Source organism: Bemisia tabaci, chromosome 10, assembly GCF_918797505.1.
Source record: "Bemisia tabaci chromosome 10, PGI_BMITA_v3".
Lineage (NCBI taxonomy): Eukaryota > Metazoa > Arthropoda > Insecta > Hemiptera > Aleyrodidae > Bemisia > Bemisia tabaci.
In genome coordinates, this window is record NC_092802.1 from 18,733,188 (window position 1) to 18,795,689 (window position 62,502).

At 39.5% G+C, this 62,502-nt stretch overlaps 2 protein-coding genes and 1 long non-coding RNA gene across 4 annotated transcripts; 2 read left to right on the top strand and 1 right to left on the bottom strand.

The window, feature by feature from the left end:
* The first annotated feature begins 22,649 nt into the window (after positions 1–22,649).
* LOC109033392 (tubulin alpha-1 chain) lies at positions 22,650–29,175 on the top strand. 2 transcript variants are annotated; one of them, XM_019045987.2, is made up of 5 exons: positions 22,650–22,815; positions 25,598–25,820; positions 26,561–26,862; positions 27,687–28,214; positions 28,719–29,175. In XM_019045987.2, the coding sequence occupies exons 1-5, from the start codon at positions 22,813–22,815 to the stop codon at positions 29,013–29,015; spliced, it is 1,353 nt and encodes a 450-aa protein (XP_018901532.1). In that variant the 5' UTR covers positions 22,650–22,812; the 3' UTR covers positions 29,016–29,175. The 2 variants fall into 2 exon arrangements, with proteins under 2 accessions (XP_018901532.1, XP_072161609.1); XM_072305508.1 differs by lacking the exon at positions 22,650–22,815 and adding an exon at positions 24,379–24,447.
* A 3,589-nt stretch (positions 29,176–32,764) lies between these two features.
* On the bottom strand, positions 32,765–43,596 carry LOC109033411 (26S proteasome non-ATPase regulatory subunit 9). Its single transcript, XM_019046010.2, has 5 exons — positions 43,224–43,596; positions 40,748–40,847; positions 39,309–39,490; positions 35,681–35,935; positions 32,765–33,165 (listed from the first exon to the last, which is right to left on the bottom strand). The coding sequence occupies exons 1-4, from the start codon at positions 43,335–43,337 to the stop codon at positions 35,708–35,710; spliced, it is 624 nt and encodes a 207-aa protein (XP_018901555.2). The 5' UTR covers positions 43,338–43,596; the 3' UTR covers positions 32,765–33,165; positions 35,681–35,707.
* A 306-nt stretch (positions 43,597–43,902) lies between these two features.
* Positions 43,903–59,873, top strand: LOC140225635 (uncharacterized). Its single transcript, XR_011900649.1, has 3 exons — positions 43,903–44,472; positions 57,025–57,095; positions 58,991–59,873. It is a non-coding gene; the product is annotated as an uncharacterized lncRNA (long non-coding RNA).
* Positions 59,874–62,502: the final 2,629 nt, after the last annotated feature.

Below are 62,502 nucleotides of genomic sequence, written 5' to 3' on the forward strand. Positions count from 1 at the left end.
CCATTTTCCACACCGCCATTTTGGATCGAATATGTATCGAAAAGGTGACCCCGCACACCGGGCTCGGAACTCGTCGAGCAGAACATGGCGCCAGCTCTCCCACTTACATTACGACTCTAGGTACGTTATGGGTTAAACAAATGAGAGGAATCGGGGGTCTGGGGGGGCCCCCCCCCCCCAGATATTTACATGACCCCTCTCAAAGATTGAAAGGGAAGGAATTGCAAAAATCTTACCAAGTAAGACTTTACATCTTTTAAATCATGATTCGATCCATTTTCCGAAGAGATTAGCTCAAAATTGCGCATAAGATGACTCGATTTTTCGAAAATTACCTGGGGCATTGAAAAAAAATTCTCGGCGTTTTTACCAAGGTCCGTTGGTACCTTTATCATCTCACTTGTTTACCAATTATTGGTAATTTTACCAAGACAGGCTGGTAAAGCTTACCTAAAAACCGGTATTTTTACTGTTTTTTTTTTTTTTTTTCAGGTAAGAATACCACTTTTATTGGTAATCAATTCCCGGTAACTTCGCCATTTTACCTCGGTACTTCTACCACAGTCGATAAAAAATATAGGCGTTTTTACCGGGGTCCAGTAAAATTACCGAGAAAGTCGATAATTTTACAGAGATTTCTCTGTAAAATTACCAATTCCATAAATGGTAATTTTACCAAGAAAAAACTGGGATCAAATAGAACCCTGGTTTCTTGGTAATTTTACCCTTTTCTTAGTAAATACACCGAGATTTTTTTTCAGTGGAGAAGCCCTCTGGATCCCCATTTGGAGAAATTACAAGAGGGTGTTTGAAACATTATTTTGTCAGTGTGTTATCACGAGATTTAACAATTAAAGTACGATGCTCTTTCAACTGATACCCAACTGACCTACCAGTGGTACCAATTCTTCACTCTGTCACTGACATGGAAGAAATATGTCTGTTCTGTTCTGAGTTCGCGCCAGCGACGCGACGCTCAAAAGCCGGGTACTTACCGTCTCGGAGCGAGGTTTATTATTTCGCACCGTTAGCGCGGCCGCAGCATTCACGAAGAAATTACTCCACATTCGCCACTTTCTCCGTGAAAAGGCTAGTTCTGCTTGACTGAAATAGCGCAGTCATTCGTATTATTCACCAGTATGCCGACAAAAGGGCACAACTCACATTGCATATGCGCTTTAAAACCCATCGTGATTCATGCGAAGCAGGGTCATATTATAAGGTGGCTAAAGGCTTTTGCGGGTTGGGTAATGGTTTCATCTCAGGCAATGCCCATGCCAAGCGCAACCAACCTTTTGAACGGAGAAGAACTACCATCGTGCTGAGCAAGAACGCCGTATGAACCCTCTGACGTTGCAAAATTTCCTTTGATAAAATACGAATTTACAGGGAGATTTGTGAATGTTTTTCCTCCAATTTTTCAGATAATTTCATTCGCAGCCAGATCTAAATCATCTGCAAATTTCAAGAGAAAATGTTCATAAATACCCTTAAAAATGATCATTTCATCGGAGGAAATTTGGCAACTCTCGAACGTTCATACGGCGTTTTTCCGTAGCACGGCTGACAGGAGACAGTTTTGATTCCTTTCTCGTATACTGCAGCTCTATGAAGAGTAGAGGAATTTCGATTCCAGTCGCTACACGCTTGTGAGGTTTTGCAACAAACACGATTGTGCCACTGGTTGTCTCAAAATAACCCTCGATGAAGCTCAAGAAAAGCCCTCCATTGCGGAAACGTTAAGAGTGTAGCGTATTCGCGATTTTCAGCGACATTGAAACAAACCTCGTTTTTTCCACAACAACACCTCAGAAAACACAATGAAGATGTTACCTAAATATCGGATATACTGCTAATTTTGCTTCTAAAAGAGGTATTTTTTCGAATGAATCGGCAACTTTGTGCATAAAAAAATGCGATTAAGTCTTTCGTTATGTCGCGACGGAGAGGAATTCCTGGGATCCAACACATGATCACCCGGTCACTCAAATCTCTCCATAGATGGAACTGTGCTACGTGCCTTTTTTGGACGGAAAGACTCGTGCATATATGCAAAGGCGTTTTGATTGTGGCGTATTGTTCACAGGATGACTGCGAACTAACTGAATTCAGTGCAGCTACCAAGCAATAAATAAAAAGTACTTTTCAAAGACTTTCGCTCTTTGTCGAATGTTTTCACTTTAATTCCTTTTACTTTTTAATAGCACATTACCCTCCCTGGTAAAAATTGGCAGTAGAATGTGTGTTCCAAAATACTATAGACCTAAAGCCGGCTGTAAGAATTCCAATAGCTTCTGTAGCCGGCTGTACAATTTCTTATAGCCTTCTATAGCCGATGGCGATTAAGCAACAGCCAGACGATAAAGTTTATGCTAAACGTTACTAAATACGGATACTTAGACTTAGTTAGTTTTTGGACTACCGCTCTCTTTTTGTGCCGATGTATCTTGATTTATTTTGCGAGGAAAGCTCCGTACTTTCGAAGGATGCCTGCCATTCCTAATATGTTGGAGAGCCTTCAATTTCTTATGATCCTGTGCAATACCTCTGGTGTGAAATAGTTGCTTCAGACGCCGTGCCACACTGCGGCGCGGCGGGCGGGCAGAGAGCGCGAAACGCGCATTGGCGCCTACAAACCTAACAGGGATACTTCACGCATTTCGCAATGCGTGAAGTATCCCTGTTAGGTTTGTAGGCGCCAGTGCGTCGCCACTCCGCTTTGTGTTAGGCTCTAATATTTAATCTCGCGGAGTCAATGTTTTTCAACTCATGATTTTGAAATTTTTCCACACTCTGTATGGACTATTCTCATTTTAATTGATGAAAAAAAAATATGTTTTAAAGGATGATATAATGTGTTTTGTAAATATAATGGTAGTTCCGTATCAAACTTTATGATTTCCAAAGCACACGAATTTCTACACAATTTCTTATAGCCTTTTATAGCCAAAGGCGATAAAGTGTAAAGCCCGGCGATAGGAACTATAGCCCGACTGTATACTTTTTTAAAGCTTCGTATAGCCCGGCTATACGATTGGCTCCGCTTTCTACAGCCGTGCTATATGATTTTCAACAGCCTTCTTTAGTCGGCTATAAGAACTCCTATGGTATTTTGAAAGGCAGCTCCTATCGCCAAGTTTTACCAGGGTAGACTAATAAACAGGGCACAAAGTTAAGGACAGAAAAACGCTTTTTGTCAAAACCTCATGTTGAATACACGTATCACCTTAAAAATTTCCAAATGCATCTCAGGTGCAGCCAATAAATTACCCATCGTCCTGGGGGGAGGGAAGTCGAAAAGAGTATCAAGCCATTTTGTCCTCATGTGTTAAATAATAGGGATATAGGGTCACACGATGTTACCGACAACGTGCGCCTTCATTTTACGGTGGGATGCAACACGCGTTCCCTCGTGTTATAATAGTGGTATCGCTCAAGGCGCGTCAGCCCCTTATCCCACATTCTTTACATCCCCTTGCTTGTAAATGTAAATGGGGTCTCATCCTGACAATTTCAGGTCAAATGACTGTTTTGAGGTCACCGGATCAAGCCGCAATGCACTGTCGTGCTGAAGAAGGGAACAGCACATGCATAGAGGAGGTATAATTTATTCGAAACAGAGAGAGAAAAAAAACAGAACTGCATGTGCTCGATATGATTTCATATGGGCTGATCGAAAATATACCCTGTTTCACTCGCGAGCAGTTTTCGGTCATAAACTTTCGGTGAGCGGAACCAAACGTCGGTCTTTGTGACCAAAAACTTCGGTTACCTACACCAAAAAAGTTCGGTCTGCTCCAACTGTTACCATTCTCGTCTCAGAAGAGGCTAAAGTTAAATTTCATATCTGAGTTCAAAACTGGTTTCAATTGGATCGAAATTGATTTCAAAACCGAGTAGATACACCTGACGGTTTGATTTGAGTAAAGTTTACGGTGAGACAAGCAAATAAACTCCCATTATCTGCACTTGTGAATCATCTTCATGCGATGTCAGCCATTTTTTTTATCCTAGGAGCCTCTAGAAAGCTGAAATGGCGCAACCAATCAGAAGTGAGTCCTCCGGTGGTCATACTCTCTCTGTAAAGATACTCAATTTACAGGCACCACCAGTGTTCGAAACTCACGGGCGCCAACACGCCAATTGCGCCTAAAAAATCGGCCTTGGCGCCTAAAAAATGAAGGGTCTGCGCCAACGTGGCCCCCATAAATTGCCCCCTAAAAATCTGAATTTTCACATTAGGTGATTATTCGAAATTTTCAGCACCACAAGTGAAAGCTTTCTCTATTCTTTACGATTTCATCTTTGTGCTTTTGTCTTCCCCAAGTTACAACTACTAACTGGTTCTGTTACGAAAACATCTTGCGTCTAACTTTCCACTAAATGCGCCGTAGTGTATAGGCAAAAAGTCAATTTGGCCCCTAAAAATAGAGTACCTTTATAGACAGAGTATGGCCATGCCTGTGCCGGTTTTTCATTTGTCGCATGAAAATAGGCTGACACGATGTTCCTACGGCCGTAAATAAACAAACAAGATGGCTGTTATCAGCAAGCAAGTTTGAGGTTATGCACATCTTACATCCTCCTGTGATAAATGCGGAAGGCGATTTAACAGTGTTTTCATGTGTTTTTTATGTGTTATTCGTAGATATGCTAATTTAAATTGTTACTGTCGTGTAATTGAAATTTTTGGCAAATTTAAGCTTCCTATCAACGTCACGGTGAGTCGCCATCTTGTTCGTTTATTTACGGCCGTAAGAGCATCATGAAGCCAAAAAACTCGGTGACCAATCAGAAAGCGGAACAGCTTTTCTGTAGTAAAAAGATACGAATGGCCATACTCTGTCTATAAAGGTACTATACCTAAAAAATCTTCAATGGCACCTAAAAATTGGGTTTAATGCGCCACATGACTCCTAAAACTCAAAGGTGAGTTTCGAACGCTGGGCACCATTCTTCCAATCGCGGGGCTACTTTTTTCGAAGCCCACCGCGGCAACACTGTTTTTGGGGGCCCCGCTATCATTATCGTCGCTCCGTAGCGTGACGAATGGATCCAAGGCTCGCCGGTTCTCCTTAAACGACAATGAAGAATAATGATCACGCAAGTGGAGCTGGAGGATAAGAAAAGAGTCCTGGGGTGGGGGTGTAATGGGGGGGAGGGGGGCTAAGAAAGAGGGAACCAGCGTCGAAAACAAATTAGCTAATTGTCGGACTAGCGTAATATTCGCAACAGCGGGAGGGGGAGGGGGCGGGCTTCTTAAAATTCGCGGCCGGCCTCCGAGGCTCCGATTGTCTGATTTGAACGTATTTCCGTCAAACGGAACTATGTGCATTCAGACATGAGCCCTGATACCCATAAGAATACATGCATAACGGGGCTCAATTCATAATGCACATAGTTCCGTTTGATAGAAACACATCCATTTGAGAGAACGATCTGATGATTTTTGCCCTGCCGTGCTAAGGAAGATCGCCGTATGAGCCTTCAGAAATTGCCATATTTCCTTTAACAAAAAGCGAATTAACTGGGAAAATGAAAAATGCTGTTTTTCGAATTTTTCGGACAAATTTGTTCGCAATTGAATCTAAAATCTCTGCAAGTCAAAGGAAAATTTTCAGAACGCCCCTCAGAAATACGTATTTTAACCGAGGAAATTTGGCAACTCTTGAATTTTCATACTGCGTTCTTCCTTAGGACAGCATCCACTGTTCTGTCGTGCTAAAGAAGAACGCCGTATGAACATTCGAGAGTTACAAAATTTCCTCCGATGAAATGTTTATTAATTGGAAAGTTATGAATATTTTTCCTTTATATTTTCAGAATCTTGAGGTAAAATTGCGAACTAAATTATCTGAAAAAATGGGAGGAAAATATTCATAAATTTACCAGGAAATTCGCGAATTCTTTCCGTTGGAAATTTGGCAACGTCTGAAGGTTTATACAGCGCTCTTCCTTAGGACGGCACTGTTATGCTCGGGTATTTTTTAAAGAAAAATTGGCAGCTTCTCGGTTGCTCTGTCGTCGAGTCAGTGACTGATAATAAAAGTAAACGAGTGATGAGGGTTTGCATCCTCTCGGATGCATCTGCAATTCTTTTTTTCACTATGAGTTAAAGTATTTTTGCATTCATTAGTAAGGAAACTTAGAGCGTTTGAGGTGATTCTCTGCTCTGCTAAGAAAGAATTGCATTCATTAGTAAGGAAACTTGCGTTTGAGGTGATTCTCTGCTCTGCTAAGAAAGAACACAGCATGTAGGGTAGGTAAATTAATGTAAGACTTTTACTGTTAGTCATTTCTGGAGCATATAGGATCAAACGCCCATGGAGACACTTTTTGACGTAACGAAGATATGAAAAGTATACAGAGGATATTACGCTTTAAATAACAAGGTGGAGAAATGGTGCTAGCTCCATTTCGCGGGGAAAATGAAGCCAAGATATTCCGAAAAATTTTCAAATTAGAGTAAAAAATCACCCTTCAAGCCGCAACAAAATTGATGATTATAATTAGCAATTATTAAATTTGGGAGTCTAGGAAAGGATCTTACCCTCATCCCCAAAAAGAAATATTCGGGTCCCATTACACTCGTTCTGAGCGATATTTCAAGCGCCAGCTGAAAATTAATCATTAGTTATGCCAAAAGCAAATTGTAGCTAGTATTGTGGAAGTTATAAAATAATTGACTTTGTGCCTTTTTGACCCTATTCACACAAAATAATAACAAAATTCAGCTAGTACATAATCCCAAGATTGTTCATGCCCGGTTTAAGGTCGTATTTAGTCGATTACATTTATCAATTATTTTAAATGGTCATGAAGCTCAGTCTTCGCCCAACTTGAAAAAACCACGTTTGACTTCTTCTAGCTTTTTCCCAAGGTAGATTTACACAGGTATGGACAGAACTTAACAACTGGCCTCTGATTGGCTCTCCAGCGGCCCCTTAACGTCAGCCATTTTGAATGTTTTGATTATTTTGATTTATTATGTTCGGTTTATCGTTTGTCAAAAATTTGTGGGATTTTTTGCACAATTTTGATAATGCGATATTAATTTTAACGTTTAAACGCATGAACGTTTGAATGTTAATTTGATTGTAATTTAATTAAAAAACGGGCCCCTTAACCTACGTCACGTAGTCATGTGACACGTACTGAGGCTCATGGGAAATTTTCAACTTTTCCATACCTGTGTAAATCTACCTTGGCTTTCTCCGGTGTTTTTTTTTATTATTATTATTATTTTTTTTAATTTATTTTTTTTATTTTTTGATGCCTCCAATAGCAAATACACTGGCCGGGTCCTGGACGGAATAATAGCCAGCATTTAAAATCAATTTCCTCTGCAACCAACATCACGACGTCATGTGTGTCGTCAATACGTCACCCTCCCAACACAATGACGTAACTATACCCTTCACGATGAACCCTATCGTCCATATGGCCGTATTCTGTCAGGCGGAACTATGTACTTCATGACGTGAGCCCTTTTACGCATAATATCCTTACGGGTCGCAGGGCTCATGTCTTAATGCACATAGTTCCGTTCGACAGAAATACGTCCGTATAACTCGATGTTATCCCGGGCTCATCTCGAAGTGTACTTATGATCTTTTGTCAGCTGAGCGACGAATAAAACCAGCCTCAAAACAACCAGCCCACACCAACGGCCCACGTACCCATCTAGGTTCGACGTCGCGCGTCACACGTCCGTGGTGACGAAGCGTCGACCAACTTGGTTTTCTCCTCCGACCGTGAGTACCCATGCTACCGTGCTAAGGAAAAACGCCGTATGAACCTTCGGACGTTGCCAAATTTCCTTCGCTAAAACACGGATTTTCAGGAAACCTTGTGATAATTTTTCTTCCTAATTTTCAGAGACACTCATTCGCAATTTGATGTGAAGTGTATGAAAATTTCAAGGTAGATATTCGACATTCTTCACAAAATTTAGCGTCTTATTAGAGGCAATCTGGCAATGTCCAAAGGTTCATACGACGTTTTTCTTAAGCACGGCAGCAGGGGGGAGGGGGATTAGGAGGCATTCATGGAACAATTGACCGCAAGATCGAGGTTGGTTCGACAGAGCTCACAATCAGAAGGAAGTCTTAACTCCGGGCCGGGGGGCGACCCTCGTGTTATTGTCATTGGCGGGTCTAGCAAATTGGCAACATTGTTTTTCTCCATTTAAACCTATGAAAATGTATCGATTCTTGGAGTAGCCAGGTGCTCCGACAAGAATCAATTTTTTAACATAGGTGCTAATGCAGGGAATCCGGTGTTGCCAAATTGCCGAATCCGCCTCTGGTTATTGTCACAGACCAATATTCGAGTCGATCGTTGAATCGTTATCGAATGACCTTGATCGATATATAGCATTGCCAAGTTCCAATTTATCCATCAAGTTCATTCGATAACGATTCAACAATCGACCCGCTGCGGGCCGATTATTGAAACTGATAGACAAAGCGATAGACAAAGAAGACTTAGGGAGTATAGAGCGATCCTATTGGTTGACATGATTGGTTCTTATAGACTAAGGAAGAAAATTATAGACTAACTGTCAGGTTTCTCGTGGGTTGCCGTTAGTTAGTCCATTACCTTCCTCCTACGTCCATTGCCACCACCCGCTTCCACCAATAGGATCCCTTCAAATCCCTTTTATCGTCTTTGTCTATAGCTTTGTCTATCAGTTGTGTGGTTTCGTCGCTTCCCGGACGAAAAAAACGTAACTCCCTCCCGATGTTATAAAATTGAACCGACGAACTAATTTTTTACAAGAACATATAACCGTGCAATTTCCGACTACTATATTGTTGATCTCAGCGTGTAAGCAGAGGAAAAATTGATTAAATTTTCAATTAAAAACACCTATTAGTGTGCTGGTGAAAAACCTATTTGCAAGTGCGGGAATTAGGCAACGTTGGAATGCAGTTACGTTTTTTTGTCCAGAAAAAGACAGATTATATACCACCGTGCTGAAGAAAAATAACGTGTAAATGTTTGAACGTGGCCAAATTTCTTCTGGGAAAATACACATTTCCTTGAAAATTTTTGATTTTTCTCTTTATGGTTTTCGAATATTTTTTTGCGCAGTACCATCCATCGTCCCTAAGATTTCAAGAAAAATAGAGGTATTTTGTTTTTTTATTATTATTATTTTTTTTTTTGAAAATTAAAGTATACTGTCTGCATAATTTTGGCAACTTTCGATTGTTCAGACACCGTCTTTCCTTGGTGCGGCAGTGTAAAAGAGCCGTATGCACTGTGTGGCCAGGATGTGACTGGGTTGCGATATATCGATTTATCTGCCGTGTAAACCTATGGAAGAGGATCGATAAACTTAGGGTGTGCCCAACGAACACCTTGATAATCGATTCTTTACCATAGCTTCAAGTGGGGAAATATCGATAATCGATCATTCACGCCTCGCCCCTGAAAATAAAAGAGAACAGTGCAAGTTGTCAATGCACACGGTCATTTACGGTAAGCTTCGAGGAAATTCCATAGCTGAATCGAGTAACATGTTATCGCAATTTTGATAGCGAGGTAATTCAGTGATAGTAGCGGTTTATGTCCATTTTTATGTTCCTTCTTCCGAGAATTCCCGAGCGAGGATAGATCGTATTCGATACATCGAATATGTGAGATTATATCGATATCAAAAGTCTCGAGAGTCAATTTAGAAATTTGAGGGAACGGGTATTTTGTGATGGATTTTTTATCATTTCCAACCCCCTGGTAAAAATTGGCGATAGGAGCTGCGTTTCAAAATACCATAGAAGTTTCCATAGCCGACTGAAGAAGGCGATAGAAAATCATGTAGCTGGCTGTAGAAAGTGGAAAAAATCGTACGGCCGGGGTACACGAAGCGATAAAAAATTATACAGCTGGGCTGTAGTACCTATCGCCGGGCTCTATACTTTATCGCATGGCTGTTGCTTTTTCGGCTATAAAAGGCTATAAGAAATTGTGTAGAAATTCGTGTACTTTGTAAATCCTTAAGTTTGTACGGAATCACCTTAATATTTACAAAACACACATTACATTTTCCTTTACTACATATTTTTAATCCATACAGAGTGTGCAAACATTTCAAAGTCATGAGTTGAAAAACCTTGACCTCACGAGATTAAATATTAGAGCCTAACACAAAGCGGAGCGGCGGCGCACTGGCGCCTACAAACCTAACAAGGATACTTCACGCATTGCGCAATGCGTGAAGTATCCTGTTAGGTTTGTAGGCGCCAATGCGCGTTTCGCGCTGGCTGCCCGCCCGACGCACTGCGCAGCAGCGTACCACGGCGCTTGAAGCAACTATTTCACACCAGAGGTATTCTGCCGTGCTAAGGAAGAACGCCGTATGAACATTCGGGAGTTGCAATATTTCCCTCGATATAACTCGTATTTTTGACAACATTTATGCATATTTTTCCTCGAAATTTTTAGATATTTTAGACTAAATTGCGTACAACATTATCTGAAAATTTTGAAAAATAATATTCGCAATCTTCCCAGTAAATCCGCTTTTTATCGAGGAAACTTGGCAACGTCTAAAGGCTCATACGGCGTTCTTCCTTAGCACGGCAGTATTGCACAGTATCATACGAAATTGAAGGCGCTCCAACATATTAGGAATGGCAGGCATCCTTCAAAAGCACGGAGCTTTCCTCGCAAAATAAATCAAGATACTACGGCCCAAAAAGAGAGCCGTAATCTAAAAACTCACTAAGTCCTAGTATCCGTAATTAGTAACGTTTAACATACACTTTATCGCCAGGCTGTTGCTTAGTCGCCATCGGCTATAAAAGGCCAGAAGAAATTGTGTTGCCGGCTATAGAAGCTATTGGAAATCTTACAGCCGGCTGTAGGTCTATGGTATTTTGGAACATAGATTCTACTGCCAATTTTTACCAGGGCCGCGCATGGAAAGTGATATTGTCGGGAATTTTCTCATTTTCAGCTTTTCCAATTTAACTCCTAAAATTTTCGTTTGAGGTTATGTTCTATGGTTTTGAATGAAACAACGCATCGAATCAGTATCGAATTCGGTCAATTATTTGTCGGTTTTTGAGATGGAGCTTGCGCTCGGGTTATCAATGAAAAATTTTGATTTTACAATCAAGATGGAGGAGATGGCGGGAAGATGAAGAGTTTAATCCCCAGCTATATAATGACCTCTAAATTTTACTGCTTCCTCCTTTACTTTTGAGATTGCGGAGAGGGGGAGGGAGTGACTGGAAATGCTTTAAAAAGCTCTTAAAATTGAAACTATAATGGACGCACAACTGCGGTCAAATGGTAAATCTGCGATTCTTTTGCGCCGACCGAGAAAACCATGCCTAAAAATACCTTACTTGGGTACTTACGAGATTCATCAACCCGGTTTTTGTTCGGGAAAGGGCCATAATCCAAAGCTATCTTACGACATCAGCCTCTAAGATGCTACGAATTTTTTGTGAAGCAGTGACGTGACGCATGCTTTGCGATATATTGATCGATCTGTCATTTAAACCGATGCAAAAGGATCGATAAAGAGGGTGTTTGCAACGAACACCTTAATAATCGATTCTTTACCATTGCTTCAAATGGGGAAATATCGACAATCGATCATTCACGCCCCGCCACTATCGTGAAGGCACTCTGAGTAAAGAAGTTTGGTCATATGCGCCCAAAGTACGGTGCTACTACCGTGCTAAGGAAAAACGCCGTATGAACCCTCTGACGTTGTCGAATTTCCTTTGATAAAATACGAATTTACAGAGAAATTTGTGAGTATTTTTCCTCAAATTTTTCAGATAATTTCATTCGCAGCCAAGTCTAAATCATCTGCAAATTTCAAGAGAAAATTTTCATAAATATCCTCAGAAACGATCATTTTATTGGAGGGAATTTGGCAACTCTCGAATGTTCATACGGCGTTTTTCCGTAGCATGGCAGTAAGAACTCGTTTCCACACGGAGAGAAAAACTTCGTGCATGGGGCCCGAAGTTGAGGTCATATGGATCTCTGAAGTTTTCGGGTCACGCATCCGAAACTTGAGGTCGAGCTGCCGAAGTTCGGGTCAGACATCGAAGCACTTCGGTACGTACCGGAGTACTTCAGATGTGTGACCCGAACTTCAGCAGCTGGACCTCAAGTTTTTAGGTGCGTGATCCAAAAACTTCAGAGATCCGTATGACCTCAACTTCGGGTCCCACGGGCGAAATTTTTTTTTCGTGCGGAGGCCGTATCCTCGGTTCGTCCGTCCGAGCTTTTGCTAAAGCCGAGCTTCTGCTGCCTCCTCGCGAAATTTTTCATCGGCGAAGGTGGCAAACCAAAAGCGTACGATTCTCGTGACACCCTCCGTGCATAATGAAGATGTTGCATGTCGACGGTGAAACTACCAAACCACGTATCTCGGTTTGCGACGTCGCAGACTTCCTGTCATACTTTATTTTTTAAATGAAAAACTACTTAACGTCCAGTCTTGAAAATGTCTGTGATTTTTCCTCTTCGTGCGGAGAAAATTCTGTGAAAATTTCAAGGAATGATATTGATTTGGTCTACTTCAAAAAAATAAAATGCGAGCGTAGATTTTTAAACACCGCAAACGAGATACGTGGTTTGGTAGTTTCACCGTCGATGTGTGAGGGATTTGCGATTTGACCATTGATTCTTATGTTAAAGTTTGCCAGAAACACGATGATGCCACTGGTTTTCTCTGAAACCAACTCCCAAGCTCAAAAAAGTTCTCAAGTTGAGGCCAAAATAGAGGGGATATCCCACGCTATCCTGAGAGTCCACCTCTACATCAAGACAAACTCTCCACACGGAGGTAGGGGGCAAATACATTGACAGGGCTGCCACTTTATTTGGGAACTCCAAAACTGAAAAAACGGCAACCCTGCTAATGTATTTGCTCTCTATCTTTTGCATACAGAGTTTGTCTTGATGTAGAGGTGGACTCTCAGGGTAGGGTGGGATATCCCCTCCATTTTGGCCTCACTTCGAGAGCTTTTTTTGAGCTTGAGAGATGATTTCAGAGGAAACCAGCGGCACCATCGTGTTTCTCGCGAACTTTTACATAAGGATCAATAGTCAAATCGCAAATTCCTCACACATGCAACATCTCCATGGGACTCAAGTGACACCCTCCGTGATAATTTCCCGAGAGCTTTTTGAACACCGTGTGCGACTCTGGTGAATGAAATGAAGCGGAGCAAGTTTCCATAGCCGATCGCTGTTCGCTGCTCACCTCGAGACCCACTCGAAAGCCGCAGCGCCGCACCTTTTATGGTGGTGCACTGCCTTAACGCCGGGCGTCGCGGCGCCGTGACGTCACACTTGCTAGACACTCCGAACGCAGGACAAACACCGTCGACCCGTCCGCGCTGCTCCTCATCCAACTGGGTCGTGGTCCACTCGTTCGTCTTGTCCAACTGGAAATAATAACGTCTAATACATTATCAAACGATGCATATCGACGGTGAAACTACCAAACCACGTATCTCGGTTTGCGACGTCGCAGACTTCCTGTCATACTTTATTTTTTAAATGAAAAACTACTTAACGTCTAGTCTTGAAAATTTCTGTGAATTTTCCTCTTTGTGCGGAGAAAATTCTGTGAAAATTTGAAGGGATGATATTGGTTTGGTCGACTTCAAAAAAATAAAATGCGAGCGTAGATTTTTAAACACCGCAAACGAGATACCGTCACCTTCCAGGCAAAGTATCACAAGCGCCATGCGACGTTTAAAAATTTCCGCCGCCATTATATTTTTTTATAGAGAAATTTTTCAACGAAGCTGTCCGAAAATTACACCGAATTTTCTTTGTGCTGCCGATAAAATCTAGTAAAATTTTCAAACAGATTCAACCAACAATTTCTCAGTAAAAAAATAAAATGGCGGCGGAAATTTTTAAACGTCGCATGGCGCTTGTGATACTTTGCCTGGAAGGTGACGATACGTGGTTTGGTAGTTTCACCGTCGATATGTGAAATTAGGGGGCCCAGGGCCCACCGATCGCTACAACGCACAGCGGATCGAGTCAATAGTAGAGGTCGGACAAAATTTGGAAACTTTTAAAAGCCTATAACATGCGTTTAAGAGAAAAGTTGAGATTTTAAAAGGCGGTTGAATTGGTATTTCTTCGTGAATTTTTTTTCCAGGGGCACCCATTTAAATTTAAAATCAGACGAAACAGACATCAAAATTTGCAATTTTTAGTCAAGAAATTTATGTCCGACCTCTCTGATTGACTCGATCCACTGTGCGGCGGTGCCCCGTGAGGTCATCCGAATAGAGCGGGCTTATCTACGGACCAACTCATAATGATGGTCGCAAAATTCAGGAAGATTGGCCCAGTGGGTCATTTTAACGGACTGCGACAATGAGAGAATTCACAACTTTTCCACGCAATATGAGAAAAGCCTTGATCGAACTTTCAAAATCTGAGTAAAGGAGGTTGATCTCGGGACTATCACCTGTCGAGAACTACAAAACTCATGAGAAATGGCCCAATAGAACGGTAGATCGAATCGAACCGTCAAAAAATGAATGCCCCTGGGATAAGCTATCCTTTGGCAAGACTTTGTCCCCATCTAATTTCAAATGTTTATTTTTTGCGTGCAAATTTTGTGGGCTACTCTGCGTCATGGCTGTCCCTGGATTACGTAACGCTCTTTTTCGGCATTTTTTAGTGTATTTTCCGAAGGAAATACACTATTGCATTCTCCCATGATGTCGGACCCAGCCCCGAGACCTTGTGAAGAGCACCGATCACGGGTCGTAGATCACGAAAATATATGCCATTCAAATTATATATATGTATGTATGTATGTATGTATATAATGCTGATTGTCGTTAAATAAAATTAACTAACTAACTGTATATATGTATGTATGTATTTCCGCCCTTTTAGGATGTTTCGATTTTTGAGTGGTTATATCTTTCTTACGTTGAAAGATATTTTGACCAATTTTTTTGCATTTTGTAGACTCATTAGGACTACTCTTCTGCGAAAAAAAATTGAAATTTGAGGCAATAGATTTTGAGGGGTGAGGCTCGAAAGTGGGGGGAGGTCAAATCTTGTCCACTCGATAACTCGAGCGAAAATGAATATTTTGAGCTGAAATTTTTACGGGTGGTAGTTCTCCCCTAGGATTGGTTTGGTATTGAATTTGAGCTAAATCGGCCGAGCCGTTTAAAAATGGCGAGCTTTGAAAGTTTTAGGCGAGGGGTGCGCGGCATGAGGGGAGCCGGCCGGAGCAGGGCCGCACAGTGGGTCGGGGGAGAAAGTTTTTGGACAAGCTGATCGTCGCACAGTGGGTCAGGGGAGAGAAGTTTTTGGACAAACTTTTCGTCGCACAGTGGGTCAGGGGAAGGAAGATTCTAGACAAATTGTTCGTCGCACAGTGGGTCAGGTTAAATGATCTGTTCTTGAACAAAATCTCACCATTTAACCGTCACAACCTTTCGCAGCGCGTTCGCTGGCAACGTCCGCAACTACTATCTTGTGCTCAAGAAATTAATTCATTCCCTTACAGATTGATTCCCCCCCCCCCCCCCTTCGGAAAATACACTCTTCCCGTGGTGGACGCGCGGGTCGCTTAAGAAGACAGAACAACTGGAATGGACACTCAAACTAAAAAGCGCGCGCGAAGCGCGCGTCCTGGGGGGGCTTGGGGGGGCGAAGCCCCCCCAAAAAACCGGCGCGGAGCGAAGCGGAGCGCCGGTTTTTTACCTCCTGTCCCCTCCTGCCCCTAGTAACGCTTTTGTGTGACGTAGGTCCGGTCCCCATCCATATCCTATCCTAAAATACTTGAACCAATCAGAAATGGATTCGTATTGTCTTTCCTCTCGGTATAAAAGGACTCCTCCTTAGTCAAGAAAACGATGTATCGTGTTTCTTTTTCCGATCCGAGGCAGAAGAGCCGCTGAAGATGGCAACTAGAGTCCCTTTATACTGAGAGTCAAGACAATTTGAATCCATTTCTGATTGGTTCCCGTATTTTAGGCCTCCACAGTGTCACAAACGGGAATAAAGATTACAGTTTCACCAATTGCAAAGATTATAATCTGGAATGGACCAGGGAATTACGGGTTCGGCAAGGAACAAACGGAATGAGAGGAGGAACGGAGAAAGGCATTTGAGAATGGGCCGATCAAAGATTACGAAAATCGTTCAATTTCTGTAATCTTTATTCCCGTTTGTGACATCCATGAGCCGAATTGTCTTGACTCTCAGTATAAAGGGACTCTAATGGCAACCAGAGACAAGTGGCAACATTGATCTCGGCGACCATGCTGAGGAGATAAAAAACCGCTAGTGCATCCGGCCAACGACGACGCTATGCGGCGTGTGCGCCCTGCGCCATGCGGCAAGCGCTGCCGGGCGGAGGGGGAACGGAAAGCAGATATCTTTGTCGATAAGAGTCGGAAACGGGCAGCTTCAAACGACTGGATGGTGCCATGGTCGGGCCAGAGCGGGAGCTATCCCGGCGTCCCGGTCAGGTCCCGGCTGGGAGATGGGAGAACGGGATACGAGAACCCGTTGCATAATCCGGCTTCGTTCGATTGTTTCATCTAGTGGACGTAATGCCACGTCCATGGAATACCAGTGCTGGGACGTTGACGTCCACGGCATCGCCCGCGTGGGCGCAGCAGGGACGCCGGAGAAACGGGTGCGTGACTTTGCATCCCCCTGCGATGCATCCACCCTTATCTAACCTCCCTAACCTAACCTAAGCTAACCTAATCTGACAATCTAATCTAACCTAACCTAACCTAAACGGCTGGGTGGATGCATCGCAGGCAGAGTTGCTAAAAGAAATTTCATCGAATGAAATTTCGTGAAATTTCACAAGAAATTTCATGAAATCTCTTTTTCCCCATGAAATTTCTTAGATATCATGAAATTTCTTTTTTCCCCATGAAATTTCTAGAAATTTCCTCATGAACTTTCTTAAAATTTCCTCATGAAATTTCTTAAAATTTCCTCATGAAATTTCTTCTTATAATCTTTCACGAAATTTCTTAACTCTGATCGCAGGTGGATGCAACGTCCTGAGCCCTGGAGCCTGGAGCAACGGCCGGGCCGCTGGGCCTAATCGTAGTTTTCCAGACGAAAAAATGAAACTACGCTTCGACGGTGTCAAATCTCCGCTCACAAATCGTGCTTTCACTAAGAAACTATTGGGCCAGTCTTGAGTACCTTTTTGGGAGAGTATGGACAACTCGAAAATTTGGATGTTATAGTTTTGATCGGGTCACGGAGCTCTTGGGTCCCAAAAATGCTGTCAACCGTTAATTATCCTGGGATACTGATTTTCATAATTCTTACCACCCCTCGTTTCACAACTGATCAAAAATTATAAAAGCACGTACAAAACTTTGATCCCGCAGAAATGTTCTCAGTTTCGAAGTTTGAATCCTTAAAGACGCTTATTTACATTATGCGCTGTCGGCTGTACTGATTAATATTTCAAATGCATTCGCTCTTTTGGGCCCGACGAGCTACATAAATCGAGTTGTCCCTACTCTCCCTATTAACGTACAAATCGTCGTTTCCCAGACGAAAAAATGTAACTACACTTCAACGTTGTCAAATCTCCACTCACGACTCATGCCTTCACCAAGAAATTGTTGGGTCAGTCCAACTGTGGACATGAACGAACCATTAGACTGGGCAAGAAATTACAAAAAATTGGGATAGAAATTGCACCGTCATGTAGACCGCATTCAGCAGAAAGGAACCAAGCCACATGAGCTATTGCCACATTTAACCGGGCAATTTAATGTTTTACAAGAGAGCTTTATTGCGGATTTTTTTAAAATTTCAAGGAATTTGCCTCGTGCTATGCAGAAAATTAACTGAATTCTGCACAAAAATCCGCACAACCCTTTTGCAGGGCCGGATTTACCTACTTGCCGCCCCCTTCTTATTCGTTTTGAAACATCAATAAAAACCATCAAGTGAACGTGCCGGAGGGGGAAGGGTGCAAAAAACGCGTTCACTCGTGTTGGACACATTTTTTGCGTAAACCCTGTCAACACTACTAGCAAAAGTTCACGGAACTTAGCACGAAAGTTCACTTCCGTAAACCTAGCTCTGTGTGGACAAGGCCTTTCGTTTGAAAGAATTGAACTAAAACATTATGGAAGAACAAACATAAATGAGGTTTAATAATTTTAACTTCCGCCGCCGCGCCGCGCTGACCGCACTGTGTTAGGCGCAATGCGTGAAGTATTCTTGCAGTCTTGTAGGAGCTAAACATTTCGCGCCGACCGCTGCTGACCGCACTGTGTTTGACGCAATGCGCGAAGTATTCGTGCAGTCTTGTAGGCGCTATGCGTTTCGCGCCGACCGTTGTTGACCGCATTAGGTGAGACGCAGTGCGTGAAGTGTTCATGCAGTCTTGTAGGCGCTAATATGTGCTACATGCCGACCGCCGCGCGGCCGCGCCGCACTGAGGGCTTTTCCTTTTCATCTCAAGTCCTCGTCATCATTGATCTCTGCGCCACGCCGCTCCGGGCCAAATTGCGTGTTTGGTTTCTCGCTTAACTCGACCAATTAACAGTCAGGTACCTGGCCGACCGGTCAGTTTACCGTGTCTCTTGTATCACCGAAAGACGACAAAATGAGGAATTATTATACTCTCAGGAAATGAGATATTTCGTCACCTTTTCTCGTTTGTAATTTAATTTTCTGAATCCGAATTTTTTTACATCACTCTTAAAAAAATTGTGCAATTTGCCGCCATGGGCCGCGGCCCGTGCGGCCACCCCCTAAATCCGGCCCTGCCCTTTTGACGTACAAAATTAAATTGCCTAATTAAATTTGGCAACAGCCGATGTGGTTTGGTTCCTTTCTGCTTAACGCGGTCTATATAATATTGTAAAAGAAGTATCGTAACGCATGAGGCCTAAGGTGCAGAGCGGTCAGGGGATACACCCCCAGTTAATGAATTTTTTGGGTCTGTTTTGCTACTTCAGAATGGAATTACGTTCCTTTCGTCAGAGAAAGGACGATGTATGATCATTGGAAGAGGAGAGAGGGGGCCAGAAAGTCAGGTCCAGTGCATGATGGATAGCTAGCTATTCAGAGGCCAGAGGATGTTAAACCCCCCCCCCCCCTCCCACCATAAAATTTGAAATTGTATCATGTGGCCTTCCTCTTGCTGGAAGTCGAGACAACAAAAATTACCCGGGAGCTTTTGCGGACGGGGGAATTTGCGACGGCAACACCGCACTGGGTTCTTCGACCTTACAAGTTACAAGCACCTGTAAACGGTAAAGTTGAACGCGGGAAAACAACAAAGCACCCTCTTTCTGAGGAGAGAGCGGAAGAGAAAACAAATTCCAAACGAGCTAATCTTAATCCTAGAATGATGCATGTGCATGATGATGAGCAGTTATCAAACTCGGGTACGTGTAGCAATCAATTTTAACTTTAGTGCGCTGATATGTGGTCGTTCAAGACATACGTATACGTTTCCCGCGCTTTTTGGACTGATAATCTGCTTTCTAATTAATTAATTGGTGAGTTTGAGGCATCGCCTTGCGGGGCTGTAGGTATGGGTGGGGAAGGTGACCCCCTCCCCCTCCCACCGCTCCAGTGGCGTGGTGTGATTTGCGATCTATCGCTTTTCCCATTTGAAGCTGTGGTAAATGATCGATTATAAAAGTGTTCGCTGCGAACACCCTGTTTATCGATACTTTTCCATAGATTTAAATGGCCGAACACTCGATATATCGCAAAGCACGCCACGCTACTGAAGGAAGTAGGAGCCGCAGCTCACATTGCAGGACGGCAACGTTGTTATATGTATAAACAATCAGAGCATTATGCGGAAAATTGACAATGTCGCAATAAAAATCGTAATTTCCTACTGCATCGGCATAATCGGCGACGCTGAAATTAGGTATCGACGTAATAGAAACAAGAAAAGCCCCTTTAGTTAGTGTCGAATGCGACAAACACGATACAATGCAACTATTCGGGCTCTAAGGATGTCCGTGTTGCATACGCACTCAATTGAAGGCGTTTTGACTGTCCAGGCACTCGCCACTTCATCCCACGCCGCGCCAACAACGGCAGGCTTTACTGCGAGGATCCAAAATGGCAGAGCGCTTTCAATATTCTTCATAGATGGTACAAAGATATCTCCGAGACACGAATACTTGGTTAGAGTCATATAATATAAGAGTATCTTTCGTGCTTCAGTTTTAATATCGCGCTGTGCCACTCAGCATGATTTGTAGAACAACTACTCGTGTCCAAGAGATGTCTTCCAAGTATGAATAATGAAGGTAGGTACTTTGTCTTTTTACATTCTCACAGTAAAGCCTATCGCACAATGACACGAGCCTTTCAGAGGGGTTGGATGTTTTTGACTGAAACCGCAAATTTTCACGTAAATTTCTTCACATCATAAATTGTTTGGGGTGCTCCTCGAAGGATAATTACGAGAAAATCAATGTTACCACTTCTAAAACTTCTCTTTAACGAACAGCTACAATTAGTTTTTAATACTTACATTTTGTTCGACTACTCTCTTTAACAGATTGACAAGCTCCACAGTGGAGTGGCGTGAATTGCGATGTATCGATTGTTATGCCATTTAAACCCATGGTAAATAATCGATTACTAAGGTGTTCGCTTTGAACTAGAGTACCTTTATAGCGAGAGTATGGACAGATCGCTTGATGGAGAGCTTAGGGCCCAAAAGTGCAGCCACCCTTCTGAGCAACTTCTAACACACGAAATTTCACTGCCAGCCTACAGCTTTCAATTCTAACCAAGATGGCCAAGAATGTACATAAATGAGCGTTCTTTAGCAAAAATAAGTAAAATTGTGCACAAAGTAAGCCAATCACATGCTTTATAAACGACGGTTCGTAACAATTGTATTTGTAGATCGCTCTGGACATTTGAAATTCATAGGTTGGCTGCATTTCTGGGCCCTAACTTTATTCGCGGAGGCATCGGTGAAGGCCTGATGAATTTTCGGAGTTTCACATCTGTCTATACTCTCGCTATACAGGTACTCTACTTTGAACACCCTGTTCATCGATCCTTTTTCATAGGTTTACATGACAGATCCATCGGTGTATCGCAAAGCACGCCACGCCACTGAAAAACAGTGGGAGTCGTTGCGAAAAATCAATGAAAGAAACTGGTGAATCTACACGCTCAGCTTGCAAAAAAAACTTCAGAAAACGCAATAGTGTAATACACTGAGAGAGGAGAAAAATTAGGTGGTGAGATTCCGAGTGTAGTTTTGCCATGGTGCCCTGTAATTTTGTTGCTCAATTGAGCGTCGCTGGTGAGGCGGTTATTAGAGTGTTGAAAGTCAAAACGCCTTCATTTCAGTGCGTATGCAACGCGGACATCCACGGGGCTCGAATAGTTGCATCTGGGCGTTATAATGAAATTCGTTTACATCCGTCACATGTGACACTAACTGAAGCTTTGATTGCTTCTCTCAAACCTTATTAACTTCATTCCAGCGTTACTTATTGTGCCGATGAAATAAACCATTACTAGATATAATTTTTATCGCAGCATTTCCAATTTTCCAAGAAATGCATTACAACGTTGCCGGCTTTCGAAATCGCAACATTTAGGTGTCTCTGTGGTAGAGTCACCTACTTTGATGAGTCGTCCTTTGTTTGGATCTTATTTTCCCCTTTAAGAAAACTTTAATTTTGACGTTTAAACGCTCTACGGACTTCGGAAAAAAAATCGATGAACATTTGTATTTTGACAAAATGAAATGCAACAAGAAAATAAGAAATCTGTAACATCACAAGCCCAAATGATTTCCTGGGTGCAATGGTGGAAGGTAAGGGGAAATCGGATGAGCGATATTAATGTAAGCCGTAAAGTATTACGTAGGTATGTAGATTTGTTTTTCTTCGAAAAACTGAAAAGAAACAGCGTACATCTTGAAACTTCGCTATTTCGATAGGTGTTTTGCCACTCTTACCATAAAAATTGTCCCATGCCACCTCCTAATAATGGAAAAATGAAAAAAATAAAAAAAAATTAAAATTAGCTCCGCTCATGAGAGCACCGTCCTTAGTTACAAAACTGGACATATTTTCCCATACTTATCCAACTGCCAAACTGAAACTAGACTTTTAATGTTTAAATTTGTGTTTAAGGGAGGGAGTAGACAAGCCCTTGGATACCCATGACAAAAATAATGATCTAAATTTAGCTCGTTCACAACATTTTGTGTTTGTGAGAGCGCAACGACGGTAGTCCATCTCGATAGTTTCCGCGTTTATTCTGGCTTACTTGAGTCCAAATGAGCGAGTCTCGAAAATATCATTACCTACCCAGGAATTGCACCATGCGGCATCATCGCGCGGCTCCAGAATTTTTCGGTGCGGCAAGAAAGGAGCTTGGCGCGAACGGAGACAGAGCCATTTAGGTGCCAAATCTCACCAAAAGCACCTAATTATTTTTAAAATTTCGATTGCTTTAGATGAAAAATCCGTCACAGACGAGAAGAAAATCAATAGTAGCGGCAGCAATGCAGGGATAAGGAGCCGGATGATTCATCCCACTTCCTGAGCCTCCGCGAGGATCCAAGTTTGAACGGGCCAATGGGAGCGGCGAACGCGGCGGTGTGATGTCATAACCACGCCTAAAATCCGTTGCGGTTGTGGGAAGAGGAAGGTCATATAAAAAGCACCAACCGCCACTGGCGCGCATTCTTTGTGTGCTAAGCCGCCCCGTTGTTCGCAGCTTCGCATACTCGTGAATTCTCCTCCTGCTTTTAATTTATTTCCTGTGGATTTTTAACTCAATCTTTTGAAAATGGTAAGTTTTTGTAGTTAGACCTCAATTATCCTGTGTGTTTCGACGTTTTCCCCCGGTTTCTTCGCGTATTTTCACGGATTTTCAGTTCAGTGTGTCGCGGTGTAACGGTTCTTCGATAGTGGCCTACTTGTGAATGTGTGAAGTTCAATCAACTTTCTCTTCCAGTTCAGCAGCCTTTCCTTTCAGTATCGTTGCTTTCTTGCTCAGCTTTCTCCATTTTTTTCTTTTCTTGCAGTTTCCAATGTCTGAGAGGTGAACTTACGCTTTATTTCTTGTAGATCGGCCCCGGTGGCCTGCAGTGAGAACGCCATTCCGGCGCCCAATGCCTCGCTTTCATTGTCTGGAACACTCTCCATTTAATTATTGCGAATTATTGTTGCCTGCTACTTTCCCAATTAATGATTTTAAGGCAGTATTCATGTACAAGCGTCCGTCTCTGAATCAGACATCAGGAAGGTCATCTGAGGTGTGAAGTGCATGGCTACCATTCCACGAGTTCCGATATCAGAGCTAGAAGCATCTTTAGCATGTTCTTTCTATGCTTAGCTCTGATCCAATTACATTCTAGTTCTTGAGACATAATCGAAATCAAGTTTGGTTCATATTGAGCTAACTACATACTAGTTAGGCCCTTTGCCGTACCTAATGATTGAAATTCACTTCCCATCACCCTGCCAGCTTGTCTCGTTAAATTTCAGCAATCCTGCCAGGTTATTTTATCGTTATTCCAGCAAGCTGAAAAACAATGATTCGTGCTCCTAATTTTTAAGTCTGGACCAGAAAGATTAGGGTCAAATCAGTCGAGGTTTAATCGCTGAATCACCTATGTTTGCTTCCCTCAACAGAAACACGCTGAAAAACTTTGCTGCAAAATTATTGCATGTCAATTCAGTGTTCTGCCTTCCCTGGGCGCCATACGTCTAAAAGGAGGGGGGGGGCTGGGCCATCTTGGCGCCCTCTAAATTTGACCAATTGGACCAGTAAACACTGCAGCTCCGCATTCATGTCTTCTGCAAAGTTTCATTCGCCCATGGCCTGTATGCAAAAATTTCATTTGGCTCCCAATAATTGGGCTTTCCGGCTAAGGTGGCTCCTGATATATTAGGGGGAAGGCAGTTACACTATTTCAAGGTATGCCTCTTGTGAATCACATAGCCTCAGTCAGTAATGTCAGGAGAAAGAGCTCTTGCATATTGCTAGGATCAGCAATTCTAGTTTTTTTTTCTGGTTGTAAAATTTTATGAGAAACATTTTGGCCATTCCTGGAATTTTGTAAGTTTTACTTTCTTAGTGCTTCACTGTTTGAGTGAACTAGGATAAGTGTTCCCCACTCCCCAAAGCATTCAGCATTTATTAGGAGATTTTCTGGCCTCTGAATGTTCTGTCATTTTGGTACCTGTGAGAGAGTGTAACCTAAGTAGGTATTCATGGTTATGACAGCTGATGGTTTTTCCTTGATTTTTTGAACTAGAGAAACATGCAATTTTTGTTGTAATTCAAATCCTAAATTTTTGAGCAGACCAAAAGTTTGTGATCAGCTGATTATTCTTCAATTTTTATCTGCTGCTCATCAGGGCAATGTATTCATCCAATCGTTATATTAATCCCTCGTTAGCTCAGTTGTTCAGAAGTGTAAGTGATGTCTTGTTGGGATTGCCTCAATTTAGCAGGTTGTATCTGCTTGATTTCTTTTTGTGACGCAACAAAAAGTTTTTGTGGGAACATGGATAATTTAATTCAAATTTGAAGCTCAGAAATTGTTGTGCTTCTCATTCACTTGGTCAAATGTGGAGAAATCCTTGAGAATTTTATGTACATGGTGGTCTCTGGAGTGATTTGGTGAAAGAACTGAAGCTCAAAACTTTGGGTGATAATGCCTGTGCGTATTACCAAGAGGATGTAATATCATGAAATAGCTCAAAATACTGACTTATCAATTTCAATTCCATTTTCACTCATTTTAGATTAAACTTCCAATCACAACAACAGTTTGAAGAAATTTGTACGTTTCCATCTGAGCAAGATTCACCGCAATTGTAAAATTTCTTGCATCGCTTTATGCTGTGAACTGTGCATGTTTGAGCTCTTGCAAATTCCAGAGATGTACGATTTAGGCACTTTTACTTGAAATTTCTTGACAAACAAGAACAAGCTCTCAAGCTCATATTAAGCCCTCCAAGCTTTGGCTGGCACCTTTGGCCAGCCTCAACTTTCATGAGTTCTTCGGAGGCATCAGAGAAAAAAAGTTGCTGATTTTTCACGAATTGCCTGATGACCAATTTTCGTCATGTGACTGGCATGGCAGCTTAAATCTGTTGCCATTGTGTTCTTTTTAGATTTACCAGTTTTCTAGGTTTTGTTTTTGTTTACTTCAGGAGTGTTCTTGAGACATTGAGGTTATCTCAACGCTCAGCGGCCTTTCCCAGCACCTTTTAAAGGTGCTGGACGATTGTGTTGGCCGATGACACGCCATGACAGCGGGCAATTAGCGAGAAGTCAGCAAGTCTTTTAGAACGATCATCAAACTTTCAACGGTCCTCATAGGGAAACCAACAGTTGACCTGATGCCTCCAGAGAATGCATCTTAGTTAATTAGTAGCCTGGAAAACAGAAGTGATCATTCGGTCACCTCGCGACCTCGGTGACTAAAGTGTCTACCCCAGCCTCCTGAATTCTCTAAGTTTCAAAATCCTACAATATTAATTGATGATCTAGTATTTTGGATATTAAACCAGTGTTTAACATTTTTAAATTCTCATGAATTAATATCTCTGTTCTACAGCGTGAATGTATCTCCGTACATGTTGGACAAGCTGGAGTCCAGATTGGTAACGCCTGCTGGGAACTCTACTGCCTTGAGCATGGCATCCAGCCTGATGGTCAGATGCCCTCTGACAAGACCATTGGAAGCGGAGATGATAGTTTTAACACCTTCTTCAGCGAGACTGGAGCTGGAAAACATGTTCCCCGTGCTGTATTCGTAGATCTAGAACCCACCGTTGTCGGTAAGCCTGTCCTTCATTCTTCTAACTTAAAAATTTACTTGAACATCAAATGAAGATTTAAATTACTGATGCATTGTTGTTGAGTATCATCAACAACGATCTGTCAAACTGGGCATCGGACTCCTTGATGGTTGCTTAATTTTGATTGTTCCACACAGCAGGCTGTATTACTTTTGGAAGTGTGCATTCACAGCACTGGAGGTCAATCCATGATTGTGATTGGTCTAAGGCAAATCAGTCGCCTGAGTACTGGATGTAAGAAACAAACTTATTTGCTGGAATTCTTATATGATACCCTGTATATAGGCAAATTATAGCTCGCACATTGTATGTTGAAGCAAACTTCAATCTCTGATTAGCTCTGCATTAACCACCCCTCAACAGGTTAATTCATGCAGTCAGATGGAACCACTGATGAGTGGTGACAATTCTTTGACGTTTTTCTCAACATAAAATGCACGAGCACTAGTAGCTTGAGACTGCTCTGAAATTACTTTTTTGTTCTCCTTACTTAGGTGTTTTCATCAGGGTTGCTGAGATGTGTCATTAAATTATTAATCTTGTGAATTTTTGAAAATTAGTTCATGCCATCTACTGTCTGTCATTATCTACACTCAGTCAGTAAATTTTTAATGATGTTTTTAAAGCAAAGAAATCCGTTTGAGAGAAGCACCCCGGCCAGCTATTATTCAAAGAAAATCAAAGACAGACCTTTAAATCATACTCACTTCTGTTTTCAGATGAAGTCAGAACCGGCACGTACAGACAGCTGTTCCACCCTGAACAGTTGATCACTGGAAAGGAAGATGCCGCCAACAACTACGCCCGAGGTCACTACACTATTGGAAAGGAAATCGTCGACTTAGTATTGGACCGCATCCGTAAATTGGCCGACCAATGTACCGGTCTCCAGGGTTTCCTCATCTTCCACTCCTTCGGTGGTGGTACCGGATCTGGATTCACCTCCCTTCTCATGGAACGTCTCTCAGTCGACTACGGAAAGAAGAGTAAATTGGAATTCGCAGTCTACCCAGCACCTCAGGTTCGTTTGACTTTATGCTACTCTACACTTGAATCATCAAAGCAAATCAATATAAATTTTCAATTTTAGTAGCACTGGTATATCCTCAGAGAGGAGCCATCTTTGGCCTTTTTGTAAATTCCTATTTCATTTCTTTTAACTGAGATGGCAACTCCAGTTCAGTATGACATAGTCAGCATAGTGAAACAGAGGAATATCTAATGCAGTGCTGTTCACAGCAAAGATGTATCGTTGAGTCCTTTGTCACTATTCTGGATCTTTCCACTCAGAATGCGTAAGACATGACATCTTACTTGAAATAATAATCATTTTCAAGATCTATTTATTTCAAAAATTTAAATTTACATAAGTACAATAATACAGCTCCATATGCCAAAAGTGAGTTTGTGTGGCATATGTTACTAAACCAAATAAAATAACAAGAAAATAACTGAACAATGGTTGGCATAGCTTGACGGAACAAAAAAATAGTATTTTTAAGGCTCAATAGAATGAGAAAAATTTACGACAAAAAAAGGGAAATTGTAGATGCAGAAGAAAGACAAAGTATGAATGAATAACTAGAAGAAGTGGTACCTTAATTAATTGTTAAATTAGGAGAAAAATGAACAGAATTTATTGAAGTAGAGGGCTCTCTCCAAGATGTTGAAAAAAGTTAACTTTCCCATATATGCTGAAGAATTCCTTTTGAGATTGACATTTTGAAAGATATTTTATAAAGTTTGAAGGATCTATGGCGGTCTATTCACAGGTTAATCTGATCCCACCAAACTGTTAATTTTTTTTTGCCTCTCCTGATATTAATGATTCTTTATCTTCTGCAGGTATCCACCGCTGTTGTCGAACCCTACAACTCAATCCTCACCACCCACACCACCTTGGAACACTCCGACTGCGCCTTCATGGTCGACAATGAAGCCATCTATGATATCTGCCGCCGTAACTTGGACATTGAGCGCCCCACCTACACCAACCTCAACAGGCTCATTGGTCAAATCGTCTCCTCCATCACAGCTTCCCTCCGATTCGACGGTGCCCTCAACGTCGACTTGACTGAATTCCAGACTAACTTGGTCCCATACCCACGTATCCACTTCCCTCTGGTCACCTATGCCCCTGTCATCTCCGCAGAAAAGGCCTACCATGAACAGTTGTCTGTCGCCGAGATCACCAACGCCTGCTTCGAGCCTGCCAACCAGATGGTCAAGTGCGACCCCCGTCACGGCAAATACATGGCCTGTTGCATGTTGTACCGAGGAGATGTTGTGCCCAAGGATGTCAATGCTGCCATCGCCACCATCAAGACCAAGAGAACCATCCAATTCGTCGACTGGTGTCCCACTGGTTTCAAGGTATGTTGAGAATTAATTGCATTTCTTTAAATTCATTTTTAGTTTTCTCAATTTTCTATGGTCTCAAGGGTTGGCACTCTTTATTTGGAAAAGTGAAATGTTGTTTATCAGTAAGCTCATGCAACATTCTTGCCTTTTTCAAAGTGGCAACTCTGCATACAGGACCTAATTATATCAATATTGCTGCTTGAAAGAAAAGGAAATTGCATAAAGGATAGATATAATCTTATTCATAGATAAATGTATTGTTAAGAAAGTATCCTAGTTCTGTGGCTGAATCCATGTAAAAAATTATAGATTAGTAAATAATCGAACAACTTCTTACCGTGGTATCTAATCTAAATTTTTGTCTGCAACTAAATACTTAAAAATCATTCTGAAGATCTGTTTTGTCTGGTTGCATACTTAATTTTCTCAGAAACGCCTAATATTTTTCCACTTTTTGAAAGCCTTTAAGATATGTCTAACTGTTTTGTTTCTAATTCCACATTTTTCTGTTAACAGGTCGGTATCAACTACCAACCACCCACTGTTGTTCCTGGTGGCGATCTTGCCAAGGTCCAAAGAGCCGTGTGCATGTTGTCCAACACCACCGCCATCGCTGAAGCTTGGGCCCGTCTTGACCACAAGTTCGATCTGATGTACGCCAAGCGTGCTTTCGTCCACTGGTACGTTGGAGAAGGTATGGAAGAAGGAGAATTCTCCGAAGCCCGTGAGGACTTGGCTGCCCTCGAGAAGGACTACGAGGAAGTTGGCATGGACTCCGTTGAAGGAGAGGGTGAAGGAGCCGAAGAATACTAAAGATAAAAGTTCCCAACAAACGAACAAATCCTTGATTATCTGTCCTGATGTCTCTCAATTACTGTTTTCCTGTGTTTGATTCCTTTAACTTATGTGATCCTATTTTTATTTTTTTACATTTTTCAAGTTTTGCTACGAATTAAAGAGTTTGAGAGAATTACTTACATGTGTTGTTTCATCTTAAAGAAAAATCCATCATACCTCATCCTTTAAGCATCCGTATGATCACCAGCTCATACAGCAAACGTTTCAACTTAAACACTGATGAAGGCGTTTACTTGTAGCCATTGAAGTGGAATTTACATTCTCTTAGAATAAAGTGCCCCCAAATCTATGCATAGTGCTTAATTAATTACATCCACTTTTCCAATTCTTGCAATCAATTGTGATTTTTTTTTTTTTTTTTTTTTTTCTCATATGGAATTACTCTTGCCCTCATTAGTTCAATATTTTGATGCACAAGCTCTAGGACGTATCAATACAAATAACCAGAATCTTGCTCAACCAGCTCTGATCAGCAATTTACTTCCTTTCTGCCCAATCTAATCTTAGAATTTTCCTTCACAGGTTGCCTAGCGATCAGGAAATGTCAGGGAATTTTTTTGGGTATCAGGGTATCTGCAAAAAATTTGGCATGTCAGGAAATTTTATTTTGTAATCGATTTTTGTGTTTGAGAAAAAGGAAAACATGATTTGCGAATTTCACTCTCTTGGAGATTTCTCACAAAATTCCTACCAGAAATTCTGCCAATATCCCTTAAGTTTCAAATTTTGGGCAAAAATATCTTGCGTAAGTTTAGGCACGATTTATTTTGCTGTATTTATCACCTTGTATTCCTAAAACTTGAAAAAATTCTACATGTAATCAGTTCAACCAGGCCTAAAAACTAGGAAATTTTCTTTTTTGTCAGGGGATTAATTTTGCCGCCTGTTAGAGAATTTTAATTTTTTCCCCAGTTTTTTGGCAGTTTTAATCAGGGAATTTTTTTTTTTTGAAATTGCCAGACACCCTGCCTCAGTCTTTACCTATGATAAGTTGACATTTTAAAATAGAACTTCTCATTCCGAATTTTCAACACAGCAACTATCAAGTCGAATCTCATTGAAGCAACAGCTAGGATGAAACCTCTTATAAGCTTGTCCTGGCCAGGATAGCAATCTATTACAAGACCTGATTTGCTTCATGTATCAAAGAAAATTTATTCCTCACCATTTCTATGGTGAAAAATTATGATGACCTCTTAGTGTATTTTTCTCATTTAACAGAGAGATTAACCTTGTTGGAATGCTTCTTTTAAGCACTTTGGATTTCCTTTTATTTTTTTTTTTTTTTCGCCCATCAAAATTTGGAAATTTCTCAAAGATGTTACCGGTATTGTTTAACTTTTATTCATCTAATTGTGAGATTGTACGATTCCCTCGAAAGTATAGTCATAGTTGAGGTGACAGACTATCTCATGGATCAGGTCACATATCAATTTTTGCTAAAAGGCAATTAGGAGATCTCGGTCTTTGCACTCAAAGTTTTTGAAGAATAATTGCAGCATGGAATCCAGCATGCATGCATGGGCATTAGTTAAAGCATGAAGCGCCAAAAGAACGCATAGTCACTTTTCTGAACTTAAATTTCGTTTTGGTATCAAGAATTTTCAAAACTTGAATTGCTGCTGACTCTCCGAGTGATGCGACCTGAAAACTTTGAGAGTCCTGTCCTACTTAGGAAAATGCAGATTTCCCAGAGGGAGAAAAGAAAAGTGCCTCTTCTATCCATCATCATGGAGTCATGCTTTGGAGCTATGCTTGTCTTATCTTGACCTTTTCATGAAAGAACTTTTTTCATGAAACATTTATGTCACATTATGAAAGTGTTCTGATAAAAGAAAGCATAGCTTCTACTAAGTTCCATTATGGTGGATCAAAAAGGCACATACATATCTTTTTTTCCTCTGAGAAATACTAAGCGCAGTTGACTGTTAAAATTCTTAGTGCCAAAAAGTAGTCAAGTTTTTGACAATTGTCTGAAAGGAGTTAGAAGTGACTACCTACATAGGTATCTTTTTGATTCTTTATATGTCAATTTTTGATAGCAGCGAAAAAAGCTGCTCTTCACAGGATTTTGGTTTTTAGTGGTTGGAATCAAATTTTTTACTTCATGCAAGTCGATTTAGGAACATTTTTTCTTTAGGACGCCCTTAAATCAGAAGACCCCAGTTTTATTGCATATCATTAAAACAAGCATACTAGAATTATAATTTTTTGCAAAACCAAGGAGTCACAATTACTGCAAATCAAGGCATCGTTCTGAAACTTTTAATTTGTACTGCAGTGACTATTTGGAAATGTCAAATTACATACCCTTACACTCCCTCTTTCAAACGAAAATTCATACTTACACATACGAAAAATACTTTTCTAATGACAAGCCTAAGCTTCAGCACTTCTTGTCTATCCTGAAAAGTTTCCTGAATCCCAAGAATAAAACTAAGTTTGTCAAATTTGGAATATCAGGGAAAATACAAAAATCCTGCCTGACATACAACGCATACCTATTCTATCTATTAATATTTTGCGTCTGTGGATCAATAGTCCAAATGCAAAACCATGTATCTCAATTATGGTGATGAAAAATTTCCGCTCCTATTTTATTTTTTCAAAGAAAAACAAACCAACTTTATAGTTTGAAATTTATACAAAATATTTGCGAACGGAGAGTAAAATCAAGGAGGTTCTTAAGAAATTATGTAGACTAGTTTTCCAAAGCAATAATAGAATAAAACAGGAAGTCTGCATCGTTGAAAATGCAGATATGTTTCACGACTTGGGCATCGATATTCATAATATCTGGATTCTATCTTTGGACTTCCCTGATTTTTGCATAATGGGTAGATGCAAAGAAACATGATAATGACTAAAAATCACAAATCTTAGTTTGCAACATTGCTAAATTTCTAACAGAAGTTGATGTTGTTTCATCATTGCACAAAATCTGGTAAGATATTTTTTTACAATTTTTAATCTCCAAAATTTTCATACAAAAAATGATTGATAAAACTCCCTTGTAGGTTAAGAAGTGGAAATTTTGTTTCACTCCAGTAGAAAGGGAGGTTTCTGTGGTTTCACTTTTAAAATAAAATTAAAATGGCAAAAAAATCAGTTAAAGGTTCGTTGGACACCTGGTCTTACACAAAACGTTGATTAAATGATTTTTTAAAAAAAGAAAAAATTACCACATCCATCGCTGAAAAATCATATATATCCTCCATCAGTAAACTCAAAGTTGTCTATTGGGAAATTAAGCTTCTTGAGTCATTCAGGGTTTTCATGATTTCTTAACTTTTTAACTCTCAGACTTTACCCGAAATCTTTTTGCTTTTCCCTGATTCCAAAATTTCCCAATTCAAAGACTATCCCTTACGTTCACCTGCCTATTCTTGACCTTCAATCAAAACCTCCACATGCAGTTGATTTTTTTTTTTTTTCAATGATTCCACTGACCGTTGCTGAACAATAAACGAATTTCTACTGATTCACATTATGGAAAGAGGGACTCAGCTGTAGTTGAACCGACATGCTGATCGCAAAACTCCCTGATTTATTCCACGTATACTATGAATTTTTTGGGTCATAGTAAATACCCTGACTTTCCAGGTGTTCAAACCGTCAGGACCTCTCTTGTTGAAACTCAATTATAAATGAGTGATTAGCAGGTGAAAAATGTTGATTGTAAGAAGACAAACAAAACAAAGGAATTCATTAATTCACATTAATTTTATTCATTCTTAATTCAATCTTTTCTTCAGTTCAGTAAAAAATACTTTAAAAAAGTGAGAATACAAACAAAAATAAGTTAAAAATTGTAGGGAAAAAGTAAAAAGGGGTTCATATAGTGTAGTAACCAAAATGAAACAGACTAGAATGAGATAGATGAACTTTTTGAAATACTTCACTGAGTAGGGGCTTTTGAAATTCAAGAAAAGTTCTTAGAAGAGGAAATAAAGGATGCCCTAAAAAGTAGGACGGTGAAGACAACCTTACAATAGGTAAAGAAAAACTCAAGAAGTAACTTCATTCCGAAAACGTTCCTGTACCGTTGATACTGCTGGCTTGAGAGTTGCCTTGATTCAATAGTCTGAATGCACGAAACAGTAACCTAGAAAGAAAAAATTGAGAACTTTAGGAAGGGGATTAAATAAAAAACATGAAGTTTATGAACATAGAATTTGATAAGATGCTGAAATTCATCTTTATCAACTCAAACTTTCCCCTGGGAGAACACCGATAATTGCAAAAGAAGCCTTCTCCTCACATAATTAAGTTCTTCTCTGAATTGGAATTTCCCTGATCTTAAATAGTGAATCATGATGTCTAGAATGCTCGTGCTTTTTCATTTCTTGATAATGAACAAGCAATTCTTGAAAATTCCTACCTAATTTTGAAAATTTCTTCTCGTTTACTTCTAAATCCTCTGTAAAAACTAGTTTTTATTTTGAAGATTCAAGTAAATTTAACAATTGTTTCATTTTTAAGGCGATTGAATACCAAAAATTCATCGCATAGTAATACATAAATATAAAATGGTCCTACATTATTAAAAAAAGATAAAAAAAACGTCCAGTTTTTAACACAAAATCTCTGATGAAGTTAGAATTTTCTGAATATTTTCATTCCCTTATGAATTCTGTATTTCCCCATGTTCTAAAGATCAGAATCCACGTGAGCCAAAATGTTTATCTTTACCAGAATTTTGGGGTTGTGAGGGCCAAACTTATGCTAATACCTAGTTTTATTTCTTTTTAAAATTCAAGGATGTCTTTAAATTCAATGGCATATTTTGAATTCAAGAACATCCTATGAATAACTTCGATTTTAAGCCTCTCTATTCCTGTCAAAATAACAATTTTCAACTTTTCGAAGCTGTGTAATATGTTTTTCGCTCAAATTTGGTGCAGAAAGAACTATGTATTTTCAAGGCAATTTCTAGGAGCCATTTTGAGCATCATTCTTCACAAAATAAGTTTAAAACATAAAATGAAGTTAGATCATCGTCTCCCTTCAAAATAAATTCTTTCATAATTCCTGTTTCAATAAATTATTTTTTTTAAACCTCCACAACTTCTACAAGGCGAAGCTGTCATCTGCAAAATAAACACCCTCTAATATAGAATGCACTGATGATTTCAGAATAGCTATCTGTCGATTTGAGGGCAAACGAACAGACCCAGAGAAACTTGGAATTTAAGCAATGTATTATATGTTTTCTCACAGAAGTCGCACTAAAAAGCTTCACTATTTGCGGGAAAAAAGTTAGGCGACCATCAAAAACGACTGACAGTCACAATCTGCAAAAGCATTTTGCTGATTTTTAGCTTCCCGATTTTAAAAGTATAAAGCAGTGAAGACATGATTTGATACATGTGAGTCGATCTAGTTTCAAAACTCCTTGCAAAACTGAAAATAGCTACTTTCAAGCGCCGCAGTTTTTCAATTAAGATAATGCAACATGACAAACCCTATTTGACAGATATCCTTTACTTGCTTTTCAAATTAAACAGGTAGAAATACTTTTTTCTTGTTATTAGTGAAGAAACTGTGTCACATAATGGCGGCAATTTCCATTTTTGCCTAGAAACCAGGCTGACTCATTGAAGTCAAATTTGGACAGCATTTTTCAATTAGGAACTACAATTTTTGGCTCAGTTTAGGAACAACATATGTAAGTACCCTTGGTTCCCCTATGTGCCTGGGTGTTTTTATGGATCAGCTAGAAATTGAAATTCCTAATTGCATAATGAAGTACATTTTGTCTTTGCTGTACTGTCTCACGCAGATTGTGAAGTTAAGAGTGAATTTCAGACCTTACCGATGTAATCATCATGATTTTTTACTCATTTTTTCCTTTCTAACTAACAAATTAACTAACAAGTCGCTCTTATAGCGCTTCTGTGCGTTCTGCGACACCCAACAGCCACTGATAGCGATCCTGCCAGAGCTCCTCCGGCGGATCGCATCTCCTCATTTCCTGCCTTATTCCCTGAATCCACAATTTGGCAGGGCAATTTTTCAATTTAGCATAAGTTTTCAACAAACCCATTAAAGAACCTGAAGAAAGACAGGAGTATTAAAAATAAATTTATCTAGGTCTTTACATTTTGGTGAAAGTATGCGATTTTAATGAACTTCTTGGATTTTTCTAAAAATTTTACAAGCAAATTGCTATTCCATATCCCTACAAAAATTCCTTCTCACAGGTCCATTCCAATTTAGTTTAACAATTTAAGATCTTTCTTGAGCCAAGGCATTCGTCGGAAACCCCTTCAAGAAGTAGTGCTAATAATTGGACGGAGTTTAACAGAAAGGAACCAAGCCACATCAGCTGTTGCCAAAATTAACTGGGCAATCCAATTTTTTATGAAAGGACGTTTGTGCGGATTTCTGTGAAGATGATAAGGAATTTGCTTCGTACTATGGAGAAAATTCACTGAAATTTGCACGAAAATCCGCACAACTGTTTTCATGTAAAAAACTAAATTGCCCAATTAAATTTGGCAATAGCTGATGTGGCTTGGTTCCTTTCTGTTTAATTCGGTCCAATTCATTATCGATTTTTCAAACGCTAAAGTCTCTTATTTCACCTATTGCTATGCATGCCTCTCTTTTTTGCTCACCTTAAAATTAGGAATATACTACGAATATCATCGATCAACAAAATCCACTGGAAGAATTTCGCAGCCGAGAACGCCTCTGCCAGCCCAGGTGTGAGGTCTCAGAGTCAAATGAATGATCTTCTGGTTGCGAAGAGCTGTGACATTGATGCTCTGTCCAATGGAGTGCTTTACCACCTCGTGGATATCAGTCAAATTGCGAATGTTGTTGGTGTGAACTGTCCCAAACTGAACCAGAGAATCGTTCACCTTCAAACCCTGAAATCAAGAAATAGGTAGAATTGTTTAAACAAAAAGTAGATATTGTTCGAGAAATATACTTATAAAACTATGTTGCAGGCATAGATTGAAGCAGAGTACATTTTTGTATGTAATTGCAGGTCTGAAAAATTAGCTTTGAATCACTAAGTCCATCTTAAACTTCGAAACGAACACTTACAATCTTAGAAAATTCTATCTACCCCATCAGATGATTAATAGTTTAGCTTACCATTTTTAGGATATAATTAGGAGAATAAGAAAAAAAAAACAAGAATTCAATTAGGTTTTAGAGGAACAAAGATGGACTTCTGGCATAGATTGACTGGTATTTCCTGAAAGGATCGCATCCGAAATGAGACAATGCAGAAGATAAGATTTATGTTTTCAGCTGCTGAATTGAAGATTTTTGATGTCTCTTGAGTTATGTATTCCTTATTTCAAGATGAGAAACATTTCTATGTGGCAGTACATAGTTACCAATATTTTTAACTTTTTCCGCCATCTCGGGATTTTTGGTAAAGGGCTGCTTCACTTTCAAGTGTCTCGGCTGAGGCGAGTTCAGTTTGGGCAAAGAAAGTGACAGGCCCGATTTCTTTGCCTGCACTGAACTCTCCCCAACCAAGATACTCAAAAGTGAAGCAGCCCTCTACCAAAAAATCGTGAGATGGCAGACAAATTAAGATGATTGGACTCTCCATCTTACTAATCTATCAATAAGCTGTCACAATTTTGTATATGTCGCAGGCAAATATTGAAATCAGGCATTTTATCGAATCCCTAGGCAGATAGTTAAATTTTGACGGTCTACAAAATTTTGTGAACTTATGGCGAAGAGCTCACGAGTTTTCAATATTTTTTGGAAAAATAACTCATCAAACCTACGAACTCTTTTCATCTCTTTCTCTTCAATTTCTTCTCATATTTTTAAATGTTGAAATTCTAAAAATACTGTATTTTATGACATGCTGAAAATTTCGAGATGAGTGTCTGTTTAGGAGCTGAAAATTGTTTAAAATACTTTTGTGTGATGCGAATTTTTACTAAAATGTTCTTCTTACAGGAGCAATCAATTATTTTGTCTAAAATGAGGAAAATAATCAGAATTCAAATCTCAGTTAGAATATTTGACTATTTGTCTAAGCATTTGACAAAATGCCTGATTTTACCATTTCCCTGCGACATATATGTACAAAATGTCAGGAGGGTGTCTGCAGACTTGGAGGAAAAAATTCCCAGACTGTTTCAGGTCTTCCTTGGAAAAGATTCTCTGATTTTTCATAACTCCACTTGCTAATAGACTGGAAATGGTCAATTTTTGGCATTAGTTTCATTGCAAGTGACGGAAATATACAAACCATATTTCTTCAAACGTATAAAACGATCAAGAAATTAAAATTGAAATTCTTCACCCCATTCTTCTGATTACTATTCGGAGTGTAACTATAGTCCACGCCACGAAAAGTGGCGGGTGAGGGGCAGAGCCAGTCGGCCGGTCCAGTCTATCGTTGAAGGGTTGAAGCGCAGGTATTGGCCCAGTTGTTACCCGGTCTCAACTAGGGGCCAATGCCTGCGCTTCAACCCTTCAACAATAGACTGGACCGTCCCTCACTCGCCACTTTTTGTGGCGCGGACTATAAGAGCATTAAACCTTGAAGCAGACGGAGGCTCAGATTGATTCAATAAACAGTGCTGAAGTTTTTTCGAACTTCGAATTTTCAAGTCTTTTTCATAGACGTTTCATACGTTTGAAGAAAAATGGTTTAGGATTTATTTTGACTTTTCCCTGTTTTTCAGATCTGTAGATACCCTGTTACAATTATCTTGACACGGATCAAAATGACTGGTGAACCTACAGTAACTTATACAAAGGGCCACTTATTGAAAGTTTAAAGGAGCCCAATAAGACATTGAAATGCGATAAAATACATGGTTAATATGGGGCTACATCTTATTGTGTAGGGTCGATATAGTTTAAATAAGCGGGTCGCAGCTTGGAAAAAAAAGTTAATAATTAATAGAATCAATGACAGGGAGACTCTTACATACCAAATGAAAATAGTATAATATGGTCAGTGAAGTTGTTAAGACTAGATCATATTTTCCAACAAATATTCCATATGGATAACTGATAAGGCCCTTAGGCTTCTCAAAATTGCTTTGCTTTGAGACCATATCTATATTAAAATTATCAGAAACCCAGGAAGAGAAGGGAATGATGCAAGGACAAAGCTGAAAAACAAAACTTAAAGAAATACATAGGATATTCCTGAGACATTTTCAGCCCCCCCCCCCCCCAAAAAAAAAAAATTAGGAAAAATGCTACAAAGAACTAAATAGAAGACTGCTTAAAAGGACTTCAACGAGTATTAAAATCAAATGAGTGAGGTTTATTCTGCACTCATCTGCCTATGACTTTCATCAAATCAGACAATGAGCCATCAATCATCTAAAGAGGGTAAGTTTGGCCCCTCAATACCTTCTTCTCATCAAAATTTCATTGATCATAGAGAACACATTTGACATTACCCATTCCAAGGTCACTTTAGAAATGAGAAATTTGCGTTTCCCTTGTTCATAAGTTCTAACTTCTTGCTCGCCAAAAACCGAAGTTTTATTGAGCGAAAGTGAGGTTAAAATGTGGCAAGATTAGCAATAAAACAATTTTTTTTTGGTGTTGAATTTTTCTCAGTAATTTTGAGCTCCAAAACTAAAGAGCAAGAAGATTTTACTGAAATCAGACACAATTTGTCAGCTGAGCGTAACACCCTACAATGATTTCAGTTATTTCACCATTAAAAATGTTGAATTGACCCGTTATAATATACATTAAAACGCTGATTCTTCATTTTGTGAATTGATTTTGAGCTTCTGCAAGACATTTAAAGGAGGAGTCATTTCCTCTGATATTTTTGTGCATAGCCTGTCAACTGGTCAGCCTTTTCAGGCACATTTAACTTAACCTCTTTTATTTTATTATTACTTTCTTCATCCTTTTGAGAACTCAAAAATTTTTAGAAGACATTTCTTTTCTATCCAAAAAAGATTTCTTCAAAGACTTTTTCATCAGTAAAATTGAGATTGGATCTGTGAAAAGGGATCTCATCTCCCGGGAGAAAATTCCCCTCATTTTTTCGAATGGATAAAGAAAGAAAATCTGGAAATTTCGGCACAGGCTTGCCCCTCAAAGTTTCAAAATCAAAGGAGATATTAGTCCTGAAGTTCCGAGATAAAAATATATAGTTCGTAGAAATATGTTGTTTAAGTTGCAACAAAAATCTAAGGAGATTTTCTTCCAGAGGATGAGATCCCTTTTCCTAAATCTGGTCGCAATTAGTTTTGCTAGAAAGATCCTGTAAAAATAAGGTCTTACTGCTTCATCAGCTGGTGAATTTATAGCCACGAAGTTGATACTCGCAAACGGCTTCGGCAAATCTTGTGGGGCTACGCTGGAAGTGCTCTCCATGGCAGAGCTATCAGGATTTGATTTGGCGTGGATACGGTGCAGACCTTCTTCAATGTTCTTCATGACATTTTTGAAATCATTTTGGAGGCCTGGTAGAAAACATTTTATTTAGTTTGTTTGTAAATAAGAAGTTGATTGGAGAAAGAGAATGGGTGGCAATATTGCATTGTAAGAAAACAAGCTCAAAAATTTGGAAGGATTCCTTATTTGAACATATTATTACTTTAGAGATAGTTACATTTCCAAATTAGACTAAGTAATTCCAATCAAATATTTTTAAAAGCTTGTAATATTTACCCACAAGTCTGAGTTGAGGTTTCATCTCAGACTAGTTGGTAAATGTTTCAAGTATTTAAAAGTATTTGATTATTTTAGAAGTTTGATCCCAAAGCTTAATGCTGTGACACAAGTTCACACACCGTTTCACAACATTGAATTTACTTTTCAATGAAGGTGCAAAGACTCCCTGATTACATCATCATAATTGCGTAGCTGCTTGCAAGGAAAAAAGGGGAGGTAAAAAAATTGAGGCCAGCTTGCAATAGCGTTAAAATCGAATGGTTTTCATAGAATTGCAGTAAAATTGTTGCAAAAACTCGACAACTGGTTGGTGACAAAAAATGGTTGTTATTCAAAGAACTTGGAAAAAAAAGGAGTTTGGTATTGAAATGAGAAGACCTATTCAAAAAATAGGAAGTCTAAGAACTTTCTCAATCCCTGCTTTTCAAGAGGCTACAGACCACAGGAAAGAAAAGAAGAGACATATCGACAGGGTAAGTCCGCAATCACACATCTCGTTTGCGGTGTCTAAAAATCTCTGATTCTATGTTATTTTGACAGGAGGACAAATTGACATCATTCCTTGAAGTTTTGGCAAAAGTTTCTTTGCACAGAGAAGAAAAATCACGGGAGTTTTAAAGAATTGCCGTTAAGTAGTTTTCTGTTTAAAAAATAAAGTATGACAGGAAGTCTACGACACCGCAAACCAAGTTATGCGATTGCCAACTTACACCGTTGATATGTCCCATTAACCACAATCCATCAATCATCAGCTGACCTGTTGGTTATCACATAAGTTCATGATCAGTGGAGGCATTCTTTGATGAGACATTTGTCTCTTCTTTTCTTTCCCTTATTCTAATGTGACTGATTGAAAGTAACGATTTTACAAAAACTATTATTTATTAACATCATTTGCATCAGTATATATTGCAAATTTTTTTGGGAAAAATAATCATTGTTTCAGTATTCTCAGACTACCTGCTTGCTTGCGGTCTCATTGGGATTAACCTATTTATACAACATCAGGGTACACAAGAGACCAAAATTGAAAAAAATTGTCTTACAAATTATTTGGTGGCGAGCATGGCGAACTTGGAATACATCAATATCCTGACGAGGGAACCCTTCGTTATCAACAAGAGGATCATTCATGGTCACGCGATTCTGAAATAAAAGAAATGATGAGGAGATTAAAAACATTTTCATTTTGATACAATTTTTTAGACAAGAATTATTCTTCCTTTCAAGAATATTCTACCAAAGTATTGTACCGAAGTTCAAGGATCTTAAGGATCCTAAAATATTAAGGACCATATGGGAAGAATTACACTCGCTGAAACTAAAAATTAACAATTCCTGTAAGTTTTTTTTATTATTATTTCTCATCTTTATGTAGTTTGAAATATTATTTGTTCAATTTATTTTTGGCTTGTTGCTCGATTATTTATTCAATCATTTTACCATTTTCTATGAAAGCCAGCCAAATTGGCATTAAAATAGAAAAAATTAACTTAATTGAAAAAAATTAACCAGGCACAGCCAAATGATTTCCACCAGACAAGGTAACTAAGATTACAAGGTAACTAGAAAACTGAGATTGATTAGACGTATACAACCTGCTACTAGTGGTGGTTTCACTTAAAGTCACCAATGTAAGCTTGAAAGATGCTAATTTAACACAAAATTTGTATGCGCTTCTTGCAGAGGGCTGCACTTCAGTACTTCTTGCTCTTCTAATTTTCGAAACTTCAACTTGATCGTATTGCAATGAAAATCAAATTGAAAAGATATTTAAAGTGCAAAAAAGGACAGTGAGAACTATTTATATACTAAAAAGAAGAGTTTCATGCGGAGACAGTTTTTGCATTATTGTCTGCTCACAGTCCCTGCATTGATGATACAGAATTACATCAGAAAGTATATTAAGAAGACTGGGTAACACATTAGGAAGATATCAAAGTACACACGAATATAACACTAGGAAGAAAAATGTACGATCAATTGCCTGAAAATCTGAGAGAAGTTACAAATCAAAAGGGTTCGACAAAACCTCACCAATTTTTAGTGTATTTTCCGAAGGAAATACACTATTTTTTTCAATTACATTGTGTCCTTTTTCGGTTAAAAAATTTATTGATGAAGGTTGAACCGCTCAACGTTTGATGGAAATATATCATGTATCTATGACGCATTTGTGAAGCCATTGTGCTCTAAAATCAAATAACGCATAATTTTATCTTATCTTGATAAAGGTTAGATGTAGATGATTTAGAAGAATTTAGATCAGATAAGTCGGCAGTTGTACATTGTGGACTATCACGCAGAGTAAACAGATTAATGTTCCTACGCACAGTGCCCTTGTTAATGGCAGTCAATCCTTGATGCTGATTCTGCCGTGCTGAGGAAGAAAGCTGTAGGTATGAACCTTCAGGCATAGCCAAGTTTTCTTTGATAAAACACGAATTTCCTCCTAAACTTATGAATATTTTCAATCCAATTTTTCAGATAATTTTGCTTGCAATTTTATCTAAAGGTCCTGAAAATTTCAAGGAAAAATATTAATAAATTTCCTCAAAAATGAACATTTTATCGAAGAAAATTTGGCAACTCTTGAACGTCCAGACGGCATTCTCCCATAGCAAAGCAGCATTTGACAACTGCGAACGGAAAGTAAACAGCTGCAAACGGAAAGTAAACAGCTGCAAACGGAAAGTAAACAGCTGCAAACTTATCCGATGTTCTGTCTGGGTGATAAGATGTACCGCACTGTTGATGGAAATAATATGAAGAACAGAAATTTTAAATGAGATATCCGCGGATTCAGTCAATGCTCTTGTTGCTCTCACATGGTATCAGCACTCCATTTGATGAGATATGAGGCCCCAAAGGAAGCAATTAGACCATTTCTCGTTTTCAAATTGTTAGATTCATTCGAGTTTTTCTTTCCACAGTCTTCAGAAGATAAAAATTTTCTACTAAAACTAAATCTGCTCATATTTGTAAGCTGACAATAAATAATCAAACATGCCTTCTTGTAGATGCTGAAGTAGGCGGCTTTTAGTTAGATTTGCTTGATACTTGGACTGCATTTTCTTAACTTACATGATTAATCGTTCGTTTACTCGCAACTTTCAAATGTTTAAGATTCTGAGGCATTTTTTCAGCCAATGATACAGAAAGAACGCCTATGGATTGAGGTATAGTTGTACTATTTGTTAAGTTTTCATCTCAAGTCCTCTTTCATCCGACTTCATCGCATTTGGTGTTGACAGTACTTAATGATGCTGTATTTAGGATCTGACCGTAAAAGCAACTGAGCTTTCACTGAGTCTGGCCTTTTCAAAATGAATATTCCTTTCAGTGGCAGGCAATGAATGAAACTCCGCAAACTGAGAGGTGCCTGGACAGCACTAAAAGCCATAGAGCAAGAAAAGCGGTAAGCGTTCGACTGAAAATCACAGAAACCAACTGAAGGTCAACCAAAAGTGAGAGCATTTAGATAAGTGCTGATGCAGAATCTCTGCGGCACTTTGAACTTACAGTCTCGAGAATTTGGAACATTTCTCTGATTGTCGTCTCGATTTTCTCCTTCTCGGCCATGAGGCGCAACACATTTTGCCGAAGATCTTTCTCCATGGTGTTGAGAATGACCATTCCGAAAGCTGGGGAATGGATCAATAGGTGCTATTGATCCGACGTGAAACGACGCAAATCTGTGAAGACGAAAACTTAGGAGAAACAATAACGTAAAGAGGGTAACTAGGGTAAATGGGATAACAATTTATCACGGAAAACAACTTTAACACAGCGAGAGAGCTCGAAAAACAAAACTTTTCGTCATCTCATTTTGACAATTGTCACTACAGAACTTTCCGTCAAGTTTACAAACTTTGCCGAATCACCCTGCGATGTCTGCGGAGTTTCGGCGATGAGCTTGTAGATGAGAGAGATTCGAGGTACACGGCATTTTTGAATCAGCTGCGCATGACGTCAGTATTAATACCGCGAAAGCCAGAAAGCTGTGAATCAATGCTTTTCTTATGGGAGAAGGCTAATTTTTTGTTGATGAATCATTTAAATGTCTTACTTTCAAACCGTTTGAAGCTTATGGAAAGTCGAAAAAAACGTTTAGACATTAGCTTTCAAGGTTTTTATGTGGCCAAATTTACGTTTTTCTATTTTTAAACGATTTTTGAAGTCAGCGTTATACTTACGAGTCATTTTGAGAGTCGACTGCAAAAATGAAAAAAAGAACACTATAAATTCGTTAAAATCGAAACCCTGAATGCTAAATGCCTGAACGTTCTTTTCGACATTCAAAAAGTTTCGAAGGATTTAAAAGTAAGAAATTTAAATGCTTCATTAATAAAAATTAGTATTCTCCCATAAGAAAAGCATTGTTTTCGACATTTTTGCTTTTCGCGGCAGTAATGCTGACGTCACGATCCAACTGACGGGGACGACCCCCAGCGGGGAAATCTGCGCAACTGACCTAGATCTTGATCAGCTGTCTCGCGGTTTTGCCAAGTTCAATGCCGATTTCCGGCGTGTTCCGCGTGTTCATTCTTTGGTTGGATCTAGCCACATTCCAGCGTGTCTCAGCAAAACATCAATCAAGGAAACGAATTTTACTAATCAAATGAGTGTGAATTTTGTTCAGAGATAATTGCTTGTGCTCATGTCAAGAGTTGACTTTATATCTTTCATATTGTTTAATTTTATAAGTGGGCACCGAATACCAAGTGAAGTCTCATCTCAGTAAAGTCTGCATACCGCATGCACTCGAAAGGTAAATCCAAAATAATACTTTTTTTTTTGTATTGGGTGAAATGACAACAATCTACAGACACAGTATTTAGTTGAAGTTGAATAAGAAGACTCATGGGAACGATTATTGGCTGATGAGAACAAATTCCATTTTTACAGCTTTATCTTTATGGGGTGTCCAATACCTTTCTCACTTTGCTTTGTTTACCTTTTGCGATATGGCCAGTCAGGTCAAAAGCTGCATGTAAACTTCCGAAAGTTCGTGGGTGAAATGTGTGTGATGTCTTGTGTGTTTTGTTATCCTTTATGAGGTAAGTGAGATAGTTGGTCACCTTCCAAGGCGATTGATTCTTTTTCCAGAATTAATGGATGCTGTATGATCACGGAAATAGCCTGTAGCGTGCCGTGAATGTTACAAGCTGCATGTGCTATGATTTGTCATGGTATTTTATTTCTTCTGTATTGTTCAAAGACATGAGGAATCAGAATCATGTAATGAGACGAGGAGATGAGTCCACATTTTGGAATCTGTATGCGAGGGTGTGTGTACAATTGCAAAGCTTACAGAATTTTCCGAACCCTAGCCTCAAATTTGAAATTTTTTTAAAGCTAACGGAACTATGTACATAGGTTTTGCATGCAACATGGCAGGTACCTTCTCCTCTGGCATGAGTGGGTACGTCCCTGTGTCCATTTTGGACCTCTGTTTCACCGACATCGACCTCCTCAGCTCACATGTGAGTTAGTGAAGTCATATGACGATGACATAAGATCATGATGGCTTATAACAGAACTGATCATGCAAAATGTAAAAATTGACATTCTTGTCACTTGTCAGTTTAGGAGGTACCTTCTTACTACATGTCTAATCCTAATTTTAATTTCAAGATGCCTCGGTTTAAGATGAGATGTCTCGTATCTCTTGTAATTATACGGGAAGTATTGTTAAGAATCAGGTGAAATCAGGAAGGCTTGCAAATTTTTTTTTTTTTTTTGAACTTGCAGGATTTGATGTTTGATCCCGATTTATTTATTAACTTCGAGTCTGCAAATTATACTAATATTCTCTCCATACACACCAGTTTTCCAGAAAATTGAGTTTTCCTTTACGAATAGACTCTTCTGAGGAAAATTCAATGTCCATGAATATTGGTGCCAATGGTTAAAACGTTTTGTCATCATTCTGTCCTGTCATTCTCTGGAGAATTTGTGTACATGCCGGGACTTTAGCAGAATGGCACGGAATACGTACGGATTCTCAAAAAACGCTGCAATATTGCCGCGGTTAACGCGTCATTTCTCATTTTGTTGAGTGAAAATACCTCAAAAATCGCACAGTAGCCGAGATAATGAGATGAAAAGTGCTTAACATCATTTGATAGACCGTATGTGCTGGAAGGATCGCGTATTCCTCGCTAAGTCGAGGTAAAACTCGCTTCACTTCTCACTTGTCCACAAGCTGAAATCAAGCAAGCAACTATTCGAACTCCGGGGTAGGTTTGTGGTATCACGCGAAATTGAAGGAAAATCTTGGGTTTTGGCCCGAATCAAGTCACTGTCGTCCATAAAAATCGCGAATTTTCCGCGATAGTGACTTGAAAACTGTGTGATCTCTCTATTCTGAGTCATTTGCTCTAATATTCGCGTCGATGCCGTAATTCTGTGTCGAATAACGCGTTATTTCTCCCTTTTATTTTTCCAAAAGAAAACACCGCAGGAAATTCTGCGTATCTTCCACAATATTGCCGTAATTACCGCGTCATTTCTCATGTTTTTGTGAGAAAATATCTACAAATTCCACAGTCGCCACGATGATGAGATGTAATTTGCTTATTACCATCATTTGGACGGCGTTAAACAGGAAGGAACCAAGCCACATCAGCTATTGCCAAATTTAACCGGACAATTAAATATTTTACATGAAAACGGTTGTGCGGATTTTAATGCAAATTTTAGTGAAGTTTCTCCAAAGTGCGAAGTAAATTCCTTGAAATTTTCAAACGAATCTGCCCAAACGTTCTCCCGTAAACATTAAATTGCCTACTTAAATTTGGCAACACTGAAAAAAAATATCGGTGGAATAAAAAATACTAAGGAAAGGGTAAAATTACCAAGAATTCAGGGTTCTATTTGATCCCAGTTTTTTCTTGGTAAAATTACCATTTATGGAATTGGGTACCATTTCTCGGTGATTTTACTGGACCCCGGTAAAGACGCCAATATTTTTTATCGACTGTGGTGGAACTACCGAGATAAAATGGCAAAGGTACCGGGAATTGATTACAAATAAAAGTGGTATTCTTACCTGAAAGAAACAGTAACAATACCGGTTTTTAGGTAAGCTTACCAGTCTGTCTTGGTAAAATTACCAAAAATTGGTAAAAAAAGTGAGATGGTAAAGGTACCAACGGACCTTGGTAAGGACGCCGAGAATTTTTTTTCAGTGAATAGCTGATGTGGCTTGGTTCCTTTCTGTTAAACGCGGTCCATTTGTTTGAACGAATGTGCTGGATAAATCGCGTAATCCACGCTACGTTGAGTTTAAAACTCGCTCAATCTCTCCCTTGTTCACAAGCTGAAATTAAGCGAGCAACTATTCGAACCCCGGAGTAGGTTTGCGGTATCACGCGAAATTGAAGGAAAATCATAGGTTTTAGCCTTCATCAAGTTACTCCCGTCCATGGTGATAACACTCACTTTTGTATAAAAAAAATCGCAAATGATTCGCGATATTGAGGATAAAACTGTGTGATCTCTCTGTTCTAAATCATTCACTGGAAAATTTCCGTCCACGTCGCAATCATGAAGCAAAAAACGTGTAATTTTCCATTTTTTAAACAATAGTGCAGGAAATTCTTCGTATCGGCCGCAATATTGCCTTGATTATCGCGTCATTTCTCATTTTTGTGTGTGGAAATGTCTGAAAAATCACACAGTCGCCACAAGGGTGAGATGTCAAGTGCTTAACATCATTTGATTGGACGAATGTGCTGGGAGGATCGCGTTTTCCTCGCTAAGTCGAGGTATAACTCGCCTAAATTCTCACTTGTCCACAGGCTGAAATCAAGCCAGCAGCTATGCGACCTCCGGAGTACGTTTGTGGTATTCATGAAATAGAAGGAAAATCATCGCGGTTTTAGCTTTAATAATCAAGTTACTGTCGTCCATCGTGATAACTGTCACTTTTGTAAAAAAAAATCGCTAAATATCCGCTATTTAAAGGTGAATTCCGTGTGATCTTTCTGTTCTAAGTCATTCGCTGCGATATTTGCGTCTATGCGCTATTATGAGTCTATTACTGCGTAATTTCCCCTCTTAAAAAAAATTACCCCAAAGGAAATTCTGCGTTCTGCCGCAATATCGCTGTGATTATCGCGTCATTTCTAATTTGTTTTCGAAAATGTCTGAAAAATCACACAGTCACAACGATGATGAGATGTTAAGTGCTCAACATCATTTGATTGAACGAATGTGCTGGATGTGGTATCACGCGAAATTCAAAATCAGTGAACATTGTAATGCAATGTGCATTGTAATGAAATTGAAGGAAAATCATAGAATTTGGGCTGAATAAAGGTACTGTCGTCCAAAAAAATCTCGAATTTTCCACGATATTAACTTGAAAACTTTGTGATCTTTCTGTTCTTAATCATTTTGTGGAAAATTTGCATGTAAGCCGCGATTTCGAGTTGAATTACACGGAAATTTTTCCTTCTTTTTTAAAAAAAAAAACCGCATGAATTTCTGCGTATCTGCCGCAATATTGCCGTGACTATCGCGTCATTTCTCATTTTTTTTGTGAGAAAATATCTGAAAAATCCACAGTCACCACGATGATGAGATGTAAACTATTGGGCTAACATCATTTGTTTGAACGAATGTGCTGGAAGAATCTAGTATTCCTCGCTACATCGAGGTAAAAATAGCTTCACTTCTCAGTTGTTCACTAGCTGAAAACAAGCGAGCAACTATTCGAACTCCGGGGTAGGTTTGTGGTATCACGCGTAATTGAAGGAAATTTATAGGTTATGGCCTAAATCAAGGTACTGTGGTCCATAAAAATCGCGAAATTTCTGCGTTAACAACTTGAAAACTGTGTGATATCTCTATTCTGAGTCACTTGCTATAATATTTGCATCAATGCCGTGATTCTGTGTTGAATAACGCGTTATTTTCCCTTTTTATTTTTAAAAAAGAAAAAACCGCAGGAAATTCTCCATTTCTGCCTCAATAATGCCGTTTGATTGAACGAATGTGCTGCGAAGGATCGCGTATTCCTCGCTAAGTCGAGGTATAACTCGCTTCACTTCTCACTCGTCCACAAGCTGAAATCAAGCGAGCAACTATTCGAACTCCGGAGTAGGTTTGTGGTATTACGCGAAATTGAAGGAAAATCTTAGGTTTTGACCCGAATTGAGTCACAGTCGTTCACAAAAATCGCGAATTTTCCGCGATAGTAACTTGAAAACTGTGTGATCTCTCTGTTCTGATCAATTTCGTCGATGCCGTAATTCTGTGTTGAATAACGCGTCATTTTTCCCTTTTATTTTTAAAGAAAGGAAAATCCGCAGGAAATTCTGCGTATCTGCCGCAATATTGCCGTGATTACCGCGTCATTTCTCATTTTTTTGAGTGGAAATATCTGAAAAATTCCACAGTCGGCACGATGATGAGATGGAATGTGCTTACCATCATTTGTCTGAACGAATGTGCTGGATGAATCGCGTAATCCATGCTACGTCGAGTTAAAATTCGCTTAACTTCACACTTGTTCACAAGCTGAAATTAAGCGAGCAACTATTCGAACTCCGAAGTAGGTTTGCCGTATCACGCGAAATTGAAGGAAAATCGTAGGTTTTAGCCTTCATCAAGTTACTCCCGTCCATAGTGATTACACTCACTTTTGTAAAAAAAAAATCGCAAATGATTCGCGTTATTGAGGAGAAAATTGTGTGATCTTTCTGTTCTAAGTCATTCACCGAAAAATTTCCGTCCATGCGGTAATGAGCCAAAAACATGTACTTAATTGTTCCTTTTTTTAAACAATAGTGCAGGTAATTCTTCGTATAGGTATCGGCCGGAATATTGCCCTGATTATCGCGTCATTTCTCATCTTTTTGTGTGAGAATATCTGCCAATTCCCTCAGTCTCAGCAATGATGAGATGTAAAGCGCTTAACATCGCATTTGATTGAACGAATGTGCCGGAAGAATCGAGTATTCTTAATCGCTTCACTTCTCAGTTGTTCACAAGCCGAAATCAAGCGAGCAACTATTCGAATTCTGGAGTAGGTTTGTGGTATCACGCAAAATTGAAGGATAATCATAAGTTTTGGCCTGAATGACTGCACTGTCGTCCATAAAAATCGCGAAGTTTCTGCGGTAATAACTTGAAAATTGTGTGATCTTTCTGTTCTTCATCATTGTGTGGAAAATTTTCATCTAAGCCGCGATTTTGAGTTGATTTGCGCGTAATTTGTTCCTTCTTTTTTTTATAAAGAAAAAAAAAACCCGCAAGAAATTCCGCGTATCTGCTGCAATAATGCCGTGACTATCGCGTCATTTCTCATTTTTTTTGTGAGAAAATATCTGGAAAATCCACAGTCGCCCCGATGATGAGATGTAAACTAAAGGGCTAACATCATTTGTTTGAACGAATGTGCTGGAAGAATCTAGTACGTACGGAATACGTACGGATTCTCAAAAAACGCTGCAATATTGCCGCGGTTAACGCGTCATTCCTCATTTTGTTGAGTGAAAATACCTCAAAAATCGCCCAGTAGCCGAAATAATGAGATGAAAAGTGCTTAACATCATTTGATAGAAAGAATGTGCTGGAAGGATCGCGTATTCCTCGCTAAGTCGAAGTATAACTCGCTTCATTTCTCACTTGTCCACAAGCTGAAATCAAGCGAGCAACTATTCGAACTCCGGGGTAGGTTCGTGGTATCACGCGAAATTGAAGGAAAATCTTAGGTTTTGACCCGAATTGAGTCACTGTCGTTCATAAAAATCGCGAATTTTTCGCGATAGTGACTTGAAAACTGTGATCTCCACGTTCTGGTCATTTGCGCCGATGCCGTGATTCTGTGTTGAATAACGCGTCATTTTTCCCTTTTATTTTTAAAAAAAAGGAAAATCCGCAGGAAATTCTGCGTATCTTCCGCAATATTTTCCGTCTACGTCGCAATCATGAGGCAAAAAACGTGTAATTTTCCATTTTTTCAAACAATAGTGCAGGAAATTATTCGTATCGGCCGCAATATTGCCCTGATTATCGCGTCATTTCTCATTTTTTTGTGTGGAAATGTCTGAAAAATCACACAGTCGCCACAATGATGAGATGTTAAGTGCTTAACATCATTTGATTGGACGAATGTGCTCGAAGGATCGTGTACTCCCCGCTACGTCGAGGTAAATCTTGCTTAACTCTCAATTTTTCACAAGCTGAAATCAAGCGCGAGCGACTATTTGAACTTTGGACCGCCCGGTGGCCAATATATAGGTATATCTGTGTGCGTCTGTGCTATGTCTAGCGGCCTATACGAGGAGTCATAGAAATAAAAATTTAAATTTCTGTTAAAAACTAGGATTAGATACCGTATTATTTAGAATTCATTAGTTAGATGAATATAATTAAAGTAGTACAAGAAAATCTTCAAACTTAAAAATTTGGCGGTAGTTGAACCTAACTAGAGGAATCTGCTCTGTAATTGACAATCCACAATGTGTTGAATTGTATTTAAAGATATTTATATATCGCTGTTAAATATAAATTCAAGAATAGTATTTTAAATTTGTTAAACGAAAACTCAATTAACTCAAGTTAACAATTTCTTATCCAATATTACTCTCCAGTAATCTTACTTTGCTAGGTTATAGGTTAGGTCATGTCAGGTTAATTTCTTTTATAGTAGCGATTGAGACTATCAGAGGATTGATTCGGCCCTGATCTTTAAGAATTCGGTTGATGTCCAACATAATTTCTGGTAATAGGTACCAGAAGGGCAGCAGTCGGCCATCTTCGCTCCGATTCTTGAAATCCCCGCGACCCCCGCTCAGCCTGACGTTTCAAATTTCGCGGGGAGTCTCGCCCAAGCCTGCACTGAAAAAAAATTCTCGGTGTATTCACTAAGAAAAGGGTAAAATTACCAAGAACTCAGGGTTCTATTTGATCCAAGTTTTTTCTTGGTAAAATTACCATTTATGGAATTGGTAACTTTACCGAGAAATCTAGGTAAAATTATTGAACTTTCTCGGTAATTTTCCTGGACCTTGGTAAAAACGCCAATATTTTTTATCGACTGTGGTAGAATTATCGAGATAAAATGGCAAAGTTACCGGGAATTGATTACCAATAAAAGTGGTATTACCACCTGAAAAAAACAGTAAAATAACGGTTTTTAGGTAAGTTTACTAGTCTGTCTTGGTAAAATTACCAATAATTGGTAAAAAAAGTGAGATGGTAAAGGTACCAACGGACCTTGGTAAAAACGTCGAGAATTTTTTTTCAGCCTCAAAAAAGTGACCATACGCGATCTTACGGGAAAAACTGCCAGTTACCTTTCTGGCAGCTGTTATTCTATGGAGGAATGCGTTAGTGCGAGGCCCAGGTTGAGAGGCTGGAAAGCTCTAAGAGCTTTAAACGAATTTTCGCGAGTGGATTTCGTGGACTTTTTTGACTAAATTCTGATGAAAAACGTTTTTTTCAACCTAATCCACTAGGTTGATCTCATCAACAACCGGTGCTTGAACCGAATCTAGAATTTCTCGCCCCACCTCTAGAGGCAGGTCGAAAAGTAAATGGGTGCAAAAGATTTCACCAGAAACCAATTTTTCTAAAATGACGGTGTTCAATGCGACAAAAACAACCACGCACTGAAAAAAAATTCCCGGCGTTTTTACCAAGGTACGTTGGTACCTTTACCATCTCACTTTTTATACCAATTATTGGTAATTTAACCGAGAGAGACTGGTAAGCTTACCTAAGAACCGGTATTTTTACTGTTTTTTCAGGTAAGAATACCACTTTTATTGGTAATCAATTCCCGGTAACTTTGCCATTTTATCTCGGTAATTCTACCACAGTCGATAAAATATATTGGCGTTTTTACCAAGGTCCAGTAAAATTACCGAGAAAGTTCAATAATTTTACCGAGATTTCTCGGTAAAATTACCAATTCCATAAATTGTACTTTTACCAAGAAAAAACTGGGATCAAATGGAACCGTGAATTCTTGGTCATTTTACCCTTTTCTTAGTAAATACACCGAGATTTTTATCTCAGTGCGGTATCCACGGTGACGTGAGGTGATGAAGTGAGTGTGAAAAGTGCACATATTTTTGTACATTTGCATCATACGTAATTTGTATGATATTTCATGTCGTGGATCAAGTCGTGTTGCATGTGCCAATCGTCGCGCTTCTTTCAACCTTATTCGGGATTTGGCTCGTTTTCCTCAGGATTTGGTTGGAAATTAGATACTCGATTTTGATTGGTCCGAATTCCAACGGCGCTGAAATAGTCATCTATCCAAAAATTGACCGACTCAGTCAATGGACCACTAGACAAGGTACGAATTTAAGCGATCTGATACATGTTTCTTAACCAGAATTTCACGTAAAAAACGATTCACACAACGAAAATTACGGAAACCAGCTCCTAACGAAGATATTAACCTTTTTATTTCACATTGGTTACGCGGATTTTGAACTGCCCGCTCACAAGAAACTCAAAGCTCTACGTGAGTCAAATCGCGCACTACAACAGTTTCAGCAAGCTTCTCAATCGAGCAATGTTCATTTCCCATCATGTGTTGTTCAAACTATTAGCAATTTGCTATAACTGAGCCAAAGCGTCAAGATTGAGGTTGCCAGATTTTTATATCGCAGAGACTGTCATGATAACGTTTAGTGCGCGATGTGAATCACGTAGAGCATTGAGTTTTCATAAGCGGGTGGTTTGAATTCACGCATTAAGAATCATTAAATATCTTCGTAAGGAGTTAATTTCGGTAATTTTCGTTGTGTGCATCGTGGTTTACGTAAAATTTTGGTTAAGAAACATGTATCAGAATGCTGAAATTCGTACCTTATCTAGTGGTCCATTGATCGATAATTTATCAAATAGGTTTATCTACAGCTGCGTGAAGTAAGACATTTCTCCGCGCAGGGGGCGCCACCGCTGTGTTTTGATTTTTTGGTCCACGCTATTAGAGTCCGTACAGCTCGATGTGAATCCTTGAGCTTTTATGAAAGTTAAAGGAATTTCTGTTTAAATCGAAGAGTCATAGGTTCTAGCCATAAGATTCTTTTTCCTATTAACGCTAAAAACGACCTGGAAAGTAATTTCTGAAGCTCTGAAATTTGATCCCAGAAAAAAGAAGGGTTAAGCATGATGACCTTGATGCAACCAATCGCGATTGATCGCTCTCAGCAGTTGCAGATATCTCTCTCCCACCATGAGCTGTCCAGGCCCTCCACAAGGGGGGGGGGGGGATACTGGGTCCCTGGTACCGGGGCCTGAGCACCGGAGGGGGCCCGTGTTACCCGTGAAAAACCACTACGAATTCACATGCAACCCTTGTTTCGTAAGAAAAAGTTAATTATTTACCCTAAAAATTTCGCAAAAGGTGAATAGATTTTTAGAAACACGCTGGGGCACTGTAGAATTCTTCTTAAATTTTCAAAGAAGTATACTTCTTGGAAAATTTCTATCTATTTTCAAGATTTTCATTACAGAGGGATATTTTTGGTAACTGCGTTTCATTTTCTTCCGTCGTCAGATGCCAAGAGTCTCCAGTCTGGGCATCCTCGACTTCAATGGCTCATGGCTCAACTCCCTTGCCATAGACAAACGATGGGGGAGTCCAGGGGGGCCTGGCCCTCTTAAAACTGAAAATAGTATCATATGCTCGCCCCTCACTCCCAAAAAAATAAAAATTTTCCAGATGTTTTGAATGCAACAATTCGCAAGTATTTTGTGCTGAAAGTAGAAAAAAAAAAAAAAAAAAAAAAAAAAAAAAAAAAAAAAAAAAAAAAACATAATTATTCCGTAGAAATTGATGGAAAAATTCTTCATGGAAGCTTCAATATGCGTCCGATTATTCGTATAAATTCTAAAATTTCTCGGGGGATGCCCCCCCTCCCCCCCTCCGTGCTTGGGGCCCGGACCTTAAAACTGGTACCAGGGCCCGAGATGGGATGTGGCGGGCCTAGAGCTGTCTCTCTCGCACTTACAGATATCCCGTAAGAGAAACTGGGTTCAAGTTATAGCTTTTATTATTAAACTTTCCAAGCTCGCGTTTGTTTTTAAGTATTCCAGACGTACGCCGCTAGAACTTATGAGTCTTAGAATTGGACCGCGTTTAACAGAAAGGAACCAATCCACATCAGCTATTGCCAAATTTAACCGGGCAAGTCAATTTTTTACGCCCAACCGTTTTCATGTAAGAAATTAATTAATCCAATTAAGTTTAGCAATAGCTGATGTGGCTTGGTTCCCTTCTGTTTAACGCTGTCCAATTTAAGATATTTATTGTGGTCTTTAAATAATCACTGATTTCGGAGTCTGATATTAGCAGCGCGACGTGGTGGATTTTTTCGGAACTACAGTTGAAGATTAACCTTAAATAATATGTCTTCATTGTTCATACAAGTAATATACACATCATGAATAAAATGAACTAGAATTAGCGTAAAGGTAAATGAGGGCTTGAAAAACATCTGCATGTTTCTAGCTTTACGTTAAAGTCTCCTCGAAAGTTTCTCTTTCGCATTGTCCACGTCTATACAAACAAAATGCAAATCGATAAGTCAAATTGACTACAATAAGCCGAAGGAAATGAGAACTTGAAAGTTACGTCTATGTTTGTAGCTGCGCGTTTAAAGTCTCCTTGGAAGTCCCCCCTTATATTGCGCATGTCCACCTTAGGATGCGCACAAATATATTTACAATACAGCCAATTGGTAGATGCAATTCAATTAACTTCGGTGTGAGGTTGGGTTGCGTCGCCAAATTTGAAGGCGATTTTGATTTTGAATAGCAGGCCTCTCCACGCCGCGCCATCTCAAGGTTCTGGTTTTTTTCTGAATTTTTTCGACGGATATGAACAAATACTGATGAAAACTGACTGTTTCCTATTACTGTTAGTGCTTAATTCTTATAAAGACTCATAAATAACGAAATATCAAGTTACGAGTGGATTGTTGCGGGTTTTAAGGGATCCCACATCTTCCAGGATGGAAAACTCTGTTTCTTGGTAATTTTCCAAAAGGATGGGTGAGGGGTATCGATAAGTGCCTTTTTTTGGCCCCCCTAGAGGACCTTTTTTGGCCCTCCCTAGAATCTGGAAATTTATGCGGGTTTTCCAAGTTGACTCAGTTTCATTTACGGAAATAATCATGATTTGGTCCATAAGCCACCGGATACGTGTTAAACGTTGTCTGAACATACGTCTGCAGTCGCATTTTAGCGAAAATGTGTGTTTTTCTATCACTCTGAGACTCTTTGGACACCGAGCGCATCGTCTAACTAAAACGAGCTTTTGATACGTTGTTAAGGAGGCTTTAGGGCACATTTTAACCGTGGTTTGGTTATAGTTAGATGATGCGCTCATAGTTAAAAAGAAACTTTTTCAAAAGTCGACTTCTAAGAGACATCCGCAAAAATCTTAGGGAATTACGTCGGTAGGGTTTTTTTGGCTACAATTAAAAAAAGTCTCCTAGTAAGAGTTTAACAAGGCTTGATAACTGCCCTCGATAATATACACAGCGTGCATACAGTTGGAGAGACGTGTTTTCCGTAAGATTTTTCTAAGTTTTGAATGAACAATACATTAAAACTTAAATAAAAATAAAACGTATTCCCCGGTGTTTAAGTGCTGATGATGATGCAATGATAATAAGGTGGAAACGGAAACGCGCTATTGACGTAATCGAGTTTAAACGAGTGTAATCGATCATAATAATGGGTGGTAAAGAAAGTACATATCTCAACATCTAAATAAGACCCCAAGTGTGTGTGACCCTGTGTGTATCCGTTCTCTAGAGTACCTTTATAGACAGAGTATGGCCATTTCTGTTCCGGTTTTTCATTGGTCGCGAGCGAATAGGCTGACACGATGCTCTTAGGGCCGTAAATAAACAAACAATATGGCCGTTATCAGCAAGCAAGATTGAGGTTATGCACATCTTACATCCTCCTGTGATAAAGGTGAAAGGCAATTTAACCATGTTTTCATGTGTTTTTTGTGTGCTATTCGTAGATATGCTCGTTTAAATAATTGTTACTGCCGCATAATTGAAATTTTTGTCAAATTTAGCTTCTCATCGATGTTACGGTAAGCCGCCATCTTGTTTGTTTATTTACGGCTCTTAGAGCATCATGAAGCCTAAAAACTCGTTGACCAATCAAAAAGCGGAACAGTTTTCCTGTAGTAAAAAGATACGAATGGCCATACTCTGTCTATGAAGGTACTCTACCGTTTTCCAGTGTGTCTTTAATAACAGTTTCTTGAAGGTATTCTTCATACATTCACCAGCCAGATTCAATGATTTTAATATTTTTTTCGTAGGTCTCGAGCCTACCATTTCCGGATTGGAACAAACCCCCAAGCAATGACCGAATCAAGTAGTGTGTTGACAGGTAACGTTAGAGTAAATTTGTATTTTCTTTGCTTTTAAATTTACGTATTTTTCACACAGCTTAAATCTGTGAATGATGCTCGTAAGATCATTTATACGTTCATACTATGCTTATTTCAATTTATCAATTAAAAAAAGATCGATTAAAAAATCCCAAGGAACGAAAACTACGAAGTAACTCTTAGTTTAGTGCCCGCGTAGGGCTTACAATCACGTTAAAAAAATTACAAAACTTTGACAAAGTACACCGCCTGCACCACACAACAGTTGCAGGAAGGTTCATTTTCAAGGACTTATGTCTTTATGAGATGGTATATATTTTTGTTTTTTTGAGGAAAAGTAGGGAAATTATAAAACATTTCAAAGAGGCATTATGAGAGGCATTTTATGGCATGGAAAGAAGTCTCTGCCTTGTCTGAAATTCGATGGAAATAAAGTATGAAGTGGAGCTGCATGATTTCAACATTTTTTCTGTCAGGTCTCAAGCCGATGAAATCGACTTTTACGGTGAGGGAACCACCTGTAGAAACAAAATCCCAAGTTACAACCCCTGAATCAACTGTGTCAAGAGGCAAAGTCAGAGCAGATATTTTTTTTCTGCGCGTTTGAATGTCCTAACGTATTTTTCATAATATTTAAATCTATTCATGATACAAGTAGAATAAATTCATCGATTGAACAATCCCGAGGAGCGGAGACTGCTGATAAATAACTTCTCTACGCACCTATAGTATGTGCGTATAGCTCAGCATCACCAGGTTAGAAGAACATACAATTGAGGAAAAAAGCACCTGTGCCACCTAGCAGTTGCAAAAGAGGTCAACAACTTTCAAAGTGATATTTTAAGAGCGTTTGTATGAGGATGTGCTCTCTTCACTTATTGCTCAACTCAATGACAGTAAGCATTGACCAATAGAATGCGGCGCCATGTTCGCAGTATCGCGAAAGTTTGTGTTTTTGAGTTTATTTTGTCACCTGTATTTGTTTCAACCGTTGGAAGTTTTCTTCGTGCTGTGGTGTAATATAACTCTAAGCTTTAATTCGTTTACAATCAGACACTTGGTTCATAACCTTTACTTTCGATTTTTGCACGCACAAGTTCGAACTCTTTGAAATTATATCATCGGTGTCCGGATGACGTCACAAAACCTTTTCTCACTTGTCGGATGGGTTGATTAATGTGTAACTAAGATGATCTTTAGGGCCTTAAAGACGTCACTTGACGGATCTGTGCAATTTTCCAACTTAGCAGTGGAGCAAATCATGCAAAAATCATTGAAATTTCCTCGTTACTAATGGACCAATTTTAGATTTCTAAGGCTTGTTCCAAAGTCGAGGAGTTTTTCCAACGATACTTAGTTACCAAGACGTTTAAAAGATTCAAATGAAGTGAGATTTAGAGGAGATTGCACATTCAGAAGAGGGGGGGGGGGTCTTGTCCAACAATAAGTCACGATGCCTAACAAAGAGGCGGTTGTGCCTCGAATAAAGAAAAATTTAAAAAATAAAAAAAGAATATTCAAAGACGGAACTTAATTTTTGGCCACTGATTAAAAAATCTATAAAGAGGGGTAAGAGCAGGGAAGAGCTTTCTTGAGAGTTTTGTGGTAGAGAATATGGGTGAGAGATCCCATGATGGAGGTCCGCGAAGCTATAATTAGAGAGGAGTAAGAGATGAGTAAAACCTGAGAGCAAGTGATTTATGAATTACTTCACATATCCCACGGATTATTCAATATGTATGCACACTTATTCAAATTCGTCACTAACGTTCATTGAATTTATGTCACGGAAGTATCCAGCCTCCATTTGACTGAATAATATTATGAATTGCCCACACATTTTTGTATCCAAACTTAGCGAATTTTGAATAAAAATACTGATTTCAAATTTCAGGTGAAAGTAGTGGTGGAAGATACCCAAGACGTGCCCTTCCGCATAAAAATTACAAAGAACCCTCTGTTCCTGATGAGGACACTTTGATCTGTAAGTTCATTTTTCTCTGTGTGCTTTCAGAATACGCCACTAGAAAAGATTCGAATTTAATTATTCAGATATATAGCCATAGGGTTCCTCCATAAAATTACGCGTAGAACACGATTCTCGCAATTACTGCACTGGAAAAAAAATATCGGTGAATTTACTAAGAAAAGGTTAAAATTACTAAGAATTCAGGGTTCTATTTGATCCCAGTTTTTTCTTAGTAAAATTACCATTCATGGAATTCGTAATTTTACCGAGAAAGCTCGGTAAAATTATTGACTTTCTCGGTAATTTTACTGGACCCCGGTAAAAACGCCAATATTTTTTATCGACTGTGGTAGAATTACCGAGATAAAATGGCAAAGTTACCGGGATTTGATTACCAATAAAAGTGGTATTCTTACCTGAAAAAAACAGTAAAAATACCGGTTTTTAAGCAAGCTTACCAGTCTGTCTTGGTAAAATTACCAATAATTGGTAAAAAAAGTGAGATGGTAAAGGTACCAACGGACCGTGGTAAAAACGCCGAAAATTTTTTTTTAGTGCGCAATTAATTTCTAACCAAGATTTAAACGTTCTCACAAGCCACAATTGGACGTACTCATGCTAAAGGGAACTATGTCTTGCGCAATCCCTATGCACATAGTTCCTTTTAGCATAAATACGTCCAATTACGAAAAATTATAATTTCCGCTCTTGATAGAAATCCAGGTTCACGTGAATGCCATCGCCGGCAACGGTCCGGCGGAATTTCCTAGAACGATTTTTGCAGGCTTCTTAATTGAGAAATTTTCCTTTCCCGCCGTGCGTTGATCAAAATCCACGCAACAAGCTACAGCTGCGCCGAAGCGCCAAGATATAGGTTGTCATATTTTCATACCGTACACTGGAAAAAAAAACACATTGGATCTAGAGTCCAGACTCTCGAAAACATTGACAAGAAAAAGGACCCTTGGTTCAATCAGATTTAAGCTTAAATCAGAAGAAAATCCGCTCAAATTAAGAGGCTTGGTTCTTGATTTAAGCTCAAATCTGATTGAATCAAGAGGATTTTTTCTTGTCGATGTTTTTAAGAGTCTGGACTCTAGCTCCAATGTGTTTTTTTTTCCAGTGTAGAGACTGTTACGGTAAAGTTTAGTATGTGATTTAACTCAAGTAGGTAATTTTGTTCATGAGCAGGAAGTTTGAATCAATGCAGCAAAAAACGTTATTATCTTGTTTGGAAGTTAAATTCAACCATTCCCGTTGCAAGAATCGCGTTCTATACGTGAAAGAGGTTGTTCCAAAAACGCCGATTTTGGCCCCCCCTGGATTTGGCCCAAACTTTGCTCAGATGTTGTACTAAGTGTCCCCGATGCTTGGGCAAAATTTCAGCCCCCTCGGATAATTAGGGGGTAGGGGGCAGGGGGGCAAAGTTGCAATTTTTTTAAAACTTTAAAAATCGATATCTCGCGAACGCTTTGAGTGTAAGTGTTGCGGTTTGCGCTAAAAAACGTCAAAAAATATTCTCTACAAGAATATTAATGCTGTTTGCAAGGTTGCGTAATTTATCGCGGTCATAAATCGATTTTTTCAATTTTGAAGGTTCGACTTTTTTTCGTTTTTCGTCTCTCCTCTCTTTGGAATCGTTGCTACGTGAATAAAAACCTGTTGAGGTGATTCTCCATGAAATTCTGCATCTACCACACATTGTTTGATCTTGGGGAAACGATTCGTTCGTGAGTTATAGCGATTTTTCTGCGCGTTATCGGTTACGCGCGGGCGGTTTATGGGCGGCGCTCCATCCCTCGCGGGCAAGGCAGAGGTTGTTTCACCGCTAGGGCCTTATATTCATGCTGTAGGCTGTAATTATCGATATTTTCTCCTCCCCCCACCCTTCCCCTGCAATACATATTTGTTTAATACTTCGTTAAACAGGGTATCCCAGACCACCCGTAACAGGTCTTTTTCTCGGTCGGTTTAGGTAGTACGAAGTGGGGGGCCGCGGGATTGAACAGGGAATTGACCCCAAGGAATCCGAATTTCACGGTCCCGAAACCCCCCATGCCCCCTTGTGAGGTAAAGAGGGGGTCACGATCCCCAAAGTCGGGAGACATTGTGCCTCCCCCTTTTACCCCCCGAGGGTGGCTAGGGGGGCATCGGGACCATGAAATTCGGATTCCTTGGGGTCAATTCCCTATTCAATCCCGCGGCCCCCCACTTCGTACTACCTAAACCAACCGAGAAAAAGACCTGTTACGGGTGGTCAGGGATACTCTGTATAACGAAGTATTAAACAAATATGTATTGCAGGGGAAGGGTGGGGGGAGGAGAAAATATCGATAATTACAGCCTACAGCATGAATATAAGGCCCTAGCGGTGAAACAACCTCTGCTTTGCCCGCGCGGAATGGAGCGCCGCCGATAAGCCGCCCGCGCGTAACCGATAACGCGCAGAAAAATCGCTATAACTCAAGAACGAATCGTTTCCCCAAGATCAAACAATATGTGGTAGATGCAGAATTTCATGGAGAATCACCTCAACAGGTTTTTATTCTCGTAGCAACGATTCCAAAGAGAGGAGAGACGAAAAACGAAAAAAAGTCGAACCTTCAAAATCGAAAAAATCGATTTATGACCGCGATAAATTACGCAACCTTGCAAACAGCATTAATATTCTTGTAGAGAATATTTTTTGACGTTTTTTAGCGCAAACCGCAACACTTACACTCAAAGCGTTCGCGAGATATCGATTTTTAAAGTTTTAAAAAAATTGCAACTTTGCCCCCCTGCCCCCTACCCCCTAATTATCCGAGGGGGCTGAAATTTTGCCCAAGCATCGGGGACACTTAGTACAACATCTGAGCAAAGTTTGGGCCAAATCCAGGGGGGGGCCAAAATCGGCGTTTTTGGAACAACCTCTTTATATGCGAAAAAATATGTTACGATGCTTAAATTCTCACGTTGTCCAGAGGTCCACTTGCAAGCCTTTAATTACCGTGGCGACTTTCCGTTATTATTTTTTATGTGACTTAAAAGCCGGAATGCAACTCACGCATTCTATGTATTGTATTCTCTACCCTACGGCAGTTAATTATTTAACCAACCGTATAGGAACCAGCTGAAATGGATGAGAATTAATGGTGATTGAAAGGTACGGGTGAGCAACCACTGAATTTAAACAGGAATTGGAATGTTTTGAATTCGAAATAGAAACTCGTCTAGAAATACAAAACGAGTCAACAGCAACGGAGTAAATACCAGATCTGCGCTTTTCTTTGACTAAAATATTTACTATAGGCATTTTATTTATTATAATAACAAATGAAACCTCAGTGAAAATAGAGAAAAGATAGCTTGATTTGATAAAACGGAATTTTTCCCTTTGGAAACTATACCGATTCAATTAATTATTTTTTTTCTGAACAAAGGCTATAACATTCGAT

Bases quoted from the DNA above. Each gene is read 5' to 3' on its own strand.
- LOC109033411 (XM_019046010.2), bottom strand. From the start codon at position 43,337: ATGGTCATTCTCAACACCATGGAGAAAGATCTTCGGCAAAATGTGTTG. The intron at 40,848-43,223 runs GTAAGTTCAAAG...CTTTTATTTCAG, and splicing joins TGTTCCAAATTCTCGAGACT to AATCGCGTGACCATGAATGA. The intron at 35,936-39,308 runs GTAAGACCTTAT...TCTTGATTTCAG, and splicing joins ATTCACCAGCTGATGAAGCA to GGTTTGAAGGTGAACGATTC.
- LOC109033392 (XM_072305508.1), top strand. From the start codon at position 24,394: ATGTATTCATCCAATCGTTATATTAATCCCTCGTTAGCTCAGTTGTTC. The intron at 25,821-26,560 runs GTAAGCCTGTCC...TTCTGTTTTCAG, and splicing joins TCTAGAACCCACCGTTGTCG to ATGAAGTCAGAACCGGCACG. The intron at 28,215-28,718 runs GTATGTTGAGAA...TTCTGTTAACAG, and splicing joins GGTGTCCCACTGGTTTCAAG to GTCGGTATCAACTACCAACC.